The sequence below is a fragment of the Moschus berezovskii genome, chromosome 11 (assembly GCF_049115385.1).
Source record: "Moschus berezovskii isolate FMDL1 chromosome 11, NW_MosBer_1.0, whole genome shotgun sequence".
In the NCBI taxonomy this organism is placed as follows: domain Eukaryota; kingdom Metazoa; phylum Chordata; class Mammalia; order Artiodactyla; family Moschidae; genus Moschus; species Moschus berezovskii.
In genome coordinates this window covers 58,196,391-58,248,667 of record NC_142470.1, presented here as the reverse complement: position 1 = coordinate 58,248,667, position 52,277 = coordinate 58,196,391, and the positions used below count along the sequence as shown (strand labels likewise).

The 52,277-nt window shown below is 43.5% G+C and overlaps 1 protein-coding gene across 1 annotated transcript; it reads right to left on the bottom strand.

Annotated features, from left to right (window-relative positions):
- Positions 1-14,089: 14,089 nt before the first annotated feature.
- On the bottom strand, positions 14,090-49,012 carry USP39 (ubiquitin specific peptidase 39). The gene is made up of 13 exons (XM_055400189.2): positions 48,683-49,012; positions 45,333-45,402; positions 43,587-43,681; positions 42,021-42,157; positions 40,095-40,247; positions 34,609-34,834; positions 33,208-33,285; positions 32,092-32,159; positions 31,030-31,218; positions 23,138-23,280; positions 17,408-17,543; positions 15,571-15,657; positions 14,090-14,579 (listed from the first exon to the last, which is right to left on the bottom strand). Exons 1-13 carry the CDS (start codon positions 48,948-48,950, stop codon positions 14,532-14,534), a joined length of 1,698 nt encoding a protein of 565 aa, XP_055256164.1. The 5' UTR covers positions 48,951-49,012; the 3' UTR covers positions 14,090-14,531.
- Positions 49,013-52,277: the final 3,265 nt, after the last annotated feature.

The window sequence follows — 52,277 nt, the reverse complement described above, 5'->3', positions numbered from 1 at the left end:
CGAAGGTAAGCCAGGCTGGGGGCTGCCTCACTCTGCTACGTGTTGGCGAACGAGATGCCTATGTCGCCTCTTCCTCCTGTCACTAGCCTGATCCCTACCTGTGACCCTGCCCCACCAAAGAGTCCTTCCACTGAGATGAGTTAGGGTGCCCCAAACTCAAAATATACCCTGCAAAATTAATCTTCAGCATTAAAGACCTAAATGCCTGAAAGTGTCCCTTCACTTATAAAAGAAATTCTGTCATTATATTTCCTATCATAAGAGAAATACACATTTTTGGAAAGGATCCTGATGCTGGGAAAGACTGAGGGCAAGAGGAGAGAAGGGGACAACAGAGGATGAGAAGGTTGGATGGCATCACTGACTCAACAGACATGAGTCTGAGCAAACTCAGGGATATAGTGAAGGACAGGGAAGACTGATGTGCTGCAGTTCATGGGGACGCAAAGAGTCGGACACGACTTAGCGACCGAACAACAATAACCACACGTTTATTGTAGAAGATTCAGAAACTGCAGATGAAAAAAGTGTAGAAATCACCCACAATCCTACCAGTCCCAGGAGAGAGCTATTGCAGATGGAGACTCTGCCCCTGAACTACAGACTTTTTCAGTCCATCTGGCTACACTTTGGCTCTACCCTGAATGGCTCCACTGTTCAAGCAGGAAAAACAACCTGCTATTGGGGCAGGGATGATGGACACAAACCCTTGGCCTCAGAATTTGAAGTTTTAAAGAAGTCTTTTTGTAAATCTATAGCAGACCTTTATCTTGAAAGCCATCACTTCAATTACAAGTTCAAGCTCTCTGAGACAAAGAGTTTTACATTTTGAAAAAAGCTTGGTTGGGAAGATGAAGATCTACAGCCTGGAGGAGAGGAGGTATTAACTGTTAACCCTGAAAGCAAGCATAAGAATGAGCTCCTGATAGTAGAAGAGGAGGCTTCATTCAAAAGGTCAGGAACTGGGACTTCCCTGGTGGCCCAGTGGTTAATAATCTGCCTTGCAATTCAGGGGATGCAGGTTCAATCCCTGGTCAGGGAACTAAGATCCCACATGCCATGGAGCAACTAAGCCTGTACACTGCAGCTACTGAGCCCACACGCTCTGGAGCCCATGTGCCACAATGAAAGATCTCACATGATGCAATGAAAATCCCATGTGCCACAACTAAGACCCAATGCAGGCAAATAAATAAATGTTTAAACAACAAAAAGGATCAGGAGCTGATCAGCTGTGGGAGGAGTGAACTGGCAGGAAGAGCCTATAGCTGAGACGCGGGAGTCCCTGAGATGTGTTCAGCACCCTGCACTCCCAAAAGAAGGTGGGAAGGAGAAGCCCCAGAAGGGGTTAGGGCCCCAGTGCATGGGGGACTTGTTTTCCAGTTGCCAGGGTATGGCCTGAGGACACATCAGAGTGGACTCTGGGAGGGACCTAGGTAGGAGGGCTTGGGGGCCGCCTCAGAGGGAGCCCCTCAGTCAGTTCAGTTTAGTAGCTCAGTCATGTCTGACTCTTTGCAACCCCGTGGACTGTAGCATGCCAGGATTTCCTGTCCATCACCAACTCCAACACATCACTGCTAATTGCTCCATGTTTTTTTTCTTGATAAAACCTTTTTGTTTTTTAAAGCAACTATTATCAACAATGTTGTGAAGAATAAAATTCCTGGCAGTAACATCTTTTGTTTACCAGTCCAATTATTTGCTTAGAATCAATTCCAACTCTAGGAGCCTGCTCAAACTTATGAGGTGATGCCATCCAACCATTTCATCCTCTGTCGCCCCCTTCTCCTCCTGCCTTCAATCTTTCCCAGCATCAAGGTCTTTTCCAATGAGTTGGCTCTTCACATCAGGTGGCCAGAGTATTGGAGTTTCAGCTTCAGCATCAGTCCTTCCAATGAATATTCAGGACTGATTTCCTTAAGGATTGACTGACTTGATCTCCTTGCAGTCCAAGGGACTGTCAAGAGTCTTATCCAACACCACCATTCAAAAGCATCAATTCTTCAGTGCTCAGTTTCCTTTATGGTCCAACACTCACATACATATATGATTACTGGAAAAACCATAGCTTTGACTAGACGGACCTTTATCGGCAAAGTAATGTCTCTGCTTTTTAATATGCTGTCTAGTTGGTCATAGCTTTTCTACCAAGGAGCAAGTGTCTTTTAATTTCATGGCTGCAGTCATCATCTGCAATGATTTTGGAGCCCAAGAAAATAAAGTCTGTCACTGTTTCCATTTGTTTCCCCACCTATTTGCCATTCAGTGATGGGGCAGATGCCATCATCTTTGACTTGATACAGAAGAGCAAGCACACCCCACAGCCCAGAGGCCATCAGGATGGGCTCCATGCTTTTTTTCAAAATTCTAACAAGATGGGTGGACTCACAAGAGCCCACAGTTGGTGATGAAGCAGTGAAAGTTTCAAGGACCTGGAGAGGATTAGAAGTCATACTTGTGCAGCCAACACGAGATAGTAAAGATAGGCAAGATGAGTGACACTTGGGGGAGGGGACCTGGAGGGCCCAGGAGAGCACAGTTGCCAACATTTCTCCTCAAGACAGTGTAATCTGTCAATCAATTTCAGGGGAAACAAAAGGAGGGCTCAGTGGTTAGTCATCCAAGATGAGCTGGCTGCATTTTAAACAAGAAGGGACTGGGTTGTTTTCAAAAGGAAATATTAAGTATGAGGAACTTACAAGCCAAAATGAGCTCAGTTATAGAAAAATAAAGACAATTATGGTTATGTCCCTCTGCTTAATAACAAGTTTTAAATCTATAACACAATCATTGTAACATTTATAACATATATAACATATTATTCCAAACCTTTCTCTACACATGCAAAGATAGATATAACAGATTCACAAATATGGGAGGAGGGGAAGTGTGTCTACCCTACACACTGTTTTGTAAACTTCTTAGTTCATTTAAAATAATCTTTCCTAAAAAATTAACAACAAAGACCTACTATATAGTACAGGGAATTATATTCAATATCTTATAATAACCTAGAGTGGAAATATGAAAAAGTATATGTGTGTGTGTGTGTGTGTGTGTGTGTATGAATTACTTTGCTGCTCACCTGAAACTATCACGACATTATAAATCAACTATACATCAATCAAAGAAAGTAAACAATTTTTTTAATTAAAAGGAAACTTTCCATGTTAATAAATATAGATACCTATCTTCAATATCTTATAATAACCTAGAGTGGAAATATGAAAAAGTATATATGTGTGTGTGTGTGTGTGAATTACTTTGCTGCTCACCTGAAACTATCACGACATTATAAATCAACTATACATCAATCAAAGAAAGTAAACAATTTTTTTAATTAAAAGGAAACTTTCCATGTTAATAAATATAGATACCTATCATCACTGACTGCTCCATGCTTTTTTTCTTGACAAAAACTCCTTGTTTTTTAAAACGTTATCAACAATGTTGTGAAGAGTAAAAATCCTGGCAGTAATATCTTTGTTTACCAGTCCAATGACTTTCTTAGAATCAATGCCAAGACATGAAATTCTGGGGACAAAAACCATGTACATCTTTACTTCTAATATAGTCTATATTATCAGTCTGGCTCTGTGCCAGCCATACTAATTTCTGCCTCAACAGTAAATAAATGCCTTTTTTCCACTCTCATCAACCCTGGATATTAGTAATTTTTCAAATCTTTGCTAAAGTTTAAAAGACCTCTAGTTATTCTAATTTGCATTTCTTGGGTTACTAAGTAAACTATTTTTAGCATGTTCTTTGGCCATTTGTATTTCATGAAATGCCTGTTTGGGTTTTGGCCTGGTTTTCTTTTTTTGCATTCATTAATTAATTTTTGGCTGCGCTGGGTCTTCGTTGAGTCCACTTGCTTTCTCCGGTTGCTGTGAGCAGGGGCTACCCTTTGTTGCAGTGCACAGGCTGCTCGCTGAGGTGGCTTCTCTTGTTCCAGAGCACAGGGCTTCAGTAGTTGTGGCTCACGGGCTCTAGAGCTCAGGCTCAGTGGTTGTGGTGCGAGGGCTTAGTAGCTGTGTGACATGTGGGATCTTCCCAGACCAGGGGTCAAACCCATGTCCCCTATATGGCAAGCGGATTCTTATCCACTGCGCCACCAGGGAAGTCCCTTGCCTGATTTTACACTGGGATGTTCTTTTTATTGTCTTGCCAGTAAAAATATATCAGGTATATTTATTTATTTACTGTCTCATACACTGCAAATTTTCCCCTAGTATTTTCCCTTTCAGATTTGGGATGTGTTTTCCACATGTTGTGACATCCAGCTAAGAAAGCATGGATTTCAATTCTTTCCCATCTGCGACTCCGACTGGTCAGAGTTTGAGGTCTCCAAACAAGAAGCATCTGCTGAAATCACAGCTGTAAAGACACATGAGCCCAGACCCCAGTTCAGACAGTAGTGGTGGAAGCCAGCCACGTATCACCCACAAAGGACCCCAAGCTACTGCACACAGGCCATGACAGTCAGCCTGAATAGTGGTCCCCAACATTTCAGACAGCTGCATCTATTGTCAACGCCTTTGTTGCTGCTGTTGTTCAGTTGCTAAGTTGTGTCTGCCTCTTTGTGACCCCATGGACTGCAGCACCCCAGGCTTCCTTGTCCTTCAGTATCTCCTGGAGCTTGCACAAACTCATGTCCATTGAGTCAGTGATGCCATTCAACCATCTCATCAATACCTTGGGAGGGGTATAAAGAGACAAAAAAAAAATCACCTGTGCAAAAGAAGGCTACAGAGAACACAGACTCAGCACTACGCCATTTGCTTAATGGACACTGTTAGTCATTGACTCCAAGGTGTCAAGCATTTCCCTAGAAAGTGAAAGTGTTCTCAGTCATGTCCAACTCTGTGACCCCATGGAGTGTAGTCTACCAGGCTCCTCTATCCACAGAGTTCTCCAGGCAAAAACTGGGGCGGGTAGCCATTTCCCTTTTCCAGGGGATCTTCCTGACCCAGGAATAAAATCCAGCTCTTTCTGTATCGAAGGCAGATTCTTTACAGTCTGAGCCACCTATGACTAGCCACAAAAGAAACAGTTTCTGTCTGCTTTTTTGGAAGTTAGAGTCTAGTTGAGGACACAGACATTAATTGCAGAATCACAGAAAACAAAATGGGAAACTTCAGGTGCCATCAATTAGAGCTATGCATGGTATTGAATAGACACGAGAGCCAGAGAGGTGAAGGAAGAGTGGCAAAAAGAGAGAGCACCCCATGCAAAGGAAGCAGATGGCACAAAGCCCTGGTATCTGGTGGTACATTTGAGCAACAGAATGAAAGCCACTGAATCTGGGAATCAAGATCAGGATAAAAGTGCCGAGAGGTGAGACTAGAGAGGCCAAGGATTTCAGTCTGTATTGTAAAAGCCAAGAAGTATCTTAAGAAGGAGATCAGGGTGTGGGGAAGAAATGATTCAGTTACACTGGTGCTTTAAAAGATTACCCTGACTAAAGTGCATGTGGGGAGAAATTTGGCAGTAGCTTAGATAAGAATGACAGTGGCAGAGGGCCTGTGTGGAAGTCACATGGATCTTAGGGAGTAACTTCAGACAATCATAAACTTAATCAGACACTGACTCCAGTGGAGGAGACACAGCATCATCTTTACTGATACTGCGTATCTACTGATCTAGCATCTTTACTGATACAGCACAGCCTCTGCCACTTTGTATGCCTTGTTCTCCACGCTAGTTTACAAAGGTCCTCAGAAGTCACATGCTTCTCCCTGGTAGGGCCAACAGTATACCTTCAAATTTTTGCATAATGATGTCAATTCTCCCAATCTCTATCATCAAGTCTACAGACATCTTGATCATCTTGATATCCCACAAAACTTAACAGCAGTCCACAATACTGATGACATTGGATGTCATAAGGTCCAATAAGCAGGAAGTATTAAGTATTTTATTATTTATTTCAGTTGTATTTTTGGCTGCACTGGGTCTTCATGGCTGCACACAGGCTTTCTCTAGTTGTGGCGAGTAGGGGCTACTCTCCAGTTGCGGTGAACAGCATGGACTCTAGAACGCAGGACCAGTAGTTGTGGCAAGTGGGCTCAATAGTTGCAGCTCAAGGGATTAGGTGTCCCATAAAAAGCAGAGACATTACTTTGCCAACCAAGGTCCGTCTAGTCAAGGCTATGGTTTTTCCCGTGGTCATGTATGGATGTGAGAGTTGGACTGTGAAGAAAGCTGATCGCCGAAGAACTGATGCTTTTGAACTGTGGTGCTGGAGAAGACTCTTGAGAGTCCCTTGGACTGCAAGGAGATCCAACCAGTCCATTCTAGAGGAGATCAATCCTGGATGTTCATTGGAGGGACTGATGCTAAAGCTGAAACTCCAATACTTTGGGCACCTCATGCGACGAGTTGACTCACTGGAAAAGACTCTGATGCTGGGAGGTATTGGGGGTGGGAGGAGACGGGGACGACAGAGAATGAGATGGCTGGATGGCATCACCGACTCGATGGACATGAGTTTGAGTGAACTCCGGGAGTTAGTGATGGACAGGGAGGCCTGGCATGCTGTGATTCATGGGGTCGCAAAGAGTCGGACACGACTGAGCGACTGAACTGAACTGATGGAATATTACCAGACCGGGGAACGAATCTGTGTCCCCTGCATTGGCAGGTGGATTCTCAACCATCCCATATCAAGTATTTTTAAATGTCTTAGTGAGAAATACACAATGGCAGAAACCAACACAATATTGTAAAGCAATTATCCTCCAATTAAAAAAAAAAAAGACACACACAAACAAGAGAATGGGATTTAACCCCAATACAATTCAGGCACCGGTCATCTCAGTGGTTTCTTGGGGTCAGTGGTTGAAAGTATGCTAAGTAGCTCCACAAAGGTGCTGTAGCTCATATGACCTAACACACAGACACACACACAGGCAATTTGGTAGGATTTTTGAGTTTTGGAGACAACATATATCACATTTGAGTGTGCTATTTTGATCGATCTAGGAGTCACTTGCAGCTGTCTAACTGTAGCTTCACAGAGACCAGAAAAAAAGAAGATTCTGCAGTAAATTTAGGTGGCAGAATAGATACTTTACTATTTGGGCCTTATTACCCAGGAAATCTGTGATATCGTGAAGTGTCCATGGCAAGCAGGAATGCTGTATGGAGCCTCCAGCAAGGACCAGTGGGAGAATCACAGTGCAGAACTCTAGAATTTTGGAGCAAGGCTATGCCCTCTTCTGCAAATACTTATTCTCCTTTAGGCAATAGTTTATGGCAAGTAGGAGAGATGGAGCACCTAACAATAGGACACCAAAGTGCCTTGTAGCCTGGCCCTCCCCTCAGGAACTGGCTGCCATCTGATCCCTTGCCACGCTGGGCATATACAGCTGCACCCTGCCATTAAGTGGACCTAACACACAAGACCCGGAGAAGGCAATGGCAAGCCACTCCAGTACTCTTGCCTGGAAAATCCCATGGATGGAGGAGCCTGGTGGGCTGCAGTCCGTGGGGTCGCTAAGGGTCGGACACGACTGAGCGACTTCACTTTCACTTTTCACTTTCACACATTGGAGAAGGAAATGTCAACCCACTCCAGTGTTCTTGCCTGGAGAATCCCAGGGACGGGGGACCCTGGTGGGCTTCTGTCTATGGGGTCACACAGAGTCGGACACGACTGAAGTGACGTAGCAGCAGCAGCAGCAGCAACACACAAGACCAAGCTCAAACAGGGCCAAAGGCCCAAGTTAACATGAGAAGATCCCTTTTTAAAAAAAAAAAATTTCTACGCTGGTCTTCATTGCTGTTGCACAGGCTTCTGCTTCTCTTGTTGCAGAGTACAGGTTCTAGGGTGCCCAGGCTCAGCAGCTGTGGTACATGGGCTTAGTTGCCTGGCAGCACGTGGAATCTTCCTGGACCAGGGATCAAACCCATGTCCCCTGCACTGGCAAGCGGATTCTTATCCACTGAGCCACCAGAGAAGTCCTTGAACAGATTCCTGACACAACTCCTGTTCTGTTGCCTCCTGGGGTGTTCTTTCAGGTCAGCTGGCCAAGAAAAGACAAAACTCAAGTCAGGTTTATGGATGGATTTGTACATTATGCTGGCACAACCAGTAAGGGGACAGTTGCAGCACTTCATCCCCACTCAGGGTGACACTGAAAGACAGAAATAAAGGAAAATCCTCTAGTGTCCACAACCTCAAGCAGTATATTTGGCTGTTCACTGTTTGGAGTGTGAGATGGCCAGAACAGATCTAGACTAATTCAGAGGCATTTGCCAATGATTTGGCTAGATGAACAGGAATCCAGAAGGCACAGGATTGTAACATTAGTGAAAAAGAAGGCTGGGGAAGAGGTATATGGATGGACAACTTGAGTGAGGCTATTTACAATAGTTGTGTTCCATATGAATGCCCACCAAAAGGCATCTGCTGCATTAGAGATCCTTAACAGTCAGGGGTACACAAGTGAGATCCTTTGTGGATATCACCAGCAGCTTCTTCCTCCAGCCGCCCCTAGCACTTGCTCAATGACCTCATGAGCTACGGTGGCAGGGACAGAAACTATGCATGGGCTCAACAATACAGGCTACCGTGATCTGAGTTGTACTTGTATTGTTGTTCAGTCACTCAGTTGTGTCCGACTCTTAGGGACCCCACGGACTGCAGCACGCCAGGCCTCCCTGTCCTTCACCATCTCCCAGAGTTTGCTCAAACCCACGTCCATTGAGTTGATGATGCCATCCAACCATCTCATCCTCTGTTGTCCCCTTCTCCTCCTGCCCTCAATCTTTCTTTCCCAGAGTCAGGGTCTTTTCCAATGAGTCAGTTCTTCACATCAGGTGGCCAAACTATTGGAGCTTCAGCTTTAGCAACAGCCCTTCCAATTAATATTCAGGGTTGATTTCCTTTAAGATTGATTGGTTTGATCTCCTTGCAGTCCAAGGGACTCTCAAGAGTCTTCTCCAGCACCAGTTTGAAAGCATCGATTCTTCAGCGCTCAGCCTTCTTTATGGCCCATCTTTCACATAACTACTGTGAGTACACGACTACTGGAAAAACCATAGTTTTGACTATACCGACCTTTGTCGGTGAAGTGATATCTCAGCTTTTTAATATGCTGTCTAGGTCCACAGATCTGGATCTAATTTGCAAGTCCAGTGATTAACACTGAGTGCCCAGTATGGCCACTATTCCTTATGGGGATTGGCCAGCCACCTGGTGCCAGGCTGATCACCATCTTCCATTATTGAAGCAGAGGTCCAACCTCAGAGGAATAGAAATGTGTTTTGGACATGGATTTACCTTCCCTGCCCATGTTTCTACCAGCACCACCATCTACAGACTCTCAGAATGCCTTATCATCATGACATTCCACCCAGCATTGTATGCGATCAAAGAATTCTTCTTTATAACAAAGCAAGCACAGCAATGGGCTCATACCCATAGGATTAACTGGACTTACCACATACACGTCATCATCTGAAAGTGGGTAGCCTAATTGAAAGAATCACCAGAGAATTGCCTGGCGGTCCAGTGGTTTAGGACTTTGTGCTTTTACTGCCAAAAGCCTGGGTTCAATCCCTCGTTGTGGAACTATGATCCCACAAGCCACACAGCACGGCCAATTAAAAATAAATGAGCAAATAGGTCCTAAAACAAACAAACAAAAAAGTTACAGTACCATAGTGCTTGTTTTATGGGATGTAATATGTGCTTTGAATCACAGACCACTGTATGGTGTTCTTTCCCCCACAGCCAAAATATTAATACATGGGCCTAGAAAATAGGTGGATGTCAGAGTGACTCCTCTACTGCTCCTAATAGACTTCTCATAATTTTTGCTTCCAGTCCCAACAATTGAAAGCCCCACTGGTTTGGGGATCTTAGTTCCCAAAGAAGGAATTCTCCCACTAGAACACGCAATGGTTCCACTGAATCGGAAGATGAGACAACCACCTAGACATTTTGAGCTCTTTATGCTAGTGAACCAACAGATGGCCAGAGAGTGGGGGAGTACAGTGGGAGAGTGTAATCTGTATTTGTGTGAATGATACTGGTTACCAAAGGGAAACTGAGTTGCTTCTACACAACGGAGGCAAGATGGACTATGTTTAATGTGCCTGCATGCTCAATTGCTAGGTCATGTCCAACTCTTTGTGACCCCATGGACTGTAACCCACCAGGCTCCTCTCCCCATGGGATTTCCCAGGCAAGAATACAGGAGTGAGTTGCCATTTCCTTCTCCAGGGGATCTTCCCAACCCAGGGATTGACCGGAGTCTCCTGCAGTGGCAGACGAATTCTTTACCACTGAAACACCAGGGAAGCCCATGTACAATAGCAAAGGTTAATGAAAAACTACAGCAAGCAAAGTGGGGGGGTGGGCCGGATGATTAAGGAGCCAGGCCCTTAGAGACCGATGATTCCACTCATTGCACCAGGTAAATTACCTGAATAGCTGTGTTTGAACTAAGAGCAGAGTAAACACAGAGGTGTGGTGGAAGAAGCAAGTATTGGTATCAATCACGGCATGGTGACCACTTACAGGAAGGAGAACTCTAAGTAGCTTTGCTCATTTTCTATTTGCTTGTTACATGTATATGATAATCTGTATGTACTAACCATTTTTTCTCTTCTTCCCTCTTGTTAACTCTACAACCAAAGTCTTTAGGGAACATAATATTCACTGTGGCTGTGACTGATTTGTGGAGTAATATGTAACTAGTATCTTCATGGATCACAGCCTTGGTGGGGCGAAGGGGCTTACATAACTCATTGAAGCTATGAGCCATGAGATGCAGGGCCACCCGAGACACATGGGTCATAGTGAAGAGATCTGACAAAATGTGGTCCACTGGAGGAGGGAATGGAAAGATTGAAAGCAAAAGGAGAAGGGAGCAACAGAGGATGAGATGGTTAGATAGCATCACTGACTCAATGGATATGAATTCAAGCAAACTCGGGAGATAGCAGAGGCCAGAAGAGCCTGGCATGCTGCAGTTCACGGGGTCGCAGAGTCGGAGGTGACTTAGTGACTGAACAACAAATATATAACTATCAACAGATACATGACTCTTGGAGCTGCATCTCAGTTTGAGAAAGTTTGGTAACTGTTCTCTTGTAGGAAGGGCAGCTGTTTGTAAGGCATAAAGACAGTTGTCTTCTTCGTTGCAGTGGTAGTAGTATGCGCGTTTAAAAATGTGCCAAAGCACCTATGGTGGCTAAGTCATCAAAGGGATGGGCTAGGCCACTTGTCAATGTAGTGGCCCTCAGCTCCAAATTCACCCCTTTTGCCTGCTCTGTGAATGGACCCAAGCCTTTAGATTTTCCCCACCAGCTGCCACTGAGGTTCTATCAGGAGAGGGTGGTGGAGACACAGCACAGGAAGAAAGGGCTTGGCTTCCTGGTTCCTGTGGGCTCCCTTGCCAGGCATCGTGAGCACCTTTCTCAGCAGCAGGCTCTTGCTATGCTCAAAGAGTCTCCAGTGCCTGGATCCTGTGATGCACGGCAGCCAGCAGCTTCACCGGGCACATCCCTCCTCCCCAAGCAGTTCAGTAGCACACAAGAGGCCTCGCTGTAAACAGCTTCCCTTAGCGCACTAAAGAGAGCATTCCTGACAGGTTCCAGTGGGCAGATTTTCAGCAAAGTCTGAAATTCAGCCTTGGACACTCCATGTCACCCCTAGGGGCAGTAGCTCTTACTTCCATCTGCTATTCCTATTCTTTTGTGGTGCGTACTAAGTCACTTCAGTCGTGTCCAACTCTTTGCAACCCTATGGACTATAGCCCACCAGACTCCTCTGTCCTTGGACTTCTCCAGGCAAGAATACTGGAGTGGGTTGCCACACCCTCCTCCAGGGGATCTTCCCAACCCAGGGATAGAACCCACATCTCTTATGTCTCTTTATTGGCAGGAGGGTTCTTTACCACCAGCCCCACCTGTGAAGCCCTCCTATTCTCTTATTTCTAGCCAATTCTTCATTACTCCAGTCCCATTACAGTTAATAATTCCTGAAATCAAACTTCCCCAATCAAATTTTTACACTGTTTCTCTCTCCTGATTGGACCTAGATTGAGCTGGGGCTTGTTGTGACTGCTGCGGCTGTCACTTCAGTCGTGTCTGACTCTGTGTGACCCCATAGACAGCAGCCCACCAGGCTCCTCTGTCCCTGGGATTTTCCAGGCAAGAATACTGGAGTGGGTTGCCACTTCCCTCTCCAATGCATGCATGCATACTAAGTCGCTTCAGTCGTACCCGAATCTGTGCGATCCCATGGACAGCAGCCCACCAGGCTCCTCTGTCCACAGGATTCTCCAGGCAAGAACAGTGGAGTGGGTTGCCATTTCCCTCTCCATAGTTGTGACTAAACAGTGGGAAAAATGGAAAGAAGTGGGGGGATTCAAGAGACACAAAGTAAGACTTTGTAATGGATTAGACAAGGGAAGTAGGGGTAGATGGAGGATGATTCCTGGAAAAATATCCAGTTTATAGATTAGACGAACAGGGGAACCCTTCACCTACATAGAGACTTTCAGAAAGGGGTCACGAGTGAGGAGAAAACTTACAAGCTCAGTTTTGAACAATGTTGAGCTTGAGTTGACTTTAAGACACCCAAAACATACCAAGTAGGCAGTTGGCTCCAAAGTTCAAGAATTTAGTGGAGTCTAAGAGTGGGTTTCAATGCTGGCTCAGACAGTGAAGAATCCGACTGTAATGCGGGAGCCCTGGCTTCAATCCCTGAGTCGGGAAGATCTCCTGGAGAAAGAAATGGTTGCTGCTGCTTGGGAAGATCTCCTGGAGAAAAAAATGGCTACCCACTCTGGCCTGGAGAATTGCATGGACAGAGAAGCCTGGCAGGCTACTGTCCATGGGGTTGCAAAGAGTCAAACACAACTGAGCGACTTTCACTTTACACTTACTTTAAGATTAAGAGTACAGTCAACTGGAGTTTCCTGGTACTCCAGTGGTTAAGACTCCACGCTTCCACTACAGAAGGCATGGGTTAGATCCCTGGTCAGGGAAGTTCCACATGCTGTGAGGTGCAGCCAAAAAGAAAAAAAGAAAAGACTGGGATCATCTCCCTTAAATTGGTAAATAAGGCCACAGGCATAGCTGAAACGGCCCAGGGAAAAAGTAAACAGTGAGAAGAGAGGGCCTGGTGAACCTGCAAAGGGTTGTTGGAGCTGTAAGAGGTGGAGGAAAACAAAGACAGTGCAGTCGGCCCCCCCACATCTGCAGGTTCTGCACCTGTGGATCCAACCAACCTCGGATTGAAAATATTCAGGGCAAAAAAATTCCAGAAGTTTCCAAAAAGTAAAACGTGAACTTGCCATATGCCTAATAACTATTTACCTAGCATTTACATTATATTAAGCATCATAAGTAATCTAGAGGTGACGTAAAGTAGACTGGAGGATGTGCGTAGGTTATGTGTAAACACTACACCATTTTACATAAGGGACTTGAGCCTCCTCAGAATTTGGTGTCCAGGTGTGTCCTGGAACCAAGGTCCTGAGGATACCGAGGGATGACTCTGTTGTGTTCTGGAAGCAAAGAATGGCAGCCCGAGGTGCAGGGCTCTGACCTGCCACATAGAGAACTTGCTGCAGCTGACTGACTGCCACCCACACCTGTATCTCCAGATCGCTTGTATCTTTAGGTCTGCAACAGTGCCCAGGCCCAGGCTACACTTCCTCCAGGCAGCTCCTAATCAATGAGTCAGCTTGGCCGAAAACCACTTTTACTTGATGTTTCTGTGCTCCACGCTCCCTGGTGGCCTGGCTGAGACAGTCTCCGAACTGTACTGTGGTCAGACACTCTTCCTCCCTCCTTCCCTATGTCATTCCTCACAGAGCCCTGAACTGCAGGCTGAAACTGCCCATTTTCAGAGTTCCAGCTAAGAATGATCATGATTTATCTCTTTTAGTCAGATACTGTCTTACTTAAGAGGATGGATGCATCCTAACTGACACACCACGCACAGGCTGACAGGAAGAGACAAGTGTGATGTCCACCAGATGAAAGATCATAGGGGAGACAGTTTGTGAGGACTTTCTTTTTAATCCCCCCTTAGGCAGAAGCCCAAGGGAATGATATGAAACAAGAGGCTTGTTTAAAAACAGGAAAATATTTAATTCATCCCCAAACACATATCAAGAAATGAAGAGAACCACAGGAAAACTACCTATGATGGAAGAAGGGTGTTACTGGCTTCAAGCTCTAAATCCTATAATCCTGAGGCTTTGACGAGTCAAAGAAACCCATCTAGTCCTTCAGCTATTCCTGGCTATTCGGAAATAAATTATATACATCTGTAAAAGAGTTCCGGGATGCTAGAAGGGAGCTAGCCAGGGAGGAGAAAGGGTCACCAATCCACTGTAAATGATCAAAGACCAGCTGAGTGACAGCACGGAGCCACCTGAGGCAGATGGACCACTGATGTTCTGGTGAAAACCAGAGCACAGGGCTGGCTCAGGGCTTGTGCCATCCATCTGTGCTCAGGACGCTGTCAGCCAGAGCCCCTGAGAGAAAAGTTCTAAACGCCTCCTTCACGCCCCCTGCTGGTTGGTTTCATCATTATCTCGCCTCTTCCAAATCTGTAAGAAATGAATACAATGGATACTTAGGAGCCTGTGTTCCATCCACAAATATTTATCAAGCACCTAAATCTGTGCTAGGAAATGAGCACACTATCACCCCAACTGTGTATTTGCTAAGTCCCCTAAAACTAACTCAATCTTTCAGAAAATTCCCTTCCATTTAATTTTCACTTTTCTACCCATCCTTCTCTTCCCATTCCAAACTCCTTTTCTGAAAAAGGACTGCAACTTCAGGCCTGCAACTTCAGGCCTGCAACTTCAGACAAAGTCACCAAGGAAAGTCAAAGTCACCAAGACACTGCTTGTTCTCCTTGGAACAAGCAGTATCTCTCTCCTTTTTTATAAAGCTGTGGTGTTCTCTTAGCCTCAGTCTTCCTTCTCTGCAGGGACTAGGACAGTTAGAGAAGACAGGGGGACTTCTTTGGAGGTCCAGTGGTTAAGACTCTGTGCTTCCACTGCAGAGGGCATGGGTTTGATGCCTGGTTGGGAAAATAAGATCCCATATGCTGCACAGTGTGGCCAAAAAATAAAAATTTAAAACAAAAAGAAGAAAGAGAAGATAGAGCCCCTCAGCTCCATGAACTCCCAACACAGTGGAGAGGACAGTTAAAACATGCAGCTGCTGCTATACAGACATGGGACAGTGCTGTGGGGTCACAAAGAGTGCTGACTCTGCCCAGGGAACTGGGGAGAGCTTCAGAGACGACTCCGGATGATTCTGAGCTCTTCCTCCTTGAAATCAGACCACACTCTTGCAAAACTGACCTAGCTGACCGCACACAGAGAACCTCCTTGCTCACTCATAACTCGTCCATGCTTTCCTGTCCTTCTCTTCACTGAAGATCACTCCTGGCCCTGCCTCAATCCCCATTGCACGTCGAAAGGCACCCAAGCTAACTCAGTCCCACTCCCTGCCTTCACCTAAACACTTCTCTCACCAGCCCCCACACCCCATCACCTCCACGCTCATCAAGTGAAGCCAACATACCTGAATGTAAGCCTCCGACAGTGTGATCATCTGGGGAAGGATGTCGGTCACCTGGAGGTCCTGTAATTCATACCACTTGCCTGTCCCCTGCAAGGAGTATGAAGGGCTAGGTCAGTTTGCTCCCAGAAACCAATAGTTTTAGAGGGAAAGAGATGCAGCCAAAAGCTAGAAAAGTCAGAACAGTCACTAGACCATCACCCAGCAAGAGTTCTAAGAAAGAAAGTACAAGGCGTCTGCTGGGCATCATTCAATGTCACGAGGTTTTAGGGTGTTGATCTTGACAAACAAGTCCTGCTGAGGACTCCTTAAAGCACAGTGGAGTCTGAAACACTTCGTCTTTTCGGAAGAGACTAGGAGGACAACCCAGAGAAAGAAGAGGAAGCCCCTGCTCCTCGCCTGAGATGTCCCCTTGCTGCTCTGAAGTGACAGATCAACACATTCACTTAGAAGGTGCAGCGTTAACCAAAAACAGACATCCCCACCCCCGCCCCAGAGGACAGGGTAAGAGGTGGACAGAAACAGACTCCTTGGTGGACACGGCCCCTCACACTAACCTGTTTCCTTTGGCCTAAGAAGCAGTGCTGCAAATATAACAAAATCTACCTCACTTCATGCTTCTATAAACAAAGAGGAAAAGAAGTTTCTGGATTATGGAAGAGATACTTCTGGAAGCTCACCTGCCTCATCCATCCAAGCTTTCAAGAAATGCCAAAGACATATATTCCGGTTATTCTGGATATTCCAGTAGTTCAAATAGGATACACAACAAAAGCTTGGGATCCCATAATGAAAATCCCTATTCCTGGTGCGAGGACTGGTTACTAAGAACACAGTGAAACCGAGTATCCAGGTTCCAATGCCAACTCTGCTAACTTCAGATCAGTTACTCCAACTCTAAGCTAGGTTCCTCACTTGTAAAAAGATGGTATTAACACCTGTCTCGGAAGTGTGTTTAGGGATATAAACAAGATGAACATACATGAAGTATGTGGCATACTATCTAGCACACGGCCAAGTGCTTGACAGACAGAAGCTGGTTATTATTAAACCCAGATTCTCAGAAGCCTCATCAAGTTAGAACAATTTGTGCCAGTAATCTGTATGATACCAAATACATCCTAAGCACATGTTCCCCCATTTTCAGCAAATTCACAAAATTTTTTTTAGCTGAAAGGGAACCTCTCTACCAGTGCTTTGTAAACTTTAATGTCATACCCTTCAGAGGGTCTTGTTTACAGGTAGACTGTGATTCAGGAGGTATGCGAGGGGTCTGAGATTCTACAGTTTCTAACGAGTTCTCATGTGATGTCAATGCTGTGAATCCAAAGCACTTTAGGTGGCAGATGCTAGTCTAGGACAGTACTTCTCAATCTTGGCTACACACTGGAAATCTGAAAATTTTTAGATGAAATCTGAAATTTTAAAACCATCAAGATGCCTGGTTCTCCCCTCCAGATAATCTAATCAAGTCTTAACTCCAACATTTTGGACCAGAAAATTCTTTGCTGTGGGGGCTGCCTGTGCATTGGAAGATATTCAGCAGCATCTCTGGCCTCTGCCCCAGTGGAAAATCAACAGGCACAAATTACACTGTTTTCACGTAACTGGTCTGGGATGGCCCAGGCTTCAGCAGTCTAAAACCTGCCCCCAGGGAAGTCCCATGTGCAGCCAAAATTGAGAACAGTTGCCTTAAACTAGTCACTGACAACTCTGTTTCTCACAGAATCCCGAAGTCAAGGACAAGAAAGAGCAAACTGAAAGGAGCTGCCTTCCAGAAGGCCAAGGGAACACCACCGGCTTCTGGCACTCTGCACAGTGAGAAGTCAGCCCTACTCACATGATGCAGCACGTGGATCCGGTAGGAGCCCTCGGAGGGCTTGCCGTCGTGTACAATGTTGGCGATGAGGTCGTAGGTAGTATTCTTGTGCACTGCCTGCACTTCTTCAGACAAATACTCTCTCAGGTCCACATTTCTGAGGATGATGAAAATAAAGTGAAGATCAGACAAAGCCTATGAGGTTAGCCCTGTAGAGGTTAACTGTCCTCCCTAAATGGACAGCGAAGCTGTGGAACCCTATTTCAGGAATCTGGATCTAGGTGGGCTTGAATAGCTAGGGAGCCCTGGTTTGTGGAAATTCACATAGTTTGCCACAAAAATGGGTCAAACTAGGAAGACTGGCTCTATGGGAAAAGCACATTTTAAAAGCATGCCTAGGCTTCCCTGGAGGCTCAGTGGGAAAGAATTCGCCTGTCGATGCAGGAGACACAGGTTCAATCCCTGGTCTGGGAAAATCCCACAAGCCGCAGAGCAACTAAGCCTGTGGACCACAACTATTGAGCCCACAGGCCTCAACTACTGAAGCCCAGGTGCCCTAGAGCCTGTTCTATGCAAGAGAACTACCAAAGTGAGAAGCCGGCCCACCGCAACTAAAGAGTAGCCCCCCTCTCACTACAACTAGAGAAAGCCCACATGCAGCAATAAAGACCCAATGCAACCATAAATTAATTAATTAATTAATTTTTTTTTAAAAAGCATGCTCAGAGACGTTCTTGGTGGTCCAGTGGCTAAGACTTTGCACTCCCAATGCAGGGGGCCCAGGTTCGACCCCTGGTTAGGGAACTAGATCCCACATGCCACAACTAAGAGTCTGCATGCTGCAGCTAAAGATCCTGCAACTAAAAGATTCTGCATGCTGCAACTAAGACCCTGCACAGCCAAATAAATAGTATTTTTAATTAAAATTTTAAAAATAAATAAAAGCATGCCTAGGGGAGTCATGCCTGGTGGTCTCGTGGTTGGACTCCATGATTCCAGTGCCGAGGGCCCTGGTTCAATCTCTGACTGGGGAACTAAAATCCTTCAAGCCACAAGGCACAGCCAAAAAAATATTCAAAAATAAAAATTAATGCATACCGAGCAGTCTAAAGTACACAGCCTGGAGTCATTCAGACCTGAGCTGGAATCGAGGCTCTGTCACCTCGGAGCTGTGTGTAAGTTTAAGCAGGTGACGTAAGCTAAGGCTCTTCCATATGAGAATGAGAGTCACCATCTCCTCTGAGATGAGAACAAGGGTAACCGCCTCACCCTCTGCTCTGTCAGGGAATCGGCTGCAGTGGTAGTGTTCAGGGGGTACCTGGTCTCTGGACTCAGGCTATAGAAGCCTGCTCACCTGATCATGTTCAGTGTGGCAAAACAGGACTTCCCTGGTGGTCCAGTGGTTAAGAATCTGCCTGCCAATGCAGGGGACATGGGTTTGACCCCTTGTCCAGGAAGATTCCACGTGTTGCCAGGCAACTAAGCCACCCTAAATTGTGATCTGCAACTACTAAGCCCACGAGCTGCAAGTGAAGCTCTAGAGACCATGCTCCACTACGAGAAGTTACCACTACGAGAAGCTCCCGCACTGCAACCAGAGCAGCCCCTGCTCGCCACAAGCAGGGAAAGCCCACACGGAGCAACAAAGACCGAGCACAGCCAAAATAAACATATCAGTTAATTTTCTAAAATACGGCAAACCAGGCAGATCATTCAGATTGGGTTTTTTCTTTGATTTTATGGACTGTGTTTGATTATTTTGCCTTTAGTCAAGTAAGCAGAATGGTTACAAGTAACAGAAATCCACCCTGGGCAGCCCAAGTACAAAAGGGGGATTAACTGATTCAAGGTTTTAGACTAGGAAATGCAGCAGAAACCAGGCACTGGAGAAGCAGCAAGATCCAAGAGTTACCTGCCCTCTTTTCCGCTTTGAAAAGCTTTATTCTTTTCCCATCCAGCTTTCTCTCCTTTATGGAACCCACCTTGACTCCCCCACAGCTTCCAAATTTCTCAGTTCTGGTTGTCAATAGAGACTACTGACTAGGTTCCTTCAATTGGGACTTAAAAACATCAAATTTATTTTTAACACTTGAACACTCCTTTTTTTAAACACAGAGAAGCATTTCATTCTTGATGTACTTGGAATAAAACCTCCTTTTGTGTTTTATTTGTTGAATTCTATCAGTTGATGTATAAATGTGGTATAAATGTGTACCAGTTTTTATGAAGTCAAGAGCTATAATACAGGCTTACTGTGAAGGACAATGACAATTACCAACAACTTTCAAATAGGGAAGTAGATTGACAGCTAATGTGACTATTAAGAGAAAGCTAACTACACTATTTTCAGGAAAAATGTAACCTTCTGACGCTGACAAATATTTATAAAAATTTAAATACAAGGTAGAATAAGAGAGAGTATGTGTGTGCTCAGTCACTCTGTTGTGTCCAACACTTTGTGACCCGTGGACTGTAGCCTTCCAGGCTCCTCTGTCCATGGGATTCTCCAGGTAAGAATACTGGAGTGGGTTGCCATTCTCTTCCCCAGGGGATCTTTCCAACCCAAGGATCGAACCCGCATCCCCTGCACTGTCAGGCAGATTCTTTACTTCTGCATCACCTGGGAAGCCCAAGAGAGAATATATCCTTTTTCTCATCTCTAGAACTGTCTGCTGTGCTACCACTCATAACATGAAACACAGCACTATCATCTCTAGAAGGATTTACAATAAATGCTAACAGCGGTCACATCCAGGGATCACTTCTAGATATGTATCTCCTTTTGAATTTTACACTATGAATTTATGAATATATCATTTGTCCAAAAATACAAAAAATATCAATGTAAACCATGTATGAATAAGCAGGCAACTTTATTCTAATTATATGATGTAGCTTCCCATGTGTTAAGGATAGCTATTTATTTCCACAGACTGACAGCGTCCCATATAGATTGCAATAAATAGTCATTGTTGTTTTGGGGCTTTCTGGATTTTTTTTGGCCTTGCCATGCAGCTTGCAGGATCTTGGTTCCCCAACTGTGGAACACAGTGAAAGTGCTGAGATCTAACCACTGGACTGCCAGGAAAGTCCCTAAATAGCCACTGTTAAAATACATTTTAGATATGTCTGAGGAAACCTATGAGGGCTCAAGAGAGCCAAAATGCCTGCCAGCTGCTAAGAACTGACTTCTCATTTTGTCTTCTCACCTTTAACAACAGTTGTTTGGACTTCTTTGAACAAGTCCTAGAGAAGTCTTCAGAAGTATTTATACTCAAAAATTCCATGACTGAACCCAAACTGTCTCAGTGGCAAAAGGGAGTAAATTGATGTTAAATCGTTTTGCTTTAGAAAACAGTCAACGGGGAAAACCCTATTTGATCCCCCATGAAACAGTCCAATGTTGAGACCACCTAACCAGCTGGAAGTGAAACTTTACACCTGTGCCCCAGAAACCCTATCTCCAAACAAGCAGGGGGCCGCTAATCACTGTTTGATGGATCTCTACTATGAATAAAACACAGAAGAATTAGATCTGATGAAGGGTTTTTCAAATGGGGACTTGAGCATAATGAGAACTGTATCAGTCTAAAAGTGATGACAGTGCATTAATAATCAAAGTCTAGGTTTCCAGGATAGTCACAGAGTGTGAGGGTCTCCATCGGACTAGTGGAAAAGTAATCTTTTTCTCAACTTCTCCAAAGCTTTCCGATAGACAAGCTACTGAAGTCACAGTGACCAAATATCCAAATGTAACTGGTGGCAAAATAAACATCAGTTCAGTTCAGTTCAGTCGCTCAGTCGTGTCCAACTCTTTGTGACCCCATGAATCAGAGCACTCCAGGAATTCACCAATTCCCAGAGTTCACTCAAACATACTCCAGGTCAATAATATAAAAGAAACTTCCTATCAGTGAAAGGAAATTTCTGTGCTGACTGAGCAGGAACTACCATCAACACATATTCCTGCCTCAGGAGCTGCCCTAGAGTCAAGAGGGCTCCCTCCTTCCAGGAACAGACTGGTGACTGCAGCAATTCACAAAAGTCCAGCTTTGAATTAAAACCCCTAGTCTTTCAGAGAAATCCCCTCTGTGGTCCTACTCAAATTAGCAGACAGCTGGCCTTCATATCCCCAGATTTCATTCTATTTGTCACACAAACAAGATATTAGAGAAGAACAGGAAGAAAAGTGCATGAAAAGAGAGAAAGAAATTCGCCTGTAACCCTAACTACTACAAAGGTTTTCTCTCCTCATCCACCACTGTTCTCAGAGTTTCGGTGATGCTGGAACCAGAAATAATAAAATGTTACACCTGGAAGGATCCCTAGGGCTCGTCTAGTCCAGGCCTCTCATTTAATCTAGGAGAGAGAATACAAATGACCTGTGCAAGGCCACCCAGCTAGGACAACATAGAACTCAGACTTCTTAAATTTAAGTTGCTACCTTCTTAAACGCTACACAGAATTAAGAATTGGTACTATCTTCAAAGGAAAACACTGGCAATTCAGTCTGGGCAACTGGAAACTGGAGGGCATGGAGGGAGAAAGACAAGAGAAGGAGATGACCATTTGCCCATTACAGCCCCCCAGACTACTTTCTAAGGTTTAAAAATAACCACACTTCTGCACTAAACAGCATGGTAATCCTATCTTCTAACCATTCAAATCCTTCCAGTAAGAAATCATGTCAGGGCTCCTACCTTATCTAAATGCCCATGCACCTTTCTTCCTGCCAGCCCCACCACCAAGCCTCTCTGGGGTCTCCTCTCTTGGGAACTAAAAAACCACCTGTCTACCCTCCAAAAGGGTCTTGCAGGAGCCTTCTACAGCTCCCCCAAATTCCCCATTAAAATACTCGTAAACAGAGATGCAGACATAGAGAACAGACATATGGACAGGGCGTGGGGGAGAAGGGGAAGGAGAGGATGGGATGAATTGGGAGATTAGGACTGATTATATAAAGACACTACCATGTGTAAAATAGCTAGTAAGAAGCTGCTCTATAGCTCATCTCCATGTTCTGTGATGACCTAGAGCAGGGGATGGAATGCGATGTGAGAGGGAAGTCCAAGAGGGAGGGGATATATGTATGTACATGACTGATTCACTTCATTGTACAGCAGAAACTAATGCAACATTGTAAAGCAAATATACTCCAATAAAAAAAAAAAGGACACATATTGAAAAAAATATATAAATATCTGCAAAAAGACAACTGCATGGTCAATTAAAAATAAGACTATACATCAAAATTTATAACTTTCTTATCAATAGGCAGAAATTGAATACATTCTAGACTTTATCCTCCAGGGAAGAAATAAGATAGTAGGGTTCCAAGAGAGTAAGGCAAATCTAGAGTCATCCCCACTGTCCACACTTAACTAACTATAGCACACAAGATGCAATGATAGGCAGACACATGTACAGACTAACTGTTCACGATTACTTTCAAAGTCAGGAGAATCCTACCTGTACTACTTCTACCGACTGTTCATCCCTATACGGAAAGACTACAATTCCCAGCAGGCCACAGGAGAGAAGACAAAAGGGGAACTGCCTCCAAGTAAACATTCATCTTTGAGGTCCCTAAAATGTTTGTATCCTTCCCATAGAAACCTTAACTTATATAGTGTAGGTAGGTTCCTTACAATCTCCAACTAAGACAGTCCAATATTAAGAGTGGCACAAAGAAATAAAAAAGGAACTCAAGCTCACTGCCCCTAATAGGAAGTGAAGGAGGGGAACACTCACGTAATCGGGAAGTTGACAATAGTCGGATTCTTCTCCACAAAGAAATTGTTCTTAGTGAATCTCTTAATACAAAAGATTAGATATGGAGGCAGCTTGGTGAGCTGGAAGCGCTTCAGAAAGTTCTCCTTGTAGGTCTTATATTCCTAGAGAGAGAAAAGAAAATGATCAAGTTAGTGTTGGAGCATTAGAGCAGGAATACGAGTTTTGTTTTTGCTTGGTTTGGGTTTTTTAATAGAATTTTGTCTTCCACTCAGAATCCAGAAGACACCTGACCCCAGCAACCACCTGCAAGGGTTAAGAATAGCTGTTTGGCCAAAGCTGAAAGACCTCATCTGTGGGCTGTGTTTCAGCCAGCACGTGACCAAACTGTTGAACTCTAACCATAGGAATGTAGGTATTTGTTTCTATAAGTAAAACAAAAATGTCAAGTGAAAAAGAGGATTTGCTAAAAGTTCAGAATTTAATAACCATGAGTTGTTTGTTTAGTCCCTCAATAGTATCCGATTTTTTGTGACCCCAGAGACTGTAGCCCACCAGGCTCCTCTGTACATGGGATTTTCCAGGCAAGAATACTGGAGTAGGCTGCCATATCCCTCTCCAGGGGATGTAACTGATCCAAGGATCGAACCCATGTTTTCTGCACTGCTAGACAGATTCTTTACCACTGAGCCACCTGGGAAGACCCTAAAGAAAAAAAAAGAGTTTCACTTAATTCAAAATAAAGAAGAATGTCCTGACCATTTGACCATCAGACACATGTACCATGGAACAGGCACTTGTGAACAACAAGGAGCCCTTTAACACTGAGGGTTTTCCAGAAGAGTTGTCAACTGACATTCCAAGTTCCTTCCTCCTCCAAGGCCCCGAGACTCGTAGGTCAAGTACAGTCTGTTGAGCAACATTTAACTGAGGCCTCACTCAGGACTTGAATATCTCACTTTCAACAGTGGACAGACAACCAGCCAGAAGAAACAGAAGACCTGAACAACATTATAATTGGGCCTAAAGTTCCACCGCCATCAGCATAATGTACATTCTTCTCAAGTGCACATGGAATGATCTCTAGCAAAGACCATATTCTAGCCCATAAAACAAACCTCAACAAACATAAAATATAGAAACAATACAAAGTATGTTCTCTGACCACAATGGGATGAAATTATTAACAGAAATCAGCAACAGAAAGAAACTTGCAAAACTCACAAACAGATGGAAATTAAACAATACAATGGTAACCTGAACCCTGTATAAGAGACTGCAAAAGAGACATAGGCATTTAGAACAGTCTATGGGACTCTGTGGGAGAGGGTGAAGGTGGAATGATTGGGGAGAATGGAATTGTAGCATGTATATTATCATAAGTGACCAGTCCAGGTTCGACGCATAAATTTTCCTCTGTTCATTTCTTTGCATTTGTGCTTTTTTAATAAAAATACTTTTAACTGTAAAAAAAAAAAGAAAATGAAAATAAACATCCAAAGACAAAAAAAAAAAAAAAAACAACCAAACCAAAAAAACAAAAAATCATATACACATTTTAAACTAATTGGACCAACTTAACCAAAAACAATTTAGAACTCCAACTGCTGTTATGGGAACTTTCTATCTCCTCAAATTTGCTTCTCTTAGAACCAGATTAGAAGACTGAAGCTGTAAAATGAAACAAAACAAACGGGACACCATTTTCAATTGGTATCTTGAGGCCTCTAAGCATATCTGAGACTCTAAAATTGCCTCTTTACAAAATACTGTTTCTAAACTAATCAATGTGAGCCAACAGTTGAAAGAAGACAAAAAAAAAAAACAACCTTTGAAGCCCCAAAAAATAAATAAATAAATAAATAAACAATACATTCCTTAATAACCAATGGGTTAAATAAAAAAGAAATAAAAAGGGAAATTAGGAAAGAATTCAAGATGAATAAAAATGAAGACACAACATATAAAAACTTACGGGATGTAGCTAAAGCAGTGGTCAAGAGGTAAATTTAGTTATAAATGCCTAGATTGAAAAATAAGATCTCAAATCAATAACTTTCCACCTTAAAACATTGGGGGAAAAGCAAACTAAACCTAAAGCAAGCAGAAAAAAGAAAAAAAAATCAGACCACAAGTTAAAAAACATACAGAACAGAAAAACAACATTTCAGAAAAATCAACATAACCTGTTTCTTTGAAAAGACAAGACTTCAGTTAGTTGAACAAGAGAAAAAAATTCAAATTACTAGAATCAAAAATGAAAAAGGGAACATTACTAGGAACTTTACAGAAATAAAAATGATTATAAAGGAACACTATAAACAACTATATGCCAAAACAGTAGATAAGTTAGATGAAATGAGTAAATTCCTAGAAAGACTCAAACTAACAAAACTTAAAAAGAAACAATCTGAATAAACATACAACAAGTAAAGAAACTGAATTAGTCATTAAAAAACTACCCACCGAAGAAAAGTCCAAGCCCAAATTTCTTCACTGGTATTTTCTACCAAACATTTAAAGAAATAACACCAATTTTTCAAACACTTTTCCAAAATATAAGGAGGGAATACTTCCTAACTCCTTTCATGAGGCCAACATTATTACCCTGATACCAAAACTAGGCACAACTACAGATCAGTATTTCTATGAATATGGATGCAAAATTCCTCAACAAAATACTAGTAAACCAATTCCAACATAAACAACAACAAAGAATTATACACCAATTATACATGACCAAGTATGATTTATCCAGGAATACAAAGGTGGCTTAACATCCAAAAATCAATTAATATAATGTACCATATCATATAATAAGAAGAAAATAAGGCAATAAATAGCAAAATAAGACAACAAATAGCAATAACCAAAACTCACACAATCATCTCTATAGATACAAAAAAAATTTGATAAAATCCAACACCTTATCATAAGAAAAACACTCAACAGAGACAGAAGGGAACGTCCTCAACCTGATAAAGGGTATCTATGAAAAACGGATATGTGATGTTATCCACAGCTAACATCATACTTACTGGTAAAAGCCTGGATGCTATCCCTCAAGATCAGGTACAAGATAGGTTATCTGCATTTTCCACTTCTGTTTAACCCTGCACTAGAGATTCCAGCCAGAGCAATCAGGCAATAACACTTAAATAAATATGAAGCATTCAGATTAGAAAGGAAGAAGTAAAACTATCTTTGTCTGCAGATGATATGATCTTGCATATGGAAAACCTTAAGAAATCCACTTTAAAAGTTTGCCAAGGTTGCAGGCTACAAAAATCAATATGCAAAAATCAACTGTGGGGGCTTCCCTGGTGGTCTAGTCATTGAGAATCCGCCTGCCAATGCAGGGGTCATGGGTTCAATCTCTGGTCCAGGAAGATTCCACAAGATCACAACTAAGCCCATGGGCCACAACTACTGAGCCCACAAGCCCTGGAGCCTGAACTCTGCAATTAGAGAAGCCACTGCCCTGAGAAGCCTGCACACAACAACGAAGACCCAGTGCAGCCAAAAATTAAAATAATAAAAATTTATATTAAAATAGTTAAAAACTTATACTCCAAAAACTATAAAACACTATTGAAGGAAATTAAAGATAAATAAATAGAAAAATAACCCATGTTTATGAATCAGAAGACGGCTATTATTAAGTTGGCAATAACTCCCAAACTAATCTACAAATTCAACACAATCCCTGTCAGAATATCAGCTGGCGTCTTGGTAAAAATCCACAAGCTGATCCTCAAATTTGAGAAACTGCAAGGAATCCAAAATAACCAGAACAATCTTGTAAAAGAATAAAGTTGGAAAATTCACAGTTTATAATTTCAGAACTAACTACAAAGCAGTAATAACCAAGAATGTGTTCTAGACATATACATCAACGGAACAGAATTGAGAGTCCAAAAATAAACCCATGTGTCTATGGTCAAATGATTTTTCAACAAGGATGCCAAGGCCATTCAATGGGAAAAGAATTGTCTTGTCAACAAATAGTGCTAAGACAACTAGACAGTCATATGCAAAGAATAAAACTAGAACATATACTAAAGTTTAACTTAATACACTATTGAGCCCACAAGCCATACCAGTATGTTTCTAGAGAGTGATACAATAAATATCAGTATGTGAAGTTGTTAGAGCTTAAAACTGATGAAGGGTTCATTACACAACTTATGATTGTCATTGTCATTTATATTTTGCTCTGTTAGGTATTTGTCCAATGAAAAATTTTCAAAAATGATGCATCCTGAAATTTTGAGTGAAGAAGAATTTTTCAGTGAATTTTATGCAGTTATTTTCTGATTGTCTAAGCGATACACATACTAGTGTATCAGAAGATGACAGTTCTTCAGAATATAATTCTGATTCAGATGATGTGAATATTAGACCAACAAAAAGACTGATTCTGATACAGAAAGTGTAAATGAAACTCGTGCTGGTGAGGGCTCCTTTGCTTCTACAGCAGAGTGAACTGAAGACAACATTTCAGTTCAATCAGAAGATTCTACAGGTGTGTCAGTTGTAACTAGTGAATGGAATAACTCACAAAGTGCTAGTGAAATAACAGAATTAATTGCAGGCTAACCAGAATAAACTTACTGACCACAGGCATTAGTTAGTTTCTGCAAAAATCCCCCAACCAATGGAACTTCCTTGGTGGCTCAGATGGTGAAGAATCCACCTGCCAATGCAGGAGATGTGGGTTCTATCCCTGGGCTGGGAAGATCCCCTGGAGAAGGAAATGGCAATCCACTCCAGTATTCTTGCCTAGAAAAACCCCATGGACAGAGGAGCCTGATGGGCTACAGTCCATGGAGTCACAGAAGAGCTGGACGTGACTTAGGGACTAGACAACAACAACAACAAAGGCCTGAAATGTAAGAGCTAAAACTATGAAAGTCTCAGAAGAAAACACAGAAGTAAACTTTCATGACCTGGGATTTAAGAATGGATTCTTACATATGACAGCAAAAGCCCACACTACAAAAGAAAAACTAAATAATTTCATCAAAGTTAAAACCTTTATGCCGCAAATGATACTATCAAGAGGGTAAAAATGCAACCTACAGAATGGGAAAAAATATTTGCAAATCATGCAATTTGATAAGTGACTGGTATCGAGACTATATACACAATTCTTACAACTCAATAATAATATAAACTAATTTTTTAAATGCACAAAGGATCTAAATAAACATTTCTCCAAAGATGATATACAAATAAGCACATGAAATTCGTCACCAGGGAAATACAAATTAAAACCATAATGAGATACCACTTCACACCTACTAGGATGCCTAAAACCTGACGATAAACAATAACAAACGTTGGTGAAGATGCAGAGAAACTGGAACACTCGTACACTGGTGGTGGGAATATAAGACAGTGCAGTCACTTTGGAAAACAGTTCTTCAAATGGCTAAGAGTTACCACCCAGCAATTCCACTCCCCGACATCCAGCCAAGAGAAATGAAAACATGTCCATAACAAAAACTTGTAGACTGACCATGATCTCAAAGTTTGTTTCAAAATTTGCAGGCATCAAGTGTCATTCAAAACTGATTAGTTGCTGTCTAGCGCAGGGGGACACAAAGGGGTTAAAATGATAACTAAAGGGTGATTAAAATAAAAAAATCAATGATGAAAGTATCCTAAAGCTGACCAGATCTGTGGTAGCCCATATCTGTGAATATAGTAAAGCAAAACAAAACAAACATACATAAAAAACTGGAAACTTTGAATAGGGTAATTGCATGCTGCTGTGTATTATATCTCAATAAAACTGTTCCTTTTTAAACAACTAAGTTCCCTGCCACATGATGAATAATCTGAGAGCCCTGGAGAAATAAAAGCTTTCCATCTCTAGTACACATACTAGAGCCACATGTTCTTTCTGGTAAATTTCTCATCATCTATGGGTATAAGCCCTATGGGAATAAATGTCTTTTTGGTGATAGGAAGTAACTCATCTCTGTGTGGTTGAAATAAAATACTGTGCTAAACACATACACAAAAAAGAAAAGAAATGTTTTTAATCAAGTAAACGCCAAGAGATTTCACTGCCCACATCTGTGTCTATGAATAAGCTGGCATCAAGAGGTACTATTTTTAATTATCTCAGAGTAGTGAAGGACAGATTTAACACTTAAATACCATCACAATATAACATGAAAAGGTTTCTCTGAAATTTACAAGGGAACACTGGGAGCACGGGGTGGAGGGAGGGGAGGAATTTCACACTGGACATCAGTACCACACTCACACAGCAAGGTTTTAGCTAAACTCACATTACAATAGTGCTATTAACCAGTTTTATTGATTTCAAAGTATTGTTTATATAAAAGTTGGTTATAATTTAGTACTTTCCTTAAAAGCTATAGGTATGAAAAGTGTATACCAACATTGATGTTTATACTGATTTAAGTAATACTATCATAACAACAAATGTAACCCAATACTGAGGGTCCACAGGAATCTCAATATTACTTATATTTGAACAAACAGTAATAATAGGGACCATATGGTACAGCTGAAAAAGTCAAGAGAAAAATCTGACTTTAGATCCCCAGCTCTGTCAGGTAAAATCAATATAAAATAAAACCAAATAAAATAAACAGATCTAGATAAGCCCTAAGGTCTTCCACCTTCCCCAAATGAAATGAGTCTAAAAAAGAGAGGGAAAAGGGTTCGAAATGAGGCATCAAATTAAAAAAAAATTTTTTTTTTAAAGTTTAAAACAACGAAAAAGTATTAAATTTATCTAGGATGAAGAAAGGAATTAAACCAAGAAACAGTTAACAGATAAAAAGAAACTTTCAACTTGATGAAAGGTAATGTTATAGTAAGAATACACTTTTTCATTTTATTTGTATTTTAGTGTTTTTCTTCTGCTTTAATATCTACACTATATTTTTTAAAAGACGGGAGTTTTTCCTACCTTTGTGAGTTTCTACTCTCCTAAATACCCTCTGCTTTCTCCATACTACCTAGAGGCACTTTCATTCAAGTTGAAGTGTGAAAATGTTAGTAGCTCAATCATGTCTGACTCTTCACAACCCCATGGACTGTAGTCTGCCAAGCTCCTCTATCCAAGCAATTTTCCAGGAAAAAATACTAGAGTGGGTTGCCATTTCCTTCTCCAGGGTATCTTCCCAACCCAAGGATCAAACTCACATCTCTTGCATCTCTTGTTTTGGCAGGTGGATTCTTTACCAGCTGAGCCACCAGGGAAGCCCCCAGATAAAGAATCAACCTTCAGTGTAGGAGACCTGGGATTGATCCCTGGGTTAGGAAGATCCCTTGGGAGACGGAAATGGCAACCCAGTCCAGCATTTTTGCCTGGGAAATCCCATGGACTGAGGAGCCTGGTGGGCCTCAGTTTATGGGGGCACGAAGAGACAGAAACGACTGAACAACTAACACTTCCACTACACTCTCAAGTTGAGTTGAGGGTAAAACAGCAGGAAGTCTGGAAGGCTCAATAAACACCATGCACTTTAAAATACACACATTACACACATGGGGGGATGTTCAAGTATAAAAAGAAAAATATCAAAGTGAAAAGGTTGGACTTTCATGGTGGTCAAGAATCTACCTGCCAATGCAGGGGACATGGGTTCGATCCCTGATCTGGAAAGATTCCACATGCCATAGGGCAGCTAAGCCCACAAGCCACAACTACTGAAGTCCACGCGCCTAGAGCCTGTGCTCCACAGAGAAGCCACCACAATGAGAAGCCCGCTCAACGCAACAAGACAGTAGCACTCACCACAACTAGAGAAAGCTCACAGGCAGCCACAAAGACCCAGCACAACCTCCCCTCCTCAAAAAATGATATATTAAAAAAAGAGAAAGAGAGAGAAAGGGTTATAAGCAGGGCAGGTGTGCAAATGGGTTACCTTCTCAGTGATGCCATTGAACTTGGCCAGGATGTTGAAGAGAGGCACCTGGGGGATAATGAGCTGCTCCTTCTCGTCCTTGTACAGGGGGGCGGTAGGAAGGTCCAGTGTCAGGTACATAAACGTTGACTCCACCATAGTTTCCTGGTACTCGTCATTATGCAGCAGCTGCTCTTTCTCTTCTGCTGGCTAGAAGTGAGGGAGAAAGAAAAGGAGGGAAGGAGTGTGAGCAGAATAGAATACCACAGCTGCAAAGAAATGAGGTTTCTTGGATGCTTACATTTACTTCATTTAATATTGAAGGCAGAAGGGGTACCCAAGAGACTGTGCAATTCCACAGGCATTTGCACAACCTCTTTGCATGCGTGCGTGCTCAGTCGTGTCCAACTCCTTGCGACCCTGTGGACTGTAGCCCATCAGGCTCCTCTGTCCATGGGATTTTTCCAGGCAAGTGTACTGGAGTGGGTTGCCATTTCTTTCTTCTGGGGATGTTCCCAACCCAGGGAATGAACCCACATCTCCTGTGTCTCCTGCATTGGCAGGCAGATTCTTTACCACTGAGCCACCTGGGAAGCCCAATGCAAACACTGGTCTTTCATCTTCAGAGAGATATTATTTAAATACCAAACTATTTGAAATCTAGAAAGTTTATCTGAGCTTTTGGAAAAAACACACTAGCACCACCTAGCGGCCAGAACACTGAAATCAGTCATCCCTCCTTATCTATGGTTGCCTGCAGGACCTGCCTTGGATACCAAATTCCACGGATGATCAAGCCCCAACCAACTGCTAAATGTAAATAAAGTGCTTTTATATACTGAAAAAAATACATGTATAAGTGAACCAGTGCAGTTCAAAACTGTGGTTGTTAAAGGTCAACTGTACAATCAACAACCACCTCCTAAACTCAGCACACTGGTACACAGGAACCTAAGGGGCATGCCACTTAGCAGGCGCCTTACGGAACCTCTTCCTGGAGCAAAAGGCTGTACCAGTTATCTAAGCATCTTTTTGTCAACTCTGAATCCTTTCGGGCAATATAAACCAGTCCAAGCCACTCACCAGATCAGGATGAGGCAGTTTTTTAGTGAAGATCCTCATGGATCCCTGGAAAACGTCAGTTACAATTGCTGTACAAACAGAAATCAAAATGCAACTTCTGTGTTGAAAGCATTTCCAAAATTCAGTCCTAACTCCTACATTTCTGAAATAAATCAGCATCTTCCAGCATAAGACCCAAAGCTCTCACTTAAAAACAGAAATACCTTTGTAACATATACCACCAAATTATACCTTTTTACTTATTTGTGTAAATTATTCTAGGGGATTTCTAAGACTCTGTGCTTCTAATGTAGGAGCCTTGGTTCGATCCCAGGTCAGGAAATTAGATCCCACATACCAAAACTAAGAATTTATGCCACACGCAACTGAGACCTATTGCAGCCAAATAAATAAATATTATTTTAACAATTATTCTCTCTCTTTCTTCTCCCCAAAATGGATGGGGAGGACAGGCTGAAGACACCTAAAGAGGGGGCAGGGCCATATGGTAAAAAGGGTACCAGGTCACAATCCCACATCAAGAAACCAACACCATCAGAACACAGAGAGAAGAAAACTGCATTAGGTCTCCAAAACAACTTACCTGGTTCAGCAGTCTCTAAGCTAAGGGTTATTTAAGGCATTCATGAAAAATGTCCACCTACTGCTAAGCCAACCTGGATGCTAAGAACATAGGGACTCGAAATCTGAGACTCTATAGGGAGGCCAGCCTGTCTCTCCAAGAATAGGCTCAAGGCAAGAAACCAGCTTATAGTCTGTTATTCCGAAGCAGCAGCCAGCCCTGAGGACGATCCACTAAGTTTTCACTCTGGTCCCACCAGCCCACCAGCATGTCTACGACACATTGCCCAGCCCCTCAGTTTGAAACTAGGTCAGGATTTTCAGAGCACAATCATATCCATTTCTACTTATTAAAAATACCATTATATGCAAGCATGCTCTAATAAAGAAAAGTGAAAAGGAAAGGATTCAGGAACAAGATTTAGGCCATGTGTACAGAGACTGTACCCTAACACAAAAAATACACAGGTAAGAAGAAAGGATGAAAAGTTGCAAAGTGTTTCCAAAAGAAAGCAGACAAAAAAGTGCTCTCCTTCACAAAATAACACGACTTACTCTTTTTCTTCTTCTTCGTGCCCCCCAGCGCTGAATGTAGAGCATTCAAAAACCAGGACAGAAAATCAACTCCATCCCCTGGAAAAGGAGAGGTGGGACATCAGACTGAATGAAGGTCCAAACCACACGCTGGTTGGCATGACCACATGCTCAGTTTCCCTCCTTCCTCTCAGGCCATCCCATCCCATGGGCAACCTCCTCTACCTGGCCACTACACACTGACACTCCTCAAGGCCAAGATCTTAGTCTTCTGACCTTTACTCACCCCCTAGACTATCTGGCTCAACCAGAACCTTCAGTTATCAGCTCTATTCCAACCCTGAGTCTCATCACCCATCAAAAGTCAGTACTGGGAGTTCCCTGGGGGCCAGTGGTTAGGAATCGGCATGTTCACTGCCATGGACCGGGTTCCAGCCCTGGTCAGTTAACTGAAATCCTGAAAGCCACATAGCTCAGTCAAAATATTAAAATAATAATAGCCATTACTGAATTTCTAAGTCACTCCTCAACAAGAATGTTTTAAAACAAACATGTAACAGCATATCTTCACTGAAGAGCCTTCACTGACTCCCCACTGTTATCAGGATGCAATCCAAGTTCCTTATAGCAGTGGAAAATAAACCCAACCACTTGGTCCATCTCGGCACTCACTGTTGGATCCAAAGGTCCAGCTACAAGCAGTCCGTTCTCTGTGCCAGGCACCTCCATGCTCCTGTCCAGTGTCATCTCTACCTGGAATGCCCACCCCCAGCGTGTCTCCCTGCTGCCTAAAACTCAGGTGTCTCTTCCTTCTCTCTGAACCTCAGCTCACCTCCCACGTGTTCAATTGGCGTCTTTGCTCTATGCACCCTCCCACAGCATGCTGTGCTTCTGCTATCACAGCACTTAACACCTGTAATCATCTTTCTACAGAACTATCTTCCCTACTCGAACAAAAGCTCCTGGAAGGAAAAAACTGTGGTTTTTAACCCTGCAGCATTAAAACCTAGCACCATGAGTGAATGGTCAATCAACTGACCTGGAAACTAGAGAGTATCATATCACATCCAGGGACTATGAGCTACTCATGTGGCAATAAATCACTGGGTTTGGAGGGTTAAAAATAGTCAGAACAGTCTGCGACATGACAAAATGAGAAGCAAAAGTGGCAGGCACTTAATAATGATTGGTGCCTTTTCCAGCCTCCTGGTTTTCCCCGAGTCGTAGTTTAGTTCAGCAAATCAGACAGACTTCCTATCCAGCTGACAAACCCTGGGATTCTGGGCAGGGCAGGCTGATGAAGGAAGAGTGAGGAACCTCGCTCCAGCTACTGCAGAGTTCACTGCAAAGTAGAAGTAAATGTGCTCACCAAACTAGTGCTGTTGCCCAAAAGTCAGAAGACTCGAATTACTCCTTCCTTACCCTGTTTCGTGATCTGAAAAGTCTTCTTGCTGCAGAGGACAACAGCCTGCAGCATCTCATGGGGAGAGACATGTGCCTTGAAATTGCGAGGGTTCCAGAGTTTTCTCATCAGCTCTCCGAAACGCTGGACCAACAAGAACATGATATCCCCAGGAGGACGTTTGATGTTCTTATAATTGTCTTCTTCCAGGAAGTAGTTCCGGAGAGGAGGAACGTTAGACAGAGCCTGGAAATCAAACATTCCGATTCCGATTAATCCACAGCCCTTCTGCCGGACCCCTGGGACTTAGGTTCATCTACTTAAGCTCTTCTAAAAACTGTTACACCTTAAAGAATCAGAAGTAAAGATGTCTTTCCCACATGTGGTATTAAGAGGGTGGTAATAAAGCCATACAGCTGTATATAAAAATGAATGTACTAAGTTATGATGGAAATAGTCAAAGACTTTAAGAGAACAGAAATTAGCACCCCACTCCAGTGTTCTTGCCTGGAGAATCCCAGGGACGGGGGAGCCTGGTGGGCTGTGGTCTATGGGGTCGCACAGAGTCGGACACGACTAAAGCGACTTAGCAGCAGCATGAAGCAAAACGATAAAGACCCACCATGTTAGTACAGGAAGAAACACATGCTTATTAGTGTGATATATGAAACTGGAAAGGAGACAGAACAGACCCTAAATAAATACAGTCTCATGTCTTTTCTGATAGGATCATGAATCCTCATCAGCACTGTGCTTACCATGAGCACAGCTTTCTTTGACAAGGTAATCCCTTTAGCAAGGAGTAAGGAAAGATGCTGCTAAACATATAAACCCAAGCATCTCTGGGGAAAACAATTCAGGGGGCAACTCAGGATAATTACAGAGGTGATCAGGAAAGCCTCTACAAGTTTGAGGCTTCCCTGATGGCTCAAGTAGTAAAGAATTTGCCTGCAATGCAGGAGATGCAGGTTCAATCCCTGGGTCAGGAAGATACCATGGAGGAGGAATGGTAACCCACTCCGGTATTCTTGCTTGGAGTATCCCATAGACAGAGGAGCCTGGCGGACTACAGTCCATGTGGTAGCAAAGAGTTGGACATGACTGAAGCAACAGCCCAAAAGCCTACAAGTTGAGCTCAGCTACAGAAACAAGGATTTCCTGCTGAGAAACTGAAAGAAAAGTTACTCAGTCGTGTCCAACTCCTTGTGACCCCATGGACTGTAATCCATGGAATTCTCCAGGCCAGAATCCTGGAATGGGTATCCTTTCCCTTCTCCAGATGATCTTCCCAACCCAGGGATTGAACCCAGGTCTCCTGCATTGCAGGCGGATTCTTTACCAGCTGAGCCACAAGGGAAGCCCTTCCTGCTGCGAGTTACTCTCAAAAGGAAAAGCGTGTGGATAAAGTTTATCCTAGCTGTGTTACCCATGCTCCACTGTGGACAGAGATTGCTCCCTGGCTTCAGTGACAACACAAATAGCAGGTGTCCTCAGAGAGAAATTAATCAGCCTCTTTTGAGTATTTGGTCCATTCAATAACATTTTAGTGGAAACATCACAGAGGATTTGTTCATCTACTTACATGTATAAATAAAAAGAACTTCCTATGGGAGCTAAAACCCATCACAAAGTCACAACTTCCCTGACTGTATTCAAAACCCTATCTGTCCTCGAACAGTCTTCACAAAGCCATGAAAGGCTGTAAGAGGAAAAGTCAGCAAAATCTCTCTCCATCTAAGAATTCAACCTTTCCAGTGACCAGGAACATTCAAATACTAAGATCATGGAATCTGGTCCAAATACTTCATGGCATACAGATGAAGAAACACTGGTAACAGTGAAAGATTTTATTTTCTTGGGCTCCAAAATCACTGCAGATGGTGCCTACAGCCATGAAATTAAAAGACACTCGCACCTTGGAAGAAAAGCTATGACAGACCCAGACGGGGTATTAAAAAGCAGAGACGTCACTTTGCCGACAAAGGTCCGTATAGTCATAGCTATGATTTTTTTTCCAGCAGTCATGTATGGATGTGAGAGTTGGACCATAAAGAAGGCTGAGTGCCGAAGAACTGATGCTTTCAACCTGCAGTACTGGAGAAGACTCCTGAGAGTCCCTTGGACTGCAAGGAGATCCAACCAGTCAATCCTAAAGGAAATCAACCCTGAATATTCATTGGAAGGCCTGATGCTAAAGCTAACGCTACAGTACTGTGGCCACCTGATGCAAAGAGCCAACTCACCAGAAAAGACCCTGATGCTGGGAAAGATAGAAGGTAGGAAGAGAAGTGGACAACAGAGGACGAGATGATTGGATGGCATCACTGACTCAATGGACATGTTTGAGCAAGTGCCGGGAGATGGTGAAGGACAGGGAAGCCTGGCGTGCTGCAATTCATGGGGTCACAAGGAGTCGGACACAACTTAGTGACCAAACAACAACAAGGGACCAGGCATGACATCAACAACAGACAGCAAAACTCAGAGATATGTTTTTGCAATGTTTTACCCAATTCTTTATGCCAAAATACCATACACAAAGTTTAAAGGCCAACCAAATAAGAACTAGAATATGTGCAACACACACACACACATATATAAATATATACATGCTTTTAAAACTCAATACAGTGTAACACTAATAGAAACATGAGCACATAAGGCCCACAACTCATGAAAAAAATATAAGAATCAACTTTGGAAATGAATTTTTAAAAGTAAGTTAAAATGGAGATACCTATCAAAATTGAAGAACTTTTTAAAAATGGTAACAGTGACAATACACCGGCTTCAACGGACCATGCAGAAGCATGGCCGAGAGGAGCTACCCCTCCCCCAAGGTCGGGGGCAGCGGCCAAGAAGAGCTACCCCACGTCCAGGTAGCAGCGGCTATGCGGGTGCAAGAAGGCCAAGAGGAGCTACTCCACGTTCAAGGTCAGGAGGGGTGGTCGTGAAGAGATACCCCTTGCCAACAAAGACCCTTCTAATCAAGGCTATGGTTTTTCCCGTGGTCATGTATGGCTGTGAGAGTTGGACTATAAAGAAAGCTGAGCGCCGAAGAATTGATGCTTTTGAACTGTGGTGTTGGAGAAGACTCTTGAGAGTCCCTTGGACTGCAAGGAGATCCAACCAGTCCATCCTAAAGGAGATCAGTCCTGGGTGTTCATTGGAAGGACTGATGTTGAAACTAAAACTTAGGCCACCCGATGCGAAGAGCTGACTCATTTGAAAAGACCCTGATGTTGGGAAAGACTGAAGGTGGAAGGAGAAGGGGACGACAGAGGATGAGATGGCTGGATGGCATCACCGACTCGATGGACATGAGTTTGAGTGAACTCCAGGAGTTGGTGATGGACAGGGAGGCCTGGTGTGCTATGATTCATGGGGTCACAAAGAGTCAGACACGACTGAGCGACTGAACTGAACAGTGACAATACAACACCCCTTTGGGAATCCTCATACACTGTTAGTAGGAATGTATCAATAAATTGGTGTATCAACTATGAAGGTTCCTTAAAAATCTAAAAATAGAGTTACCATAAGATCTAGCCACTCCACTCCTGGGCATACATGCACCCTAATACACATGAAAGCACTATATACAATAGCCAAGATACGGAAACAACCTAAATATCCATTGACAGATGAATAAAGATGTGATACACACACACACATACGGAACACTACTCAGCTTTAAAAAAAAAAAAAGAATGAAGTAATGCCATTTGCAGCAGCATGGATGGACCTAGAGATTATCAGACTAAGTAAAGCCAGAAAGAGAAAAATACCATATGATATCACTTACATGTGGAATCTAATACACAACACAATTTATCTACGAAACAGTTTCACTGACACAGAAAATAAATTTATGGTTACCAAAAGGGATAAATTAGAAATTTTGGATTAGCAAATAAAAATTACTATATATAAAATAAACAACAAGGTCCTACTGTATAGCACAGGGAACTATATTCAATATCCTGTAGTAAATCATAAGAGAAAAGAATATGAAGAGGAAAATAAATATCTATAACTGATTCACTTTGCTGTTTATCAGAAACTAACACAACATTGTAAGTCAACTATACTTCAATTAAAAAAAAAAAAGAGCAGCCTTTTCTGTGTCTGGTGGGTTTATAAACCACTACAACTCACCTATAGCCTAGAATCAAGGCTCAGAGTGCATTAATACGAGAACTGAATGAATCAAATTCAACAAAATAGAATGACATGTAATCATTACGGGTGCTGCACAAGAATATTTAGTGATCTCACAATAGGCTTTTCAGTTAAAATATATGCAAAGATACACACATATACTATGTTACTTTCCAGATTAAAAATCCAAGTATTTGAAAAGTCTAGAAAAGAAATAGAATAAAATATAAGACTGTCACAAAAAGTGCAAGACTATATGTATAGAAGGATACACACTGCAACACTGGTAACAGAAAAAACCCTGCGACAGGTGACATTTTATCTATCAATTGAGGAATAACAAAATAAACCACAGTATGGCCACATTATGCATGTGTGTGTGCGCGTGTGCGTGTGTGTGCGCGCACATTTTATACTGTTAACTACCCCAGGACAGTGTGTGTGTGTGCACACGTGCTTTATACTGTTAACAACCCCAGGGCAGTGTGTGTGTGTGTGTGGCAGAGTGTGTGTGTGTGTGGCAGAGTGTATGTGTGTGTGTGGCAGAGTGTGTGTGTGTGTGTGTGTTTAGAACAGTTCTGGAGCTCTTTTTACTGTTAACTACCCCAGGGCAGTGTGTGTGTGTATGTGTGTGTGTGGCAGTGTGTGTGTGTGTTTAGAACAGTCCAGGGCAGTGTGTGTGTGTGTGTTTAGAACAGTTCTGGAGCTCTTTATACTGTTAACTACCCCAGGGCAGAGCACTCGGGAAAGGAATAAAGCTCTCATGTTACACTTTCTGTATCCTTCTTTCCCACTCTCCACAATTTGTTTATAGCTTAACCTTTTTTTTTTTTTTTTGAGTGAAGCAGAATTACTGTTAATTTTCTTATTTACTCTTCTCAATATTTTCTACAATGTACACTATTACTCATGTAATTTTTTTAAAAAGCAAAACTTAACTGCAAACCCGACAACTTTGGCTTTCTGCTTTTCCCATTTCAGGGTTTACACAAAGGGGCAGGACAGAGATACCTCAGAGCCAACACAGTGAACATCTACACCATGGGGAAAAAAAGCATCACCTAGCATACGTGTCTCTTTTTCAGTCCTTCAGGCCACATGCAGATTCTACCCCTCATTCCCTGTACACTCCAGAGGCTGAAACAGTCCCACCATTTGGCAGCAGCCCTCAAGCAGACACAGGAGTGTTCTGCTTAGTGCAGAACAAAAAGGCCAGCAGAGTTCCCAGCAAAGAATCAGGATCTGAGGACCACTAGACTCCACCAGAAAGCAGTCATTTCCTGGCTGACCTTCAGTGTTCCTGGGTTGCCCCCTCCCGCACAGTTCCCATCCCATCCTACCCTACCTGAAGGACGGCGTTGGCGTAGTCATTGGCCTTTATGTTATTCAGGCCCACAATACCTGGCAGGTAAGTGGTGCCGTCATATGCCCGGGACAACTTGGCTTGCTTGTCCAAGTTAGCAATCTGCTGCTTTGTGAAAGTGGGCTTCAACACATACTGCAAAACAAAAGAAAATTCCAAGTTGTTTTAGGACAATCTATAGAGCTGACAATTGCAACAGCAATTTCTGCCAAAAGCAAAAAATACCTTGCCATGAATAGCCACCCAAAGGGTTCCCAAGAGTAGGTCTAAGGACGGAGGTGACATGGAATGGGCCCACTACACACTGCTCATCTATAAAGAGGTGATTATCAAAAACCTAAAATCACTGAAAGAGCATGTCTGGCCAACCCCCTAACAAGCAACAGTAAGAAACTGCAGGCGGCGGGAGTCTGAGTTCCAGGTAGGAGCTCACGCAGGGTCAGCACGTGGGCTGGTGCATAAGCAGGAATGTCGTTTCCCCCTCTCTGTGGAGGTCTGAGATGTTGTGATTCCCTGTGACTGGAGGGGCAAGATCAGACCCTTCCCAGTCCTAGAGCTATGAGGGTCATTAGGTCACAGGCTGGTCAGAGGGCACCACTAACTCACTTTGTTCCTGTTTTATGTTTTGGTTTTTTGGCCGCAAGGCATGTGGGATTCCAGCTCCCAGACCAGGGATCGAACCTGCACCCTCTGCATTGGAAGGCATAGTCTTAACCACTGGACCACCAGGGAAGTCATCACTGACTCACTTTGAAAGCTAGAATTAAAAAAAAAAAAAGCTGAATTCCTTTCAATTTCTCCCTCTGTGCATAATCACTTAAAACTTCAATTTTAACAGGACTATGAAATTTATGGAAGTGGGGTAAGTAGTGTTTCAAACACTCTGAACACCAAGCTTTCCTTAAACAGAACATTCCACTGTACTGAACATGCAGCCACTAGCTGAAAAAGAAAACAATAATCAACAGTTCCAACAGTAATCAAAGCCCAAGAGGACTTTCCAGGCTCACCACTTAAGTACAGGGACTCCTGGCATACGGCACAAATCGGAGCCTGCAGGTGAACATGTTGGCCATTTTGGCCACATCATGTCAAAAGGAGCTGTGCATGAGTGCTAAGTCACTTCAGTTGTGTCCAATTCTTTGCGACTCTATGGACTACAGCCCACTAGGCTCCTCTGTCCATGGGGATTCTCCAGGCAAGAATACTGGAACGGGTTGCTATGCCCTTCTCCATGGAATCTTCCCCACCCAGGGATGGAACCCGTGTCTCTTAGTCTTTTGCATAGGCAGGCAGGTTCTTTACCACTAGGGCCACCTGGGAAGTCCAAAAGGAGCTGTGAGCGCGTATAAATCTACATCCTACACCTGGCTACATCAGGCTCAATTCACATCACTATATCAAAGTATGGAAGGGTAAATTATTTCACAAAAAATGCTTTCACCCCAATTAGAAAGGAGCCCCATTTCTTCAGTCCTAACTAAAAACAGAAATGACAGCTAGGCTTCAGACCATGGGCTATGACTATGAATTGTGGGGCTTCCCATGTGGCTCAGTGGTCAAGAATCTGCCTGCTAATGCAGAAGAAGTAGGATTGAGCCCTGGGTCAGGAAGATCCCCTGGAGGAGGAAATGGCAACCCACTCCAGTATTCCTGCCTGGAAAACCCCGTGGACAGAGGAGCCTGGTGGGCTACAGTCCATGGGGTCCCAGAGAGTCAGATACGACTACGCGACTGAGCACACATGACCTCTTTCTTCAGTTTCCCTGGTTCCTCCCAAAGGGAAAGGAGATTCTCCAAGTCCACAGGACTGAGAATCTCTCCTGACCTTGAGTGGGGAAGATCCCCAGGAGCCCTGGGGTAGCTCCCAAGAGAAACAGTTCCATACCAACCCTCTTGGACACGCACCGTGATATCTTCAAGTGAGGAATCGATGATCTCATAGTTGTCAGGGAGGCAGTAAAACTTGAGGGTGTGGAGGTTGAGGAAGACATGGTGACTAAACTGGACACTGTGAATGTAGGCGTGAGACTTCAAACCCCGGCCTGCAGGAAGGAGGAAGGGCTGTGAGAGAAGCACAAACTCCAGAAGCGCACAGAGCATGTGTAAGTTTCCCTTCTTCATTTGGTACCAGAACATGTTAATATCAGCAAAAACAAAGTACTACACCATTTATGAAAATTCATCTCCGCATAACTCCTCTCATCACACAAGTTAGCAAGAAAGAATAGCACTTTATTCTCTAGATAGCATAAAACACAGGGGACTAATTTCATATACACGAATATGGAAAATGTGTGGGTGTCTGTGAGTATGTGCATATGTGTATGTATATATGTGTGAGTATGTACATGTGTATGTATACAAGCTAGTTTCATGTGCTACCAGAAACTAGGGATGTGCATGTATATATTATAAATAATACACATACATACACGTATGTACGTGTCTCCATCATCACTTAGTCCTAATTTTTCAGCTGCCCACATTCAGGACAATCTCATATCGACGTAACCTTTGTTCACTAGGTAACTTGTTCACTACGTAACCTTTGTTACCACTCCTTTCTAGAATATTTCACCCTTCGCCCATTCAAACTCTGTATATCCTGCATACAGAGAACAAGTTCCTCCTTCACCTCCTTCATGAACTTGACACAAACATTCCAGCTAACAGTGATCTTTGCATATTTCAACTCCTACTATCCTTATTTATTTACACTCAGTGCCACATCGGCCAGCAGTAATCTTTATGGTCTTAAGAGAGTTTTCTGATTGTTTTATGTGTTACCCTTGACTATTTATAAGATCCTTATAAAAGCAAGGAATGTACTTTACATTTCTTCTAAATCCTCCACTATACTGTGCAAATAGCACTAACTTGGTCTGAATAAACTGATACAGTTAATTTTCCGAAAAGGACAGAATGAAAAACTCCTTACAGTAAAAGGATTCTCAGAAAAAGACACTGAGTATAGAAAAATATCAGAGATTCAAAAACCCAGAGCCAGTCAGCACCAGGGGCCAGCCAATCCCAGAGCTCTCCCCCGTAGTCGGTTCACAGGCCAAACAACCAAACAGAAAAGTTAAATAAATAGCAACAGGGCCAGCGGCAGTGGGGCTGGAGACAGCAGGGCTTCAGTGGCCTCGGCTGTCCTCCTTCACTGGCGACGACCAGCATTAGGCAGAGAAAGTCACCACCTTAAAGAAATAATAATAAAACTGAGCTTCTGAGATTTCCCAGTCTCACACGTGGCGAGTTCTTTTTCCCTTTCACATGTATTCAGATTCTGACAAATCAAGAACCTCCTATGGACTTTCTAAGAGTATTCCAATTTTCTGGGAACAAAGATAAAAGTTTATTAGACATGACTCTTAACAGCAACTTACTCTCTTGAAAAAAAAAAAACCACCACAACAAAAACCCACAGACCTGTGGCTATTGCTGAAAACACAATGCAAAATATTTATTTACCTTGAAAGTACTTGCCACACACCAGACAAGCATAAGCATTGATGTGCGAGAGGGAGATGGAACACAATTTCTCAAAGTCAAAGTCCAGCACACTCCTAAGAGGATGAAAACAAAACAGAAACAGTTAACGGTGATGTTGCCCAGGGGAGCACCTGAATAAAGCAGCACTATTGGCTCCATGCTTCCCAGCGTCATGCAGTATCCTTCCAAGAACAGATCAACAATCACATGCAAAATTGTGGGGAACGTTAACTCTTCCTTACTTAGACATTCGGGCTTTCCTGGTGGCTCAGATGGTAAAGAATCTGCCTGCAATGTAGGAGACCTGGGTTCAATTCCTGGGTTGGGAAGATTCCCTGGAGAACGGAATGGCTACCCACTCCAGTATTCTTGCCTGGAGAATTCCATGGACAGAGAAGCTAGCGGGCTACAGTCCATGGGGTCGCAAAGAGTCAGACACAACTGAGCAACTAACACTTTCACCTAGACATTTAATATAGCGCCCCAACCCACCAACCCCCAAAGTAGTGCAAAGGTATCTCTACCAAAGACCCTCTTTGAGTATCCACAACCAGTTGAGAATCTCCCATTACTTTCTCTGGAGGAAAAGCCACAAGTAGGACATAAAATGAAGGATATAAAAAGAGTGAATAACCTGTTTCATAAAAGAAAATTTTATTTTTGTCCATTAAAAAAAGTCAGAAGCCTGAAGAATTTTAGGGGAATACCTACAAAAAGATCTATCTGTTCAAGTGCAACGTCACGGTGAGTACCAGGCAAGTTAAATGATTTAAAAAAAGTTACCTCTACTAAATCCACAAGTGGCAAGGGTTTTCCTTCTCAAGCATTAACTCTAATTAATCGTTAATGGTCCCTGGAAAGCTGCACTGTCCACTAAAGGGGCCACTAGCCACACATAGCTATTGATGTAAAATAATTAAAATAAAATTTAAAATTCAGTTCCTCAAGCCACATTTCAAGTGCTCAACAGCACAAGCGGTTTGTGCCCGCCACAATGGACAGTTTCACTGTTGCAAAGAGCAATTCCAATGTTGCAAAAAAAGTCTAGTAGTCAAGGCCACACTAAAGTGAAAAAAACCATCCTATAATGCATCTGGGGGACCGAAGAATGCATTGGGATGAGATGACCACCTCTGCTTTAGGACATGTCTATGTCTGTTTTTCCTTTGCTGAATCCCAGGCACCAAGAGCAGTACCTAGCGCATCATGTATGTGCGTGCTCAGTGGTGTCTGACTCTGCAACTCCATGGACCGTAGCCCACCAGGCTCCTCTGTCGGTGGGATTTCCTAGACAAGAATATTGGAGTGGGTTGACATTTCCTCCACCAGGAGATCTTCCTAATCCAGGGACTGAACCCAAGTCTCCTGCATCTCCTGCATTGGCAGGCAGATTCTTTACCCAATGAGCCACCTGGGAAGCCCCAGCACATACTGAGTGCTCAATAAAAATTTAAATTGGTGATTGCCATTGACACCACATATCCTATTATTTCCTCATACAAATTCAAAAAGAGCCGAAAGCTCTTTCTGCATGTGCCACCCTAAAACAACATGCCCTCTGACACTTTAAACTGAGGGGAAAGGTTAAAAAACCTGGCAAGAAGCACAGTTTTCTGGGGAGAAAGCTTTAAAGAGATAGTTTCTGAACATATCATACAATACAAAGAACTTTCTACCAAGATTCCATTGTATGTCTGCTGCCCCAGGCATCCCTGTACTACCCACCTGTTAATGGTATCCAGGTACGGGCAGTGGCGGCTCCTCCGGTCCTCAGAATCCACGCGGCCATTCTTTGCTGAAAGGAAAATCATCAAAAGCTCTGAAAATGGGAAACCCACACTCAGGGTCAACTGCCAGTACAAACAAACACAAAAATGGGAAAAACAAATCAGGACAAGGTCTGTTACAAATAGCCTGAAAACACCCCAAAATGCCCACTTTAACAGAAAGTGAAAGTGTTATTTGCTCAGTCGTGTCCAACTCTTTGCGACACCATGGGCTATAGCCCTCTGTCCATGGGATTCTCCACGCAAGAATACTGGAGTGGGTTGCCATTCCTTTCTCCAGGGGATCTTCCCAACCCAGGGATCAAAGCCAGGTCTTTTGCATTGTAGGCAGACTTTTTACAGTCTGAGCCACCAGGCTACAAACTAAGACAATATACGTAAAATGTATAAAACCAACAAAGAAATTGCTTGCAATTACATAAAGAAATCTGGTGAAGAGTTTTAAAAAAAGACAACCTAACAGAAAATTAGGAAGACAGCCCACAAATATATGAAAAGATACTCAACCTCACCAATAATCAAGAAAATGCAAATTCCCTTGCACAATAATATACCACTTCACACCTACCAGAGAGGATAAAACAAAATCAAGCAATTTCAAGTGTTGGCAAATATGAGGAGCAATGAGAAGGCTCATAGACTGCTGGTGGGAATGTAAACTCTTACAATTTCTTAGAAAACAGTGCAGCTGGACTGAAGCTCATGCCATCCAGTCCCATCACTTCTTGGCAAATATATGGGGGGAAAGTGTAAACGGTGGCAAATCTTAGTTTCTTGGGTTCTAAAAATCACTGTGGAAGGTGACCACAGCATGAAATTAAAAGATGTCTGCTCCTTGGAAAAAAGCTATGACAAACCTAGAAAGCATATTAAAAAGGAGAGACATCATCTTGCTGACAAATACCTGTATAGTCAAAGCTATGGTTTTTCCAGTAGTTATGTACAGATGTGAGAGTTGGACCGAAAAGAAGGCTGAGCGCCGAAGAATTAATGTTTTCAAACTATGGTGCTAGAGAAGACTCTTGAGAGTCCCTTGAGAGCAAGGAGACAAAACCAGTCAATCCGTCAATCCTAAAGGAAATAAACCCTGAATATTCATAGGAAGGACTGATGCTGAAGCTCCAATACTTTGACCACCTGATGCAAAGAGCCGACTCACTGGAAAAGACCCTAATGTTGGGAAAGATTGAGGGCAGGAGGAGAAAGCGGCAACAGAGAATGAGATGGTTGGATGGCATCACCAACTCAATGGAGACGAGTTCAAACTCACTCAAAGTTTGATGAAGAGAGAGATGGTGAAGGACAGGGAAGCCTGGTGTGTGGCAGTCCATGGGGCTGCAAGGAGTCGGACACGACTGAGCAACTAAACAACAAGGTACTAGTTAAGCACCACTCCTGAAGCTGAACAGTGTCAGGAGGCAATTCCGCATTGCTCTCTCCTGTTTCTGCATATACTGTGACCAGAGGTACCAACCTCCTCCAGACTATCTCGCCAAAGATGTTTGTATACTGAAGTTTGTTTGTACAGCCTTGGAAGTCAGAGATCGTGTGTCCTTACAGAGCAAAGGCGAGGCAAGCTCAAGGCCCACTGTAGACGATTTGGGTTCTCTAAGCTCAGAGTTGTTGTCTTGTGCGCCCACTCCCTGTGTGTATGCATTCTCATCATGTTGCACGACAGCAATTGACTCAGGAATGATGATAATGCTATATTCTGGCTACTGTTATTGCTGCATAATGCTGTCTGAGACCCAGTAGTTTGATGTCTTCCAACAGCATCCATGAAACCGTGGCAGGCTAACTTGGTCAGAGTCAGACCCTTCACAATCCTTGACAAGCGGTAGATTAAAGGCTATATACCCACACTCTTCTTTAAGCTATACATGTGGATGACATTTAGTCTATCTTAGTACCTATGATCTATTTCACAATAAACATAAAAGGAAAAAAAGAAGACAGTAACCACAACTGGTATCCTAGTATGTCCCAGAGAAAACAATCTCCTGACCACAACTAAGCAAAATATCTAAAAAACAATTTCTCTTTCAGAGAAAGAGAAACCTGAGGCTGACAGAATATATAAGTAAAATAAACCAAAGAATACCCTGAAATTATGAGATTATTCAAAGAATATTTATCAAGTACTTTTCATGAGCAAGGTGAGATCCTAGACCCTGTGCATAATACAAAAATATGTCAAACGCAAAACCTTGAGCAAGAAATTTAAGAGTTAATATAAGAGTATAATCTTTTATTTATTTATCTGGATGTGCCAGGTCTTAGCTATGGCATGAAGGCTCTTCGATCTTCACTGCAACATGCAAACTTAGTTGTGGCATGTGGGATCTAGTGGCATGTAGTTCCCTGACCAGGGATCAAACCCAGGGCCCCTGCATTGGGAGGGTGGAGTCTCAGCCACTGGACCAGCAGGGAAGTCCCCAAGAATATAATCTTATACAGATAAACAGTCACAGAGACAGAATTATAAAGTCTTGGAGAATGAATAATCCCAGAACAAAGAACACTGCCCCTACAGTGCAGCCTAGTGATATGCTTACCTAACTCACCAGAAAACAAGTATATAGGAAATACGTTCAAATCAGAAGTTCCAAGTTCAGATATGGAAAAGATTAACTGAGCTTAAACAGGAAAAGCTTCAGATGTGATGGAAATCTACTTAATGACTGGTAAGATATCAACAAATCGGAAAACAGTGTACACACTCCAGAGTACCAAGGCTGGGCCAAAAGATCTCCAGCAATTACCAGAAGCAGAATGAGTCCAGCAGAAGGCAGAGGGTACAGTCACAGGAGTGACTGACAGGGCTCTCAAAGCTCATGGGTTCCAGGACTCCTTCCATCGACTTAAAGAGGGACAGACACAGGAAACCCACATTCCCAAACCAGTGACTCAGTCTCAGAGGCCGGATTAGAATCCAAACCTCCTGGCAGCTATAATCCCAAGTGATAGGGCAGTGTAGTCCAAGTGCCCAGATGGTCTGATTTCAGGAATTACAACAGGGCTCATTCCTCAGGGGTTTTGTAAAAACTCAAGGAGGTAACACCTGTAAAACAACGAACCTGGCCCCAAAGCTAGGCATCCGATAAAGGAAAGCTGCTGTTATTATTAAAGTTGCTAGAAACATTGGAGCTACGATTACTAAGACTAGTAAAGTCCTCATTAAAAAGCAGTCGAGTCGGATCGCGTGTAAAGTGTGACTTTCCCGCGGGCCGAAAAGGTGGGAGAGAGAAAAAGAACGCGAGAGAGGAGCCCGCGCCCGGCCCCGCGCACCTCGCACCTCCCGCTCAGGTTCCGAGTCCTCGTCGGCCTCGCGCTCCCGCTTCACCCGCACCGTCGGGACTACCGGCGTCGGGGCCTCGCGCGCGCTCGCCGGCTCGACCTCCCGCTTCACGCGCACCGGGCTGCCCCGGGAGCTCGGCGCCTCGGGCTCCCGCTCCCGATCTCGTTCCCGTTTGACGCGAGCCGAGCTGCTCCGCGACTCGGACTCGCGCCTCCCGCGGGTGGAACCGCGAGACTCTCGCTTGGACCGGCTGGACATCGCCACTACCGGCCGAGTCGCCGCGCGCAGCCTCCAGACAAGACCGAGCGCGCGACAAGCAGCCAATCAGAAGCGGCGCTGTTATGGAGCCCAAGGTTCTCTACGAGTCGCCGATGGGGACAAATCACGCCGCAGAGAACTTCGGGGAAGTACTGTGCCCTTTGTGGCTTCTTTGCTGCTGCGTGCGCACTGGAGAACGGTAGGCGGATCTACTGCACGTTACCCTTTTCCGTTTTAAAGAGGCAAGAACCTTGTACTGACTGTAGGATTTCTGGATAACAGAACCTGTCGTTGAACCCCGGCTGTCTTCAAGACACTTTGTATCCCGAAACCAGAATTGGGAGGTCGTCTCCACAGTCTCCGCGCCTCAAAGATCGACACCCCTGCACAGAACCAGGCGACATTCCCAAGTCATATACTTCTTGGAGCAATCTGGCGACTGTAATTCCACAGTTAGAGGAATCACAGGAAAATGCGAAAGACGAACAGAGAGAAACTAGAGTGGCGCCAATAAAGCTGAAGCTTCAGGACCTGTGACTTTCACGACCCCTTCCACAACCCTGCACTACTTTACAGTTCTACTAAGGTGTGATTGATATACAATAAAAAGCGCGTTTAATGTGTTCAGTCGCTCAGTCGTGTCCGACTCTTTGCGACCCCATGAACCGCACCAGGCCAGGCCTCCCTGTCCATCACCAACTCCCGGAGTCCACCCAAACCTATGTCCACTGAGTCAGTGATGCCATCCAACCATCTCATCCTCTGTCGTCCCCTTCTCCTCCTGCCCTCAATTTTTCCCAGCAGCAGGGTCTTTTCAAATGAGTCATCTCTTTGCATCGGGTGGTCAAAGTATTGGAGTTTCAGCTTTAGCATCAGTCCTTTCAATGAACACCCAGGACTGATCTCCTTTAGAATGGACTGGTTGGATCTCCTTGCAGTCCAAGGGACTCTCAAGAGTCTTCTCCAGCACCACAGTTCAAAAGCATCAATTCTTCGGTGCTCAGCTTTCTTTATAGTCCAACTCTCACATCCACACATGACCACTGGAAAAACCATAGCCTTGACTAGACGGATCTTTGTTGGCAAAGTAATGTCTCTGCTTTTTAATATGCTGTCTAGGTTGGTCATAACTTTCCTTCCAAGGAATAAGTGTCTTAATTTCATGGCTGCAATCACCATCTACAGTGATTTTGGAGCCCAGAAAAATAAAGTCAACCACTGTTTCCACTGTTTCCCCATCTATTTGCCATGAAGTGATGGAACCGGATGCCATGATCTTAGTTTTCTGAATGTTGAGCTTTAAGTCAACTTTTCACTCTCCTCTTTCACTTGCATCAACAGTCTCTTTAGTTCTTCACTTTCTGCCATAAGGGTGGTGTCATCTGCATATCTGAGGTTATTGATATTTCTCCTGGCAATCTTGATTCCAGCTTGTGCTTCATCCAGCCCAGCGTTTCTCGTGATGTACTCTGCATATAAGTTAAATAGAGTGACAATATACAGCCTTGACGTACTCCTTTCCCTATTTGGAACCAGTCTGTTGTTCTATGTCCAGTTCTAACTGCTGCTTCCTGACCTGCATACAGGTTTCTCGAGAGGCAGGTCAGGTGGTCTGGTATTCCCATCTCTTTCAGAATTGTCCACAGTTTATTGCAATCTACACAGTCAAAGGCTTTGGCATAGTCAATGAAGCAGAAATAGATGTTTTTCTGGAACTCTCTTGCTTTTTCCATGATCCAGCGGATGTTGGCAATTTAATCTCTGGTTCCTCTGCCTTTTCTAAAACCAGCTTGAATATCTGGAAGTTCACAGTTCACGTATTGTTGAAACCTGGCTTGGAGAATTTTGAGCATGACTTTACTAGCGTGTGAGATGAGTGCAATTGTGCGGTATTTGAGCATTCTTTGGAATTGCCTTTGGGATTGGAATGAAAACTGACCTTTTCCAGTCCTGTAGCCACTGCTGAATTTCCAAATTTGCTGGCATATTGAGTGCATCACTTTCACAACATCATCTTTCAGGATTTGAAATAGCTCAACTGGAATTCCATCACCTCCACTAGCTTTGTTACACATTTTGCTGAATATTGATGGAGAGATGTATACACTGTGAAACCACCACCACGATCAAGATAATGAATCTAGGGGTTTCTCTGGTGATCCAGTGGTTAAGATTCAGCTCTCAAAGCAGGGGGCCTGGGTTTGACCCCCTGATCAGGGAACTAGATCCCACATGCCACAATTAAGATTCGGTGCAGCCAAATATATATATTTACATATATATATATATATATATATTTAGATATATAAAATGAATTTAGTCACCATTCACCAAAAGTGTTTTCCTGCCCTGACCATTAATCTGCTTTCTGTTACTACAGATCAGTGTCACTTTCTAGAGTTTTATATAAACGGAAGCACACAGCCAGTCCTCTTTCTAATACCTGGCCTGTTTTGCTCCGCCTATTTGTTTTGCGATTCATCCGCCTTGTTGGGTATATAACACCTCACTTCTTTTGTTTCCTCAGCGGCATTCCACTGTGTGGATGCACCAGTCTGTCCCTGTTCTACTCATGAGCTCCTAGTTTTGTCTCTTTTTAAAGAGGATCCAAAAATGACACAGGCTCAGATATCTGAAAGGCCCTGGGGCCACCCAAGGGGAGAGTTAAGACACCAGTCCGGTGGACGCCGAGATGAACCGGGCGGCGGGAAAGTACGCAGAAGTCGGGCGTTGGGCGGGATGGGAGGGGTGTCTGCGGCTGGTGGTCCCTGGAGGGCGGGGGCCTGAGCCGCGCGGCCAGGGCGCCGTTGTGTGCCCAGCCCGGGCACTCGTCTCCTCAGGCATCTCTTTGAAGGTTGCTGCTGTCAGTGCCCCCACTTACAAATGAGTAAACTGAGGCACGGCTGGGTTCAACAGTCGGCCTATGCCACGGCTGGTCATAGAGTGTCACACATCCCAGCAGAAGAAAAAGGAAGGGAAGGCTCCACAGCGAATTCTGAGTGGTGTGATGGGTGCTTTGTGTTTTTCTGGATTTTCTGATACATCAGCTGCTGCTGCTGCTAAGTCGCTTCAGTCATGTCCGATTCTGTGCGACCCCATAGACTGCAGCCCACCAGGCTCCCCCGTCCCTGGGATTCTCCAGGCAAGAACACTGGAGTGGGTTGCCATTTCCTTCTCCAATACATGAAAGTGAAAAGTGAAGCACTAAGCCTAAATCCTGTTTTCCTTTTGATAATGTCACAAAAGGAAAACCCCGGCCAGGAAGAGGAAGTTGAGCTTGTAGTATTTTCGTCTGCCCCGCCCCGCCCCGTCCCTCCGCCCAGCCCC

Bases quoted from the DNA above. Each gene is read 5' to 3' on its own strand.
- USP39 (XM_055400189.2), bottom strand. From the start codon at position 48,950: ATGTCCAGCCGGTCCAAGCGAGAGTCTCGCGGTTCCACCCGCGGGAGG. The intron at 33,286-34,608 runs GTAAGGAAGGAG...CTCCTTTTCCAG, and splicing joins TTTTCAGATCACGAAACAGG to GGGATGGAGTTGATTTTCTG. The intron at 31,219-32,091 runs GTGAGTGGCTTG...CCTCACTTCTAG, and splicing joins AACTGCCTCATCCTGATCTG to CCAGCAGAAGAGAAAGAGCA.